This window comes from Octopus sinensis, linkage group LG8 (assembly GCF_006345805.1).
Source record: "Octopus sinensis linkage group LG8, ASM634580v1, whole genome shotgun sequence".
NCBI lineage: Eukaryota > Metazoa > Mollusca > Cephalopoda > Octopoda > Octopodidae > Octopus > Octopus sinensis.
In genome coordinates, this window is record NC_043004.1 from 103,359,358 (window position 1) to 103,431,446 (window position 72,089).

The 72,089-nt window shown below is 39.4% G+C and overlaps 2 protein-coding genes across 5 annotated transcripts; one reads left to right on the plus strand and one right to left on the minus strand.

Moving 5' to 3' along the window:
- The first annotated feature begins 4,358 nt into the window (after positions 1-4,358).
- On the plus strand, positions 4,359-57,274 carry LOC115215013 (mediator of DNA damage checkpoint protein 1). 4 transcript variants are annotated; one of them, XM_036505635.1, is made up of 21 exons: positions 4,359-5,395; positions 8,167-8,252; positions 9,710-9,773; positions 13,131-13,186; positions 18,980-19,072; positions 19,318-19,407; positions 21,475-21,642; positions 22,421-22,487; positions 25,554-25,637; positions 28,825-28,905; positions 32,756-32,826; positions 34,860-36,144; positions 38,500-38,531; positions 41,976-43,568; positions 44,902-45,024; positions 47,288-47,356; positions 49,389-49,488; positions 51,296-51,451; positions 52,411-52,436; positions 53,331-53,491; positions 56,482-57,274. In XM_036505635.1, the coding sequence occupies exons 2-21, from the start codon at positions 8,181-8,183 to the stop codon at positions 56,576-56,578; spliced, it is 4,488 nt and encodes a 1,495-aa protein (XP_036361528.1). In that variant the 5' UTR covers positions 4,359-5,395; positions 8,167-8,180; the 3' UTR covers positions 56,579-57,274. The 4 variants fall into 4 exon arrangements, with proteins under 4 accessions (XP_036361528.1, XP_036361527.1, XP_029639989.1 ...); XM_036505634.1 differs by having other exon boundaries at positions 4,359-5,394; positions 8,165-8,252; positions 28,825-28,908; XM_029784128.2 differs by lacking the exon at positions 4,359-5,395 and adding an exon at positions 5,951-6,187 and having other exon boundaries at positions 28,825-28,908.
- Positions 57,275-67,959: 10,685 nt separating this feature from the next.
- Positions 67,960-69,472, minus strand: LOC115215060 (trafficking protein particle complex subunit 6b-like). The gene has a single exon (XM_029784207.2). The coding sequence runs from the start codon at positions 69,361-69,363 to the stop codon at positions 68,896-68,898; it is 468 nt and encodes a 155-aa protein (XP_029640067.1). The 5' UTR covers positions 69,364-69,472; the 3' UTR covers positions 67,960-68,895.
- Between the last annotated feature and the right edge of the window lie 2,617 nt (positions 69,473-72,089).

A 72,089-nucleotide genomic window follows, 5' to 3' on the forward strand; every position in this document is an offset into this window, starting at 1 on the left:
ATTGTGTACTAGCAGTATCGCCCGGCGTTGCTCGGGTTTGTAAGGGAAATAACTATATAAGCATTTTTAGAGATGTAAAGTATAATAGCCATCTCAATATGGCTAACCACAAAGTGGGGTGTTACTGTAGCTTTTTACGTTCTGAGATTTAATAAATTTTTAGAGAGTTACTTCCTTTATATATGCCAAAAATGCATTAAAAATGGGAAAAATTGATGGTAATTTTTTTTTTAAATCGTAGACTCATCGTAGACGCGCTAATACCCAGAAGGGCTTGATATGAATCACAACTATAAGATACCCGCTTTTGGTTAAACTGCACCGCAAAATGTGGGAGTAGTTAGGAATCTAAATCGTAGGAGACAGACAGCACACAACCTCTCTTTTATATATAAAGATATTCTTATTAGTAGTATTAATATCAATTTGTATATTTTTTTATTTTTATATTTCTTTATTTCTTGATAGATTAATGTTTTTCACTTTTCCACAGGATTTGATAACATGCCAAAGCGAAACGATGACCCTGCGTACATAGAGTATGGCTTCATTGCAATCGAACGCGGAGGAGAAGCTCTTCTGCAGTGTGTGGTCTGTATGAAGTCCTTTCCCAATGCGGCCATGAAACTCAGCCTGCTCAAATGTCATCTTGAGACGAATCACGCGGACATGAAGGACCGAGATCCAAATTACTTCCAGCGACTTGGTAAGAAGTAAAGCGGCAGCGCGTAGACAAGACTGCTCAGATCTACAAGGAATTGTGAAAGCATCCTATGAAGTTGCTCTCCTGGCGGCCAAAAACATGAAGGCGCATACCATTGCAGAGTCTCTCGTCATGCCAGCGGCAAAGATCTTGGATAGGCACGTGATTGGAGAGGAGGCAGCGGCGAAGTTGGAGAGTGTTTCCGTCTCTAACAACACTGTACAGCGCCGTATCGAAGAGATGTCGGTCATTATTGCCGACCAAGTGATTGAGGTGGGTGAGAGCCTCAAAGTATGGGTTTACCATTCAACTCGACGAATCGACGGACGTCACCAACTGCTGTCAACTACTTGCCTACGTCCGCTTCACGTAGAATCATGCTGTGAAGACTGAGCCACTGCTGAGCCAAGAGCTGTCTAGTACAACGAAAGGAAAGGATATTTTCGACGTTTTGGACAATTTCTGCAAGCAGAATGAACTGGATTGGGGAAAGTTGGTCGGATGCACGACAGATGGGGCTCCATCTATGCTCGGTCGAAAGTCAGGTTTTCAAGCCCATGCGAAAGCTGTGTCACCGAACGCCACCGCTGTCCGTTGTTTCATACACAGATTCGCCCTTTGTGCTCAGGTGCTCCCTCCGAAGTTCTTATCATGCTCGAACCGAGTTATCAGAATCGTGAATTTCGTCAAAACGTCGGCTCTGAATACTCGGCTGTTCAAGCTGCTCTGTGAAAATTCCGGCTCCGACCACATCTGTCTCCTCTACCACATAGAGGTTCACTGACTTTCCCAGGGTGATGCGACGAGGCATCTCTTTGGACTGAGGGATGAACTTCTTGTTTCCTTCACTGAGAAGGAACACGGTTTTCAAAAAGATCTGGAGGACGAGGAGTTTATCTTAAGGTTAACCTACCTGTCGAACATTTTTGGAACCCTCAACCACTTAAATCTGTCGTTTCAAGAACACAACTGCACTGTCACACAACTGCACTGCACGCTGGGAGGGTTTGTCCGGAAGTTGGATCTGTGGTTCAAGAACGTGGAGAACAAACGCTACGGAATGTTCGAACTCCTGACTACACTTGACAGCGAGCCCAGTGATGAATTTGCCCAAGAAATCGTCCGTCACCTCTCACTGCTCAAGATTGAGTTGATGCCTTACTTCTTGGACGAGACATATTGTGTCTACATCGCCAATCCATTCTCAGTTGATCCAGCTGAGTTGTCTGTCAGGACCGGGGAACAAGAGGAACTCATAGATATCCAAGCTGACGAGACAGCTCTCCTATAAACTTTTGGCTAAGCATGACCTTCTCATACCCGATGCTAGCCCGTTACGCTGTTCCCTAGCTACTTATTTTCCCCCTCTACGTAGGAGTGTGAGCAGGGGTTCTCAGCCTTACTGGCCACCCAGTCGAAGAGCCGTCTTGTTGCGCCCGGTCATGATCTCCGATGCGTTGTGAGTAAGGTTATGCCTCGCATTGACCAGCTAATTGTTTTAGGTGTTTGTGTAAGCCTTGAGTAAACACCCCCACCTCATCCACGCATCCTTGGCCCAGCTGGAGAGAGAGAGTGGGGGTTACACCTACACTCTGGCTGGAAACGTGAAGTGAAGTACCTTTCTGAAGGACATAATGCGTCGCATGGTCCAAGAAGAGAAACCACAACTTTATAATCGCGAGCCAAACACCCCACTATCTACTAGGACACGCGCCTTCACCTCATCTGATCTTTGGCCAGGATTAAAAAAAAACCAGTAACTTTCTTGTTGTAGTTGGTAATTGAACTGGAACACAAAGATGTGTCGTGCACTTAACATTGCCGTTGACATCTACTGTTATGAATGCACAAATGATGTTCATTGTATGATATGGCATTTAAGTGTGGAGGCGCAATGGCCCAGTGGTTAGGGCAGCGGACTCGCGGTCGTAGGATCGTGGTTTCGATTCCCAGACCGGGCGTTGTGAGTGTTTATTGAGCGAAAACACCTAAAGCTCCACGAGGCTCCGGCAGGGGATGGTGGTGATCCCTGCTGTACTCTTTCACCACAACTTTCTCTCGCTCTTACTTCCTGTTTCTGTTGTACCTGTATTTCAAAGGGCCGGCCTTGTCACTCTCTGTGTCACGCTGAATATCCCCGAGAACTACGTTAAGGGTACACGTGTCTGTGGAGTGCTCAGCCACTTACACGTTAATTTCACGAGCAGGCTGTTCCGTTGATCGGATCAACCGGAACCCTCGTCGTCGTAACCGACGGAGTGCTTCCATTCCATGGCATTTGAGTTCAAATCCTGTCATGTCAACTTCACCTTGCATCCCTCTAAGTTCAATAAAGTGAAATACCAGTCAAGGGTTAACAGTATCAACTAATCCTTCTTTTAGAATTGTTGGCCTTGTACCTATATTAAATGTGAGGGCATCGAGGTGACAGAATAGTTTGAGCGTCGGAAAAAATATTTTACAATATTTCTTCCTGCTCTTTACATTCCGAATTCAAGTCCCCCATATCCAACCTTAGGTCAACGGTAAAAATAAAGCACCAGTCTAGTACTGCACTCAGTGGTATTTACCACACCCCTACCCTCAAAATTACTGGCTACGTACCTAAATCAGGAACCATGGTATAGTAAGGCGTTGTAGCACAATCTCGAGGTCCGTAAAGGAATTTCTTTAACTTCTTTGCCGAACATTGGTTGGATGTGTGTAGCGGGTTGGATGTGATGTGTCATATCAGGTCGATAGGATGTAGCCCACTACTGAAAGTAGCGTATAGATGTAACGCTTCAAGGTTCTCGCGTCGGAGTAACCAGTAAACATTGAAGAATCAACACCAAGAAGGAAGAAATATTATTTACATATGTTTATTCGTTTACCTGACAGGTAGTTAAAGAGACAGTAGCAAGGTTGGCTCGCTGATTAGCAATTGATAGTGTAGAAAAAGGTTGTCTGTCAGTAGAGAGTGAAAGAGTAAGGAATGCACGGTGCTGACTAGAAAGGAAGAAAGGATAAAGGTGGCATCGTCTTGCAGCCGAAAGGAAAGTGCTGCTCTTGGTCATGGTTGACGCAAAAGAGTGTGTTGCTCCTTGGGCTGTCTGACGCAAGAGATAGGGTGTTGCTCCTTGGTCATAGCTGACACATAAGAGGAAGAGATAGGAAATTCTCTCTGTTATATAGACTATGGTCAGCAAAGGCCTAACTTTCCTTGACCAGCACAGGTCCTAGGGGGTCGAGTGTTTCCTCATCAATCATCTGGTGTGGAGATGATTTCCTGCTCGTTTTGGCAAGCAACAAGCAGTTGGATTTAGTTTCAAATCTCAGGCAGGGTCAAGCTAGATCTCTACATGTGTTTCAATCCACAATATACATGGTATTCTGGGAGGTGAGAATGCAAAACGTTGTGATGAGTTAGTGTTTCTATATTTAATGCAACAAACATTTAAAAACTATTTGGAAATAATTGTGCAATGAGAAAACATCAAAACTATTTATTTGCAGATATTTTTTAATAATTATTGTATCAAGTGCAGAAGACAACTCCGGACCTGTTTTAGTCTTATATGAATCTTAAGCGAAACATAGACTTCACTTACTTTGTTGAAATTGTGATGAAAGAATCTTTGAGATGATGTACAATATTGTACACGAGCAAGTATAAGATTTACGTTTAGATAATGTGACTGCGTATGACTTTATACTGCATCCAGTCGAGGGACTCTGGTTCGGAGTTTAAGGGTTTTGAAGAGTGTGGAATCATCTATCAGCCATTATTATTCCCAGGTCTTCTCTGAGCCGGAAAAGTAGCACCTGTCAAGGTCCCAGTTACATGTTAAATAACATATAACTTACCCGAGCCAGGGTACGTTGAAATCACAGGATGCGGCATGGTGGATGTGAACTATTTTGACAAATGAACTTATTGAAACAATGGCGAATATCTCTGTTCCGAGAAAGTCGACCGACCTAGATGGTAGATGATGGATGAGAGAATATATGACCGAAAGATCAGTTAGTTAACATCTTCAAGAGATCACTCATAAGCTTAATCTATCTTAAGATGTAATACAATTGCTTGCTGACTGGCGTTTTGGTACCCACAAGTAGGTGATCAGTTTCCACCAGAAAACGCAGTACCCATTCACGGCTATTTTGTAAACTGAAGCAGGTAGAATCGAATTTCCAGTTACACGCTGTATTTAATTTACAACGAATTAGAACCCAAGTGTCATGACTTTGTGACCCATTATCGTATTTTCTGTGTCATACAATTACATACTCTGATCCCGAAATGCATAATACTAGCAACAAATTTTAATTGATGACCCGTAATTTAATAGTTCAATACCTTATTCACCACATTATACGACATACAAAATCATTATCCATAATTCCTAGTTGTGGATGCAGTCGTGAAACATTAATTTCTCAACAAACTTAATCAAAGATCCGGTTTCCATTCCCATGTGGAACTAATACTAGAAATGCTTGTAAAAAAAAAATTCCTTATTACAAAATCAAAGTCAACATATCAATATCCACAATCATTATTAATCCCATTTTCGAAAACAACTAAATTTATTGCAGCTACCCGGAATAAAGTTCAATGTTTGACTTTTATTCTAGCACCGTTTGAAATGCGCGGGAGTCGAGAAAGTAAATGACGCAGTTTACAAGTTTTCAAGGATTTGAATAAAGGTAAGTTTATTGCCTCATCCTTCTTAAAACCTGTCTATTTAAAATATATACACATATATATATATATACACACACACATATATATATACACACATATATATATATCTGTATGTGTGTACGTATATGTATATCTGTGTACAAACTTTCGTGTCTGGTCTTCGTTTATTTTTAAAATTAGCCTAAAACTAAAAATTCCTCTCATGTTTTATAAGATTCACAATAAATATTGATTTCTAAGGTGAGCACGAAGCCTCACAGTGTGAGTGATGGATGAGTATAATCGATTTAAATTGCCTCCAGTCTCTTAATAAATATCGATAATTGATCCATGTACCCAGTCCAATATGTATAATTTTCTTATTTGAAATGATAGAAAGTGTTATAAAAACAATATATATGCGTGTGTGAATATAAATATATGTGTATGTTTGTAAGATAGACATTATGTAGTGTTTTACGTTCTTAACGATTTGGTGTTACATCATATCGACTGTAAATCTAAAGTGTAAAGAGAAGCTCGATACAAATATATAAATGACGCAATTTCATGTTTCATGAATACAGTGTCCGTTATTTTCATAAATAGTTGTTGTTTAGGCCTCGGTCAGTTCTGATCGATGAAAGTGGTTGCTGCATATACCAAAAGCGAAAGAAATTCTCAGAAAAATAATCCCAATTATCTCTAAATGAGTTGCCAATCAAAAGAGGATGGAGAGAAACCATGAGCCACGTTTGTTTATTTTCCCGAATCAAACATGATAAAATCCATCCAGACAAATTAGTACTATTCCTGTAAGTAACGATTATTTGGGTATTTGTTTGGGTACAGAATGCAAAGCTGTCGAGCTGGCAAAATCGTTAGCACGCCGGACACAATACTTAGCGGCATTTCTTCTGTTCTTACTCTCTGAGTTCGAATTCCACCGAGGTTGATTTTCATTTCCTTTCGTCCTTTCGGGGCTGGTAAAATAATAACCAGTTGAGCGTTGGGGTCAGTGTAATCGATTTAACCACTTCCCCATAATTTCAGGCCTTGTGCCTATACCAGAAAGGATTATGATAGTAAAACGTACTGCATCATTTTAAGTTCTGTTGCGATCATCCTGTTATCATTTGGCATGTCATTCTACAAACAAGGGACCTCTATTTGGTCGCCTGGTCTGCTAGAAATAACAGCCAAATTTCATCACCCCATACCTTGCATGCCTGCAAACAGTATCTGAGTCTGAATGTGCTAGGTTTCTGTAAGAAGCCTGCAAAACTTTAAGTCACATTGAGCCGCATCAAACTATCTTAAATTGTAATAATGTATGCATATATATCATCAAACGCTATATTACTGGTTATGGTATATAACTGGTCTGAATGTTACTCGCTCGACAGTATTGATGACTCTTCGGATGTGCTGGTCAGAAGTTCATAGTCTTTTTAATACTGGAGACACATAAACTGTAATTTGGTTTTGTGATGACAAATATGAGTGTAACGAAATTTAGTAAAAAATATTTGCAGGGTTCAAAGGAAGATGAAAGACGGAATTATTCCCCTATGGGTGAAGTTGTCTAGGCTATGTTTGTTTTGTTCTCTTATTCAAAAAGGAACATGACTAGTGTGGGGTTAGTGACAGGAATGGTGTCCAACCTTAAAAATCTGCCTTATTGAAATGCATCTAATCCATACAAGCATGGAAAAATGGTCATTAAAATGAGAATGATGATGATACAGTCTGAGCAAGGATGTGAAACCCTTATTTCACTTTATCAACCCTGAAAGGATAAAAGCAAAGTTGACCTCTGAATTCAAATGCCATTGAGGTCGACTTTGCCTTTCATCCTTTTGGGGTTGATAAAATAAGTACCAGTTAAGTATTGGGGGTCAATGTAATCGACTTACCCTCTCCCCCAAAATTTGCCGGACTTATGCCAAAATTTAAAACCAGTATTTCATTAGAATTAGTTACCTTCTTGAATCATACTGATTTATAAGGGCTGGTTTCCCAATTTCATGGCCTATATATTCCCCACTTGAATCGGATGCCAGTCTGTAACAGGATTACTCATTTTTGCCAACTGAGTGAGCTGTAGCAGCATGAAATGAAGTGTTTTGCTCAAGGTCACAATGCATTACCTGGTTCAAAAATCGAAACCACAATCTTACGATCATGAGCCCTTGAGCTCATGAGGACAGACCTTCACCTAGTTTCCATGGTGTATAAGTGACTAAGATTACAACACTCCCCGCTGAATGGGACGCTGGTCCTTCATGGGGTTAACTTACTATCTTTTGCTGGAAATCATTTATGGCTAAGTGGACTGGAGCAACATGAAATGAAATGTTTTGTTTGAGAACACAACACACCACCTGTTCCAGGAATTGAAAGTGTGACCTTACAATTGTGAGTGTAACGCTCTAACCACCAGACCACATACCTTCACACCTTCTTGAAACACTGACTCTATTCTTTAATATACTATGGATAAACTTTTGCAAATTAATAGGAAGTATCGAGGCTCGTTTTGGTATTTCTTACAGCCTTGGTTTCTCTTTCTGATTTTTCAGAAGACTTTAATATCATCATCATCAACGTCCGCTTTCCATGCTATCATGGGTTGGACGATTTGACTGAGGACTGGTGAACCAGATGGCTGCACCAGACTCCAAAGTTTTGTTATTTCGGAATGTACTTTTGGAGCAAGAATTTTGCTTTCTTTTAGTTATTCATTTGAGTGATTTGAGATATCTTTGTGCATTAATTGTTTTTATTTTTCCAGAAAATAGCTTCAAAATGGACCTGGACATTACACAAGCTATCACTTTCAGTGATGTAGAAGATGATGCTGAGAAAATTAAACTTCCGGTTAGTAATTGACAGTTTTCTCTTGAGACCTGTAGAATATTATGAGGAGTTAAATAAACTGAGTCCTTACAGTACAGTATTTGGCAAATATTTATTATTGATAAGAGTGAGATGTGGTGTCTGAGGGAGAAAGGGATGGCAATTTTGAGGACCAAGAGAGCAATGTGAGATGTGAAACTATTGGATAAAAGGAGGGCTGAAAACTTGGAGGTGCTGGAGTTAAAGGAATCAGTGGAACAGCTGGCAAGGGCGAATGGTGTGCAGTGGTATGGACATGTGTTGGGGAGGGATGAGGATCATGTTCTGAGGAAAGTGCTTGAGTTTAGAGTGAATGAACCTTGAAAGAGAGGTTGGCCAAGGGGGACAGGTGGAGGAGGAGATTGGGAGGGTTGGCTTGAGGAGGGAGGATGCTCAGAACTGGGCAAGATGGTGTGAGAGCAGTTGCTGTAGGAGTGAAGTAGATCCAGCCACCCCAGTTAACGGGGACAAACTCGGATTCAAAATATTGGACAAGAGAAAGAAAGGTCATTTTGTAACCTCATGTTTCAAGGTTCAATCCTACAGTGTTTTGCCTTGGGTATCCTCTGTCCTAACCTCAGGCTAACTAATGCCTTGTGTGTGAAATTCGGTAGAGAGAAACTGCATGTGTGTGTGTGAGTTATGTAAGATGTAAAACATCGTCAAGGGAATCAATAAACTACTTTCAAACAAAGATACTTTGTGGTATTAGTTCTGACCTTCTTGCACAGATGCTCCTTTACTCTTTTGCTTGTTTCAGTCATTTAACAGCGGCCATGCTGGAGCACCGCCTGTAGTCAAGCAAATCGACCCCAGGACTTATTCCTTGTAAGCCTAGTACTTATTCTATTGGTCTCTTTTGCCAAACCGCTAAGTTACGGGGATGTAGACACACCAGCATTCGTTGTCAAGCGATGGGTGGGGGGCAAACACATACATATATACGACAGGCTTCTTTCAGTTTCCGTCTACCAAATCCACTCAAGGCTTTGGTTGGCCCGAAGCTATAATAGAAGGCACTTGCCCAAGGTGCCACGCAGTGGGACTGAACCCGGAACCATGTGGTTCGTAAGCAAGCTACTTACCACACAGCCACTCCTACGCCTTTGTGACCTTTATTGTCATAAATGCCATGAAACTGTGATTAATGATACTGTTGTTCAAAAAATGCAACAGAAATTTAAATAACACCAATGATGACTTTTGGGAACCGGAGCCTGATTAGAAAAACTTCTTTTTTATGAAAAATGCATAAAGACTGTAATTCCATTCGGGAAATGCATTAAATGCTCCAAGATTGCGATAGAAAAGATGTATTTGCCTCAACAGGTAAATTTAAGGATTATCTAATACGTTCATTTACAGAATTTACTAATTTAGGTGGTAGTTCTTGTTTATATGACTATGTTCTTCATACACTTACCTTTGCCCTTTTTCAGGTGGCACATCTGACAATCCTGAATCATCAAACTTTGAAAAATAAAACGTTTCCTATTTTCAGAGGTAAAGTTTCTCTAGATATTTGTTTTATTGTTTACCTTTTACTTCTTTTTTTTTTTTGTAAATTTTGTCCCTGCTGCTTCTTAGATATCATTATACATTCATCACACCTCATCCCAATCTTCAAAGTTCAGTCTTTTAGCTGTAAAATTAAATTTCTCAGGTTATTCCAGTAATGATATTAGATATCTAACCAAAAATAAATAGACGTGGTATTTTATGCAAGTCATGTTACCTCAATAAACTTGACATTTCTCAACAGAAAATAGTTTCAAACGTGACATTGTCATCACCTTCATGAGATTCAGATCTTATGGCCAACTTTCATCATGTTTTTTCCATATCTTCTTCAGTTTCCTTCCCTGCAGAATTGCTTCCCGCTACTTTACTCAACTGTCACTTTCTGTATGCATCACATATTCATACCACTCAGTTTTCTCTGTTGCACATAACTGCTGATTTCTTTTATACCAATTTCACATAGCAGCCCCAGCCCATCCAAAGAAACTTGGATCGCAGAACGGCCTGCTGTGCTTACCTTGGATCGTAGGGCGACCTACTGAGTCAAGTACATCAACATCAAAATAAAAAATCAAATGGAAATTTTAGTTGTGATACCTGTACTGGTGGCACATAAAAAGCACCATCCAAACGTGGCCGATGCCAGCGCCGCCTTGACTGGCTTCCATGCCGGTGGCACGTAAAAAGCACCCACTGCACTCAAAGACTGGTTGGCGTTAGGAAGGGCATCCAGCTGTAGAAACACTGCTAGATCAGATTGGAGCCTGGTGCAGCCTCCTGGCTTCCCAGACCCCTTTGAACCGTCCAACCCATGCTAGCATGGAAAACAGATGTTAAACGATGATGATGACGACGATCGTGCACACTAATATTACACATCGGTGGTGCATACTTGCTTCATTTCTTTGCTGCCTTCATACATCCTCTACATCCAGTGCTTAAGTTTTCTACCATGTAACATTTCACTTTGACTACAGGCCTTGTACAGTCTGCTCCTCACTTGGACAGAGAAACTTTTGTTACTAACAAAGGTAATAGCTACCTGAACATTTTCCACCATGTTCTAACTCTGGTTACTAAGCTTTTTGAACACCTATCTACTGCAGTGGAGATTAAATCACTGAGGTAGCAGAAGCTGTTGATTACTTCTAAGGAACCTTCCAGACATTTGAAAGAATGCTCTTACTTCTGTACATCTACATTGAAGTTCTTTGTCAGTCTACCTGTGAGCCCACTACACCTGTTGTGCACTCATAGTTTACACTATATTCACAGATTTGAACTCCTAGGTCTCCTTTGCTGCATATCAAACAGGGCATCTTTACAGATGGTAGTATGGTTCTGTGCTCTGTGCTGCTAAATAAATATTTTTGTCTTTGTTCAGTTTACTTTTAGACATTTTGATTCTAAGTTTTGCTTCCATTTTATATCACTTTGGAATTCTGAACACTTTACACCTTTGAGCCTCTCGTAGCAGAACATTGATAAACTTCTTACTTTTGGTTTCTCCCCTCTATATATATTCCACTCGGCGAGCTGGCAGAAACGTTAGCACGCCGGGCGAAATTCGTAGCCGTATTTCGTCTGTCGTTGCGTTCCGAGTTCAAATTCCGCCGAGGTCGACTTTGCCTTTCATCCTTTCGGGGTCGATAAATTAAGTACCAGTCACGCACTGGGGTCGATGTAATCGACTTAATCCCTTTGTCTGTCCTTGTTTGTCCCCTCTGTGTTTAGCCCCTTGTGGGTAATAAAGAAATATATATATATTCCACTCTTTTCCTTTCTTTTTAGGATTGTCATGTACTCTATTTTCCAGCATACAAGTTGACATAGCATATAGTGTAAACATATAAAGTAAACATTCAAACATTGTCCCTATCTTTCCAAATCCTGCTGCATTTCACATGGAATCTTTGGTCCTCCAAAGTCATCTTAGTGTATAAGCCACCTTACCTTTTTCTTTTAGCTATAAATTTTGGTCTGAAAAGTTTGACTTGTATGTTAGAAAATATGGTATATACATACATATGTGTGTATATATATATACATATGTGTCTGTGTGTATAAGTGGCATTCATGAAATTCACAACCTTTGAGTCAGTTTGTAACATAAGCCAATTAAGATAGTAATTGTAATAGTATTATTATACTGCTTGTGTATATATATATATTAGTTAAATAAAGTTACATGCTCTGGTTTTCATGTTTTTTTATTATTGTATTTGAAAAAAGAAATTTTTTCCAATGTTGAAGTGTGTTAAACATTAAAAAAATATTTTGTAATGTTCATAAAGTTCAATTAGCGCTTTCATACGTTTGTAGTAATCATCAGATTTCAAAATTTATTAACTGACAGCTGAGTTGATTGCTTGACAACTGTAGTTAAATGACTGACTTCTTCCTTTTTATACCTTTTTGAAGGCTCCGACAAGCTGAATTTTTTGAATAAGGTTTTAACCAATCTGCATGCAGCTTAAACATCACGGTTTGCCAGGCGCACTGATGTTACTGGCATATATATATATATATATATGGAAGCACTCCATCGGTTACGACAACGAGGGTTCCGGTTGATCCGAATCAACGGAACAGCCTGCTCGTGAAATTAACGTGTAAGTGGCTGAGCACTCCACAGACACATGTACCCTTAACGTAGTTCTCGGGGATATTCAGCGTGACACAGAGAGTGACAAGGCCAGCCCTTTTGAAATACTGGTACAACAGAAACAGGAAGTAAGAGTGAGAGAAAGTTGTGGTGAAAGAGTACAGCAGGGATCACCACCATCCCCTGCCGGAGCCTCGTGGAGCTTTAGGTGTTTTCGCTCAATAAACACTCACAACGCCCGGTCTGGGAATCGAAACCGCGATCCTATGACCACGAGTCCGCTGCCCTAACCACTGGGCCATTGCGCCTCCTATATATATATATATATATATATATATATATATGTATATGTATGTATGTATAGTGCATGTGACGGTTAGCACAATACATACATGACAAATTCAGATAATTGAATCTATTGAGTAAACTCATTGATAGATGAGCCTCAGTATGGTGACTCAACCTACTAGAAACACCAGCCAGATTTCTCTCAAATTATTCCCTACTATGTTAGGAAAGAAATCCACATGAAGAAATATGGTTGTGGGTTCACTGTGCCTAGGATAAAGACAGGATGGTCACTGCTGGAATACCTTTGATCATACATCTGCTTAATCTGGGCTAACATGAGACTAAACAACAACTTTTACTACAAATTGTTTGTAGAGAATTCATTTTAATTAAAAAAATTTTTCTTTTACTAATTCTTTGTATTTGATTCTGGAAATTTCTAGGAAAGAACATTATTGGCCGACATGAACATTCCTGTGAAGTCTGCATTCCAGTTAAGGTAAAACAGTTTTCATTTAAAGTATTATATCTCTACCTCGCTTGGCAACAGGTGGGGGTTGGCGTCAGGAAAGGCATTCGGCCGTAGAAAACTTGCCACACGCATAGCGCTGTGCATATATGCATACATTTCAATTGTCTTAATGGTTTGATTTGTCTTTTTTTTTTCTCTCTCACCTGTCTTGTTTCTTCATTGGAAATGTTTTCATTCACTGTAATAATACTCGGGGGGGGGGGGTGATGTAGAAATACAACATTCCAATATTTATCCATGTAACTTTTTCACGCTAAGAGTTGCTGAAGCATGGAACAAACTGCCGGCTTCAGTTGTTAGTTGTCGGATCACTGCATCCTTCAAAACTTCTATGCCTCCTGAGATTCGCCAACACTACACCTGATTTTCTCCCCTCCATACACACACAAGCATGTATCTGACTCATACACTGTTCACTTTCCAGACATTTGTACATTATTGCATATACTTTATATGTACTTTCTGACAAGTTGTGGTGCACCTGAGCACTGTATACAATAGTTTCATTATTATTATTATATAGAATCAAAATCAGCTTTTCAAAAGATGTTTATGGAATTTAGCTCATTAGAAGGTCAAAAGCATCTACAATGAGGCATAATTCCTGTGAATTTGAAGTGTTGACTACCAACCATGTAGTCATGAGTTCAAATTTTCATACAGGTGTTGTGTTGGGCCTCTACACAAAGACTCATTTCTCTGCTTGTTTCACTTTGCCTGCATCTACCAAAATAGAATCCAGTGTGAGTAGTAAGAAGGATATTTGCTGTAATAAAAATCTTTTTTTTTGAGATAATCATTAATACAGACATTTAGCATCACAGTTGCTGATTCCAGAAGACGACCTGTCAAGCCAAATGAAATTGTGGTTTTGGCCAATGCCAGTGTTATGTCACTGGCACCCATGTTGGTGGCTCGTAAAAGCACCATTTGAACTTCGGACCTCACGGAGGCAGTGTCAAGTGACGAAGACCTTTGGCAATATACTGTGCTTGAGAAGAAGACCCATCAAGCTAAGTGAAATTGTAGTCATGGCAGATGCTGGTGTTTCGTAGTGACATGTAAAAGACACCCACTACACTCTCGGAGTGGTTGGCATTAGGAAGGGCATCCAGCTGTAGAAACCAGGAAACTGGAACCTGGTGCAGCTCCCCAGCTTATCAGTTTTCAGTCAAACCATCCAACCCATGCCAGTATGGCAAATTAATGTTAAATGATGATGATGCTTGCCTTCTCTTCTTTCATATTATACAGTTTTCAGTTTCCTCATCACCCTTGTTTTAATTCCATTCAACATTATGACTTCTGACATGTTAATAACTGCATTTCTCTTGTCTCCATTCCTCTTCATTTACCACCCTCCTTCACACTCCCATGAATTTACTTAACCACCCATACTATTTCTCTTACATTCACCTCCTTATGATTTGAGGGTGTCATGACACATCTTCACCACCACCACCACCATCCTCTTCATTTTTTTTCCCCCAACTGAAGTAACAATATATCTCCCTACTGCAAGGCATCTGTTCTTGTCCCTCTATCATACTTTTAGCCTCTTATCACCTGCCATAAAGCCTCCCTCAATATTATTCTCCCTCACTCAGTTGCGAGGATCTTGACAGTGCCATGTAAAAGCTCCCATACACTCTGTAAAGTGATTAGCATTAGGAAAGAGATCAAGTCATAGAACCATACCAAAGTATAGGTAAAAGTTTTGTGCAATCCTCTGACTCACCAGCTCCTGTCAAACCATCCAACCTGCACAGGCAAGAACGATTTTGGCTTGATTTTTACAACAGCGCTTAAGGTGGTTCGGTCATGCAGCCCGGCGTCCAGAGGGTGAGCTGATTCACAATGTCCTTCTCCCACCTCCACTTCCCAACTGGCGCAAACGCACGGGCTGGCAGCTGAAGACCTGGGCAACGACGATAAAGGAAGACCTCTCCAAACTCTCAGGTCTGCAGGTGTTTGGTCTGCGCAGATGGAACCGCAAATGGCTCGCTATCTCCAGTGACCTCGCACAGGACCGTCGAGTGTGGGCCGCCATGGTTCGTGATTCCGTCAGGACCAGAGAAGAAGCCGGCTCAACCCGCCCTGGGTGAACGCCGTCACAAGTACAAGTAAGGATGCCCTTCCAAATGCCAGCCACTTTACAGTGTGGATGGGATGCTTTTTACGTGGAATGATCATAAAATCGTGAGTTCGATTCTTGTGGCATGTTGTCATTGCATTATGTTCCATTTCAATGCGCTATGATACCACACTTGCAGCATTCAGTTGCTACACTGACCACTGACCTGGCTCTCTGTTAGTAATGATGACAAGTGTTCCAGTTGATATGGCCAACTCCACAGACAGGCATACCATTAATGTGGTTCTCAGGGAGATTCAGCATGATGTGCCAAATGTGACGAGGCTGGCTCACTGCACTACAAGTACAGCTCATTTTTACTAACTGAATAGACTGGAACAACATGAAACAAAATGTCTTGTTTGAGGACACAGATCTCCACTGGGAATCAAACTCACAACCTTATTATCATGAGCCAAATACATTAACCACTGTGTCATCACTTTCACAATCACAACATGACACTGTGCACCATATATCCATTGCTATGCACCATCACATGTCATTTAGTTCCTACACCAAACTTATTCCACTATCATTTCCTTCATTTAGTCATTTCTTTGATAACATACACAACTAGATTTCCCATACTTGAAATAAATTATCAACTCTTTGCATAAAAAAAAATATTAAATAAAACACCCCACAACATAGACTGGTAGTTAGTGACTTTAGGATCAGGACTAGGAGGACAACCAGAAGACGACAAATATGGAGAAGAAGGATCTGGAAGCTTAAAGATCCTGCAAATGGACAGAGATTTAGGGACATATTACTTGAAGCCTCTGACGAAGTAGAAGGGGATAGAGCATCACAGGGGGTAGAAGACAGCTGGACGTTTCTAAGGGACAACCTGCTGAGAGCCACTGACCAGATCTGTGGCTGGTGCAAAGTCCCCTCTCGACCTAGAATAACGTGGTGGTGGAACAATATTGTAGACAGGGCTATTAGAGAAAAGAGACAGGCTTGGAAGGTCTGGAAAAATGGGGTAGCAGGGAATTGTATCAGACTGCCAAAAGAGAAGCTAGGAGACAGGTTTATTTAGCCAGAGGGGAAGCAGATAAGAAAAAATTTGCCAATGTTCTGCGCCGTGAGGACCAAAACTGGAGGTGTTTCGTGTTGCAAGACAGTGTGTGAGAGAGAATCGTGATGTGGTAGGAGAGAAGTGTGTTCGCATGGAAGATGGTTCACTTGCGCTAAATGAGGATGCAAAGAGAGAGGTTTGGAGATGCCACTATGAAAGGTTGCTGAATGAAGAAAATGAATGGGATAAAGAGAGTCTGCTGCGAATGTTGACCCACAGAGGGACCAGCTATCCGAGTTGATAGTTCTGTGGTAGCTAAGGCAATTAGAAGCATGAAGACAGGGAAAGCCCCAGGCCCATCAGGAATCACTGCAGAGATGCTCAAAATGTCTGGTAGTGTCGGCTATAGCCTAGTCACCCATATAGTTAATCAGGTGATACACAAAGGGGTCATACCCAATGACTGGTGTAGCAGTATAATAGTCAACTGCTACAAAGGTAAAGGTGATGCCCTAGATACAATAACTACAGAGGTATCAAGCTGTTGGACCAGGTGATGAAGGTTATGGAGAGGGTCATAGCCCAACTAATTAGAGAGAGAGTTAGTTTAGATGAGATGCAGTTTGGGTTTGTGCCAGGGAAAAGTACTACTGATGCTATATTCCTGGTAAGGCAGCTGCAGGAGAAATACCTAGCCAAAGATAAGCCCCTGTACCTGGCTTTTGTTGACATGGAGAAAGCCTTCGACAAGGTCCCCCGATCCCTTATCTGGCGGGCAATGAGAAAACTAGGGATAGATGAATGGTTAGTAAGAGCTGTGCGGGCCATGTATAGGGACGCCGCTAGTAGGGTGAGGGTTGGAAATGAGTACAGTGAAGAATTCCGGGTAGAGGTAGGGGTCCACCAAGGCTCAGTACTCAGCCCCCTCCTATTTATCATAGTCCTCCAGGCAATAACGGAGGAATTCAAGACAGGATGCCCTTGGGAGCTCCTCTATGCTGATGACCTTGCTCTAATTGCTGAGTCGCTATCAGAACTGGAGGAGAAGTTTCAGGTGTGGAAACAAGGATTAGAATCGAAGGGCCTCAGAGTCAATCTAGCTAAAACCAAAGTCGTAATCAGTAGGAAGGTAGACAAATCACAAACACCTTCAGGTAGATGGCCCTGCTCGATCTGTAGAAAAGGTGTAGGTAGAAACTCTAAGATGCACCAAGTGTAAGCTATGGACACAAGAGATGCAGCAATGTCAAAGGAAGGCTAACTAGGAAGATGGTTTTTGTATGTGGCAGATGCTCAGGAACAATAAACACTGAAAATGCTCTGAGACCAACTTCCGTCACTTTCCAGGGAGAAAAACTAGAAATAGTTGATAGTTTCCGTTACCTAGGTGACCAAGTCAGCAGTGGGGGCGGGTGTGCTGAAAGTGTAACTGCTAGAGTAAGAATAGCTTGGGCAAAGTTCAGAGAGCTCTTACCTCTGCTGGTGACAAAAGGCCTCTCGCACAGAGTGAAAGGCAGACTGTATGATGCGTGTGTACGAACAGCCATGCTACATGGCAGTGAAACATGAGCCGTGACTGCTGAGGATATGCGTAAGCTCGCTAGAAATGAAGCCAGTATGCTCCGATGGATGTGTAATGCCGGTACTCACACTCGGCAGAGTGTAAGTACCTTGAGAGAAAAGCTGGACCTAAGAAGCATCAGTTGTGGTGTGCAAGAGAGACGTTTGCGCTGGTATGGTCATGTGGCGAGAATGGATGAAGATAGTTGTGTGAAAAAGTGCCACACCCTAGCGGTTGAGGGAACCTGTGGAAGAGGCAGACCCAGGAAAACCTGGGACGAGGTGGTGAAGCACGACCTTCGAACTTTAGGTCTCACTGAGGAAATGACTAGAGACCGAGACCTCTGGAAGTGTGCTGTGCGTGAGAAGACCCGGCAGGACAAGTGAGTCCACAACCCGTGGCCTTCTACATGGGATGGAGCCAGCCTACGTATGCATACCTTCCCTTCTTGGGACACAAAACTCTACTTGTGAAGACGTGTTGAAGCAGCAGTGAGGATCAGAATCGAAATCGATCAATGGAAATTGCGGATGTGCTACCAGTGCCGGTGGCATGTCGAAACTCTGCTTGTGAAGACCCATTGAGGCAAGTGAGGTTCAGAATCGAAATCGATCAATGGAAATCGATCAATGGAAATTGCAGATGTGTTACCAGTGCCGGTGGCATGTAAGAGAACTTTCCGTTTCACGACCGTTGCCAGCACCGCCCCGTTTCGTGTCCGTTGCCAGCCTCGCCTGGCCCTCGTGCCGGTGGCACATAAAAAGTACCATCCGTTCGTGGCCGTTTGCCAGCTCTGTCTGGCACCAGTGCGGATGGCACGTAAAAAGCACCCACTACACTCACGGAGTGGTTGGCGTTAGGAAGGGCATCCAGCCGTAGAAACACTGCCAGATTTGACTGGGCCTGATGAAGCCTTCTGGCTTCACAGACCCCAGTAGAACCGTCCAACCCATGCTAGCATGGAAAACGGACGCTAAATGATGATGATGATGATGAATGTTGTCAGGTTTGTCTATATTTCCGCTATTAATTTTTTTCTAGTCACTGTCCAAGAAACACGCTTGTATAGAAGTCGCAGGCCGTTCCCACTTACTCTATGATATGAGCAGCCGCAATAAGTCTCGGAGAGGAACTGTAAGTCATTTCGTATATTTTTTATTGGTTAACTCAATAGATTTCTGTATTGATGAGATTTTGTTGTTTAAAATATTGGTCAACTGTTTTCCTTTGTTATCTTCTTTAGCATCACCATTTTCATCATTATTCCCACCAGCCTTCTTCTGGGTGTGTTTAGAGGAACTTGATATTCATGATAATTTGTGGCATGGATACAGAAGTATGTGCACCTCCTTTATGTTGCCCCTATTTTATTATTTCAGCTTTTCCTAACCCCTGAGGTGCGATATGAACTGAAACATAAAGATACGCTGATCTTTGCTGATGTTAGCTGTCAATACGCTATTGAAGAGGTATGAATTTATCATTTTATTTGTATGAAATTAGATGTTGTTGTTATTGTTGTTGTCATTGATTGTAGTTTTGGCAATACTGACTGTAAGAGTGCAATTCATTTGATACCAAACCACCTGATACCACTTGTGGTTTCATGATACAAAACCACTTGCTTTAAAGTGTTGTTTGCACTCCTCACACAAAGACGTATGAGATGGCTTGGGCATGTTAGCCGTATGAAAGATGGCAGAATCCCCAAGGACATACTCTACGGAGAACTTGCTAGGGGTACTAGGTCTGTGGGTAGACCGTTCTTACGTTACAAGGATGTTTGCAAAAGCGACATGAAGGCCTGCAACATCAATATTAGCGGTTGGGAGACAGTTGCCGGCAACCGTGGAGAATGGCGACGTACCGTAAAAGAGGGAATACAAAGGAGTGACAGAGAGAGAGGAGAAATGGAAAGAAAGGAAGAGACGTCAACAAGAGACTATGGCATTACAACCAGCCAGGAACAGTCTTCGCTACATTTGCGGTACCTGCCAGAGGAAGTGTTTGTCTAGGATAGGACTACACAGCCACAGCATGAAATGTAAAAGCCGGACTAGACTATTTTATGCGCAACTCCATTGTCTCCCGAGACAAAAAGGATGCCAACAACAAATTTAATTAAAACAGTCTGTCAGGATTTATGTTAAGTTTGTTACAGACACCACTATTTTCTTGTAGTCAAGTAGGCAACCAGTACCCATGGTCCTTTCCAGAGTTTCCTCTTCTAAAGGCTCTCTCGAGAGCCAGGTTTCTGAAGCCAGAAACCTGGCTCAGATGCTTGTATCTGAGTGGACCTCACTGAAGCCACCAAAACCAGAATGTAATGTTAAACTGGTCAATGAATAAAGTCTTTTGCTCAAGTAGGCTATTATGGGATTTGAACTCAGAACAGTGAGAGTCAGAAAAGAACCCACAAAGTATCCTCCAGTTCTGCTGAACTGATGTATATCAGTACATTTTTATTGACCCTCTGAATCAAGGGTTCTCAACCATTTTTTATCTATGGACCCTTTGATTATTATTTTATGATGGTGGACTCCCCTTTCAAAATTCCTATTTTTTTTCACACATTAACTTGTGTAGGTTGAACTGTGTAAAATGTTAGAGCAAGAAACTTAGCTGTTTCTTGCTATGCATACCAATACATTAATCTAAAACAAAAGTTTTTCTGGGACCTGTAAAATACTATTGCAGATCCCCAATTTACTATCTCGTTGTATGGACCCGCCAAAATCTTATATGGACTCTGGTTGGGAATCTGATCTATATGAAAGAAAGCCAAAGTCAACCTTGAGTGTCAAAGAATCAGAAGACAACACTGCCTGAGAGTCTAACTGGTGTTACAACAATTTTCCTAATTCACTGAAACCACTATATCTTTCCTAATTTTTCTTATTACAAAAGTTTCTCCAAATTCTTGAACATTTCTAAAATCATTTGACACATAGCTGTGTGCTTAAAACATTTGCTGGATCTTTTCGGTTTGAGTGGCAGTTTTTTAAAATAATTTCCACGTAACTAAACACTTTTAAACTTTCTATGCTGGTAGAATGTTTATAAAACATCTTTTTCTCCTGGTTTTATTGAGAAAATTCTATAGTTTGTAAGATATTTGTTGTTTTTTTCCCTCAGTTTCTGCAATTTCAACCAATCAATGACGTCTATTGAGGTGAAAACATTCTGTGCTGTATGAATATGTCCCTCTTTTAAGAAACAGATTGGGTTTATTTACATTTCTGAAGAAAAAAAGATACCCTTACCCCTAATCCTAACTCTAAAACAGATTGAAATGCAATAGATTGATACTAGGGTCATAATTATGGGTAACAATTTCATATGACACTGCTATAAAAAACTGCTGGTCAAACCGAAAAGATCCCATTTGCTTTATAACTGGTTTCAAGTTCAATCTGATTGTGTCGCATCTTGGGCAGTGAATGTTTGTTCCTTATTTTTGCTATGTATGTCTTCTCTGTTGCGCATTTTATTTAAAAAGTTTAACGGTCTCTTTTGTTATTTTTTTTTTTTTCCAGATTGCTCGTGCATCAGATTCTGGCTCTGACACTGAGTCAATGTCAGATTTGGAAGACAACTTGGACGAAATCTCTACAAATACTCCTACAATGTTGAAATCTAATATTTCATTGCAACTGGAAGACTCTAATAGTAGTTCCAGCAGTGACATTCTCCTCCCAACACAGGTAGTGTAATGTACTTTAGTGTTACACAATACAGTATTATTGCACACCATTATATATACAAGATGGTTTGTTCTACAACATACAGGTCTACGAATTCCAACCGCATATTTATATGGGTGTATATATATATGTGTGTGTGTGTATATATATGTGTATGTGTGTGTATATATATGTATGTGTATGTGTATACATATATGTATGTGCGTGTATATATATATTATACTTAACCCTTATGATTGGATTCAGTAGACAGAAACTGGCAGAAGCCCTTTGTGTGTGTGTGTGTATGTTTTTATGTATGTATGTATACGGGCATGTGGTAAGTAGCTTGCTTACTAACCACATGGTTCTGGATTCAGTCCCACTGCGTGGCACCTTAGGCAAGTGGCTTCTCCTATCGCCTTGGGCCAACCAAATCCTTGTGAGTGGATTTGGTAGACGGAAACTCTGTTTGTGCCCCCCCCCCCCCATCATATCTAGGACTACATTACCCTTCCATTTTTAAGACAATAAGGTATGATTTCAGTGAGATTTGGCAACTATTTCTAGAAGGTTTAACAAACACATTTGAGTTTCCTCTTCTTGGGCCTTGTATCACTAATCGTATTCCTTTCGGTAAACCAAATCTTAGATGGTCAAAGACACTGTTGCAGAATATGTTTTGACAACCCACAATTTTAATGCTTTGTCTATTATACTGCGAGTAGCATTCAGCCATCAGCATCCACAGTGATATACCTTCGGTGTGTTTTATATTCTTTTGTTTTCATTGCTGCAGGATTTCCCAGTTCATGAGTTAACCAAGCATTCAAGCCAGGTCTTGGCAGATATGTCTCCAGAGAAAGGTAAGGACTATGTATTCTTTGATTTCTGATTCCTGGAAGGTGTGATTGTGAAGATTAAAGTGTCTTACCTTAATGACAATGCAGAAAATATTTTTCTAGCATAACCACTACATACAACAAAGTACTGGCTATCTACATGAGCTGTGCTGATCAGGCAAAATGCTATGCAGTATCAAGTTATTGTTCTTTACATTCTGGGTTCAAATCCCTTTGAGATCAAATTTACTTTTCATACTTTAAGAGTCAATCAGATAAAATGCTACTCATTTACTGGGATCAATGTAATTGAATATCTTCCCATCATCAAATTTCCTGACTTTGTGCCTAAATTAGAAATAATTCAGGTTAGGTATGTGTATGGTTGTGTGGTAAGTAGTTTGCTTCCCAACCACATGGTTTTGGGTTCAATCCCACTGTGTATCAACTTGGGCACATGCCTTCTGCTATGGCACCGGGTTGACCAAAGCCTCATGAGTGGATTTGGTTGACAGAAATTGTGTGGAAGCCTATCATACATGTGTGTGTTACTGTCTACTTGCCTTGACATCATGTGATAGTTGTGGAAATCTTAGTCACAGTCGAACCAATTCTACTATATGGCTCAGAAACCTGGACGTTATCAAAGAATTTTGAGAGGTGGTTGCATGGAACCTACACCCGCCTCCTTATGAGAGCTCAAAATCTCTCGTGGAAGCGCCATCCAACCAAAATGAAAATATATGGGAAACTACCACTTGTGTCATCTCTTGTGAAAGGTAAGAGAGTCCAGTTTGCTGGACATTGTTGTAGAGCTGAAAACAAAGCAATTTCTACTCTTCTCCTCTGGAAGCCATCTACTCACGATACCAGAGGGCGCACACTCTCCTACCCTGATGTAATCTCCAGGGATACAGGCATCCAGCAACAGGACCTCCGTAATGCCATGATGGACCGTGAAGTCTGGCGTAGCATGGTAAATTCCATTGTCTCGACTACGGTCGAACAATGATGATGATGATGACAGTTGTGCGTGAGTATCACCATCATTCAAGCTGTGTCCTTCATTTCCAATATTCTGTGATATTCTGGTTATGAGGAAACATTACCTTACTTGGAAACAGGTGAGGGCTGGTGACAGGAAGGGCATCCAACTGGAAAATCTGCCTCAACAACTTCCGTCCAACCCATGCAAACATGGGAAAGTCAATGTTAAAACAATGATTATGATGGAATGGTAGAATTGGCAGAGCATCATTCTTAGACTTATTAGAAACATGTATCCTTTGTGATATTCAACATATTATTGATTACTTTTCCTCTGTTTGATATCATTCTCCCCTAATGGAGGTTGTTAGATACCCATCTTAGGCATTACTCAGCTGTATAGCTGAGGTAGAGCCTGTTTTTTGCCTTTTCTTTTGTGGTTCAGTCAGACAAACTGGAGCAAGCAACTTTCTACTCAAAGACATGATATATTCGCTGTAGTAAGATTTTAACTTAAGACTATATCTTTTGTCCTTAACCTCACAGCTTTTGTATATTTACTGGTACTAACCCTATTTCCTGACCCTGTCTTCATCCATCAGATAACTGGAGATTAAGCCAAATACAGCTACCTAAGGCAGCCACACTAAATATTGTTAAGCATCAGTCATTTCTACTGCCTCCACCATCCTTGAATATTTGGCTCTTTACCAATGTCATTATAAAGAGTTCTTACATTAATGTAGCGCTATGAGTTCATAAGAGAAGAAATCTAATCAGCAGTATGAACCCCAGAATATGACTGGTACTTATTTTATTAAACTCTGGAATGAAAGTCAAAATTAACTCCAGTGGGATTTGAACACCAGATGCACTGCAAAACGTTTATTGTTTCTGCCACTCCACACTCTAATAATAATAATAATAATAATGAGGTTAATTTCTAATATACATATATACACTAGGCCACACATTTGGAGGAAGCAGGAGGCGGGAGTGTCAATTGATTAAATTGATCCTAGTATTTTACTGGTACTATTGACCCTACAAAACGATGTAAAGCAAGTGGACCTCAGTGGTATCTGAACACAGAATTTAAAGGAACATGACTATAGACTGCAGAACATTTTGTCCAGTCTCTTACAATTTTATGAATCCATTACATATTTGGTGGTGGTGGGGGGTAAAGTTACTTAGTCTCTTAAGATTGAGCCCGTGTACTTGATTGGCATTTCATTTTATTGATCACTGAATGATTAAAAGGTTAAGCCAAACTGAACAGGATCTGAAATCAGAATGTAAAGAAAATAATATAAGCTTGACTGGCACTGTATTGACACAGGTGCCATCAGCCACCTTGCTTACTCTTTTACTCTTTTACTTGTTTCAGTCATTTGACTGCGGCCATGCTGGAGCACTGCCTTTAGTCAAGCAAATCGACCCCGGGGCTTATTCTTTTGTAAGCCCAGTACTTATTCTATCGGTCTCTTTTGCCGAACTGCTAAGTGACAGGGACGTAAACACACCACCGTCGGTTGTCAAGCAATGCTAGGGGGACAAACACAGACACACAAACATATACACACACACATATATATACATATATACGACAGGCTTCTTTCAGTTTCCGTCTACCAAATCCACTCACAAGGCATTGGTCGGCCCGGGGCTATAGCAGAAGACACTTGCCCAAGATGCCACGCAGTGGGACTGAACCCGGAACCATGTGGTTGGTAAGCAAGCTACTTAACACACAGCCACTCCTGCTTGATAATATTGATTTAAAATTTTGGCACAAGGCCAGAAATTTTGGGGTATAATGTAAGTCGATTATATTGACCCCAATGCTCGACTGGTATTTATTTTATCAACCCCGAAAGGATGAAAAACAAAATTGACCTCAGCAGGATTTGAACTCAGAATGGGAAGATGGAAGAAATGCCGCTAAGCATTTTGCCCAGCATGCTATCGATTCTGCCAGCTACCATCTTTTGCTTGCTAGTAATATCAAGAAGGACAATGAACTGTTCCATGCTCTCTTAGACTTTTTTTTATTACATTTCCTTACAATTCTGGTTCATGTTGCATTTCTTGTTATTTCAGCTGAAGTACTTGCTGTAGATTCCAGTCCAGAGATCCAAGGGGAATCATCTTATCTCAAAGATAGAATATTTTTCCAGAATAACGGTATATTCAATGTATTTTCTTTAAGTGTGTCATCATTGTCATAGCCAGAATCATTCATTACCATCAGTTTCCAACCACCTTCCCATTCCAACATCTCAGCATTTCACCATTGTTGTGTTTCTTTGTCATCTAGCCTCCACAGGAACAAAGAACACCCACCGGTTTCTGTTAATGTGCATGTCTGTGCTGCCAGCCATCACTTCCTCTCCTCTGAGCCACTTTAATTGATAGCCATCATTGTCTCCTATTCATGTCGATCATCAACCACCCTCCACTTTTCTTCACCATTTACTACATTCATTTCTACCTCTATTTCTAACCATCCATCTCACTCAGTCACCACATTTTTACAACCTTTACCCTCCTGCCTTTCCTGATCATCTATCCACCAGCTCTCTTCTATTCAACTTCTAAAGATACAGTGTCACCATCATCTTTCCAGCTCCATTCCATTTACTCCTACCCAAGCTCATAAAATGGCTTAGCTTTACATTTCCTCTTTAATAATTCTATTCCTGTTGCTCCTGTCACACTCCAGTCTCTCAACACCTCACATAAAGCCTCCTCCACTATATTCCTTTTTGGTCAAGTAGACTCTATGGTGACATCACTAATGCTGGTGCCATGAAAAAACACTTGGTACACACTGTAAAGTGGTTTCTGTCAGAAAAGGTATCCAGCTGTAGAAACCATGACAAAACTGAGCTGCTAGCATGAGACATGATTCTTCAACATGTTGAATTCTGTCAAACCATCCCAACCCATGCCAGCATCGAAAATGGACAGGAAATGACAATGACGGTGTTGATGATGATGGTCTTACAGCTGAATAGCATTTTTGTTGCCAATGATTTTAAAACATGAATTGCCTCATTAATGACAATAAAAAAAAAATATATATTTGTAAAAATTATAACAAATATGTAGAACATACAGGAAATAGCATTAATAGGCACCACACTTTCATTTATGTAGAGGATTCTCAATACAATATGAAATATTAACTAAAAGGAAAAAAAAATTGCTCATATCAAAAGGTGTTTGGTTATGCACTGAAAGCATGCAGTGAAATTTTTTTTTCTTTTTTGAGCCCTAAGACTCCTTGAAAGGGATGTCAATCCATTACAGGCTTTATGGTCAGCAATTCTGACGGGAGGAGACAAGCTGATTACTTTGAACCCTTGTACTTACTTGACTAATAGTTTATTTTGTTGACCCTGAAAGGATGAAAGGCAAAGTTGTCCTTAGTGGAATTTGAGCTTAGGGTGCAAAGAACTAGAACAGCTGCTAAGTATCTTGTCTGACACACTAATAGTTCTGCCAGATGAATTATAGGTGCAGGTGGGACTGCGTGGTAAGATGCTTGCTTCCCAACCACATGGTTCTGGGTTCAGTCCCACTGCACAGCACCTTAGGCAAGTGTCTTCTACTATAGCCTCGGGCTGACCAAAACGTTGTGAGTGGATTTAGTAGATGGAAACTGAAAGAAGCTCGTCATCACTGCTTGACAACCAGTATTGGTGTGTCTATGTTCCCATAGCTTGGTGGTTCAGCAAAAAGATTGATAGAATAAGTGCTGGGCTTTAAAAAGAAAATAAGTCCTTGGGTCAATTTGCTTGACTAAAACCCTTCGAGGCTGTGCTCCAGCATGGCTGCTGTCAAATGACTGAAACGAGTTAAAGAATAGTTGTTAATGTTAATATTATTATCGGCTTTCTAAGTTTGGCATAAAGTTTCACATTTTAAAGGGGTTTATAGTCAGTTTGTTAACCCCAGTACTTGATAGCTTTTTATCTTATTGTAACGTGCACCACTAATTGATGGCAGTTAACTCTCAGAAAAATATATCTCAGATGTTGATTATTCTTTATTATTTAGTATCATAAATTATAGGTCAATATCCACTTGTGACTGTCATAGTCTGGTTGTCCATCATCCTCACAACACCCACTTGTGACTATAATGGTCTGGTAGCAACATCTTAATGACGTCCACTTGTGACTATCATTGTCTGGTCGGCCAACATCCTAATGACGTCCACTTGTGACTATCATTGTCTGTTAGGCCAACATCCTAATGACGTCCACTTGTGACTATCATTGTCTGGTTGGCCAACATCCTAATGACGTCCACTTGTGACTATCATTGTCTGGTCGGCCAACATCCTAATGACGTCCACTTGTGACTATCATTGTCTGGTAGGCCAACATCCTAATGACGTCCACTTGTGACTATCATTGTCTGGTCGGCCAACATCCTAATGATGTCCACTTGTGACTATCATTGTCTGGTAGGCCAACATCCTAATGACGTCCAGTCTGTATGTCAACATCCTTATGACATCTAATTGTAACAATCATTGTCTGGAAGGTTGACATCCTAATAACATCTGTTTAAAACTAGTCAGATACGTCAATGTTTTTAATAAATAACGACAGTCGCTCGTGACTATCATAGTCTGATGTTTCACCTATGACTGTCATAACCTGGAGAAACAAAAAGCAAAACTTAAGAAATGCTTTCAATAACCTGGATAATATATTTTCTCAGTAACTCCTGAATTATTTTAGATAACTCATGTTCTACTTTAAATAGCATATTTTTGGTAAAACATGTTCCAGATAATACAGTTCTATATTTAAGAGACGAGGAATTATGTACATTATTTACATTTGACAGATTTTTGCCCTCATCTTGTTTCTTGTTAACATGACGTTTCAGCTGATATACCCTCCAGCTTTCATCAGGTGTCCTGGGGAAATTCCTAAGCTATTTTTTGATATTATTATTATTCGAGTCACTGCCTGGAATTGAACTCGGAATCTTGGGGTTAGTAGCCCGTGCTCTTAACCACTACGCCCACGGGCATATGGTATAGTGGTTAAGAGTGCAGGCTACTAACCCCAAGATTCCGAGTCCAATTCCAGGCAGTGACCTGAATAATAATAATAACATTGAAAAGTACCTTAGGAATGAGAACCCAGGTTCGAAATTTCCCCAAGACACCTGATGAAGGCTGGAGGGTATACCAGCTGAAATGTTGTTTTAACAACAAACAAGATGAGGACAAATATCCGTCAAACATATCATTCTTATTCTAGATGATTTCTGATGTATTTTGATAAACTGCTAATATACTAATTTGTTTAGTAATAACATTTGTTGTGTTTTTAACTCTAATTTCCAGCTAACAAGGAAGTTAATATTGATGCAGAAATACTTGCAGCTGCTACACAGGCTTATGTTGCTGATTCTGATGATGATGATGATGGCAAGTGTCCCTTCTGCATCATATATTGTGTGGCATGCAGCTCTCTGTCTCTTTGTGAATTCATCAAAAAAATAAATTCTTCATTTAAAATTTTTAAAAAATGAAAACAAGCGATAATAGACACAGACGTGGCTGAGTGGTTAAGAAGCCTGCTATGTAACTACATGGTTTCAGGTTCAATCCCACTACATGGTACTCTGAGCAGATGTCTTCTGCTGTACTCCCTGGCCAACCTATACCTTGTGAGTGAGTTTGGTAGAAACCCATCAGATATATATGTGTGTGTGTGTGTGTGTTTCCTACTTCTACTTAGCAACCATTGTCGGTTTGTTGGCATTCCTCTCACACAGTGGTTCGACGAAAGAGACTGATAGAATAAGTACCAGATATAAAAAAAAATGTATTGAGGTCAATTAGACTAAATCTTTCAAGGTGGTGCTCCAGTATGGTCGCAGCCCAGTGACTGAAATACATAAAAGATAATAATTATAGTCATCCTCACTATTATATTTATGTATGTACTGACAAAAGAGCAACATATGTATAGCAGCTAAATCACCCTCAAATCACACCCTACTATCTTAAAAAACAAAGAATAGGTTTGTAAAATGAAACACAGAATAGTCATAAGTCTGCTGGATCAGGGCTGACCTGGGGCTTAACAACAACTATTATATTTATATTGGTTTCAAATTTTGGGACTAAGCCAACAATTTCAGGTGAGCAGGTAAGTCAATTACATTGACCCCAGTGCTCAACTGGTACTTATTTTATTGACCTTGAAAGGATGAAAGGCAAAGTAGGCCTTGGTGGAATTTGAACTCAAAGCGTAATGATGGACGAAATGCCACTTAGCATTTTGTCCAGCGCTGTGATGATTCTGCCAGCTCGCTACCTTACCAATAATCTTTATGTTAAGTACTATTTTGTCACAAGTATGGCTGTGAAGTTTAGAAGTTCAGCATGTAACACCTTGAGCAATAGTCAGGTACTCTAGCCTCAGACTGATGAAAGCCTTGTGGATTTTGTAGGGAGAAACTGGGAAAATCTTGTCATATGTATGCATCTATATATTTGTGTGTGTATACCATTGTCTTGACATCGCATGCTGGTCATAAACTTGCATCACTGACATGCGATGCTGTTCGTTTCCTGTCTTCCATGAAAAATATGTTTGGCTATAGGGAAATATTTCCTTGCTTAGAAATGGGTGAGTGTTGGTGACAGGAATTGGCATCCTGTCATAGAAAATATGCCTCAACAAATTTCTTCTGACCCATGCAAGCCTGGAAAAGTGGACATTAACCCTTTAGTGTTCGCATTATTCTACCAAAATTAATGCTTTTTTATCCACATTGCCTTGAACTAATCAGGCATTATCTTGGTGCTATGAGGTTTTGATGAGGTAGCTGTTAATTTTTAAAACGACATTGTAGGGCTGGTGTGAGAGACCAGATCTGGCCAGTTTGACCATAAAACAGGGGAGAATACTTTTGGCCGGATATAGCTGGTTTAAATGCTAAAGGGTTAAATAATGATTTGTGTGTTATAGTGTTTCCTTGCTGCTGGAATTTTAGCTCCTTTAATCTCCTGTTGATGAGGGTTTCTTTTTTTATCACACTCCTTCAAGCTCTCTGGTTTTATTTACTGTTTGCTAATGGGTTTAAGGGTTTTTCACCACTTCTCTTGCTTTAAGTAATGAAATCTTCATTTGTTATTTTGTCGCGTATGAGTTTCAAAGAACTGTTTGAGAAGAATTGCTATTTGCTCTCTCCCATTGTTTGGTTAGCTTGGCTGGAGGAAGGTAATAAACATGAACTTCCTCTATATCACTGACGCAAATACCATTACTACCACGACCACCACCATCAACAGCTTCACATGTCACAACTACCACCATCACAATCATTGTCAACAGTTTCATCCGTTATTGTTAATGTCTACAGTTTCATAAACTCATCATCATTATTGTTAGTGGAAGCTTTGTGTTGTTATGTCCAGTCATGATTCAACTACTGAATTCTCTTCTTATTACCATTTTCTGTGGTATAATGCATGATTATTGGCTGGTAATCTATATATATATAAAAGTGAGGTTGTGTGCTGTCTGTCTCCTACGATTTAGATTCCTAACTACTCCCACATTTTGCAGTGCAGTTTAACCAAAACCGGGTATCTTATAGTCGTGATTCATATCGAGCCCTTGTGGGTATTAGCATGAGTCTACGATTTAAAAAAAAAATTACCATTAATTTTTCCCATTTTTAATGCATTTTTGGCATATATAAGGGAAGTAACTCTCTAAAAATGTATTATTAAATCTCAGAACGTAAAAAGCTACAGTTACCCCCCCCCTTTGTGGTTAACCATATTGAGATGGCTATTATACTTTACATCTCTAAAAATGCTTATATAGTTATTTCCCTTACAAACCCGAGCAACGCCGGGCAATACTGCTAGTTCTCTTTAAGAACTTTGAAATACAGGTACAGGTGTGACTGGTAAGAAGTTTGCTTCCCAACCACATGGTTCTGGGGTTGGTCTTCAGGCGAGTGTCTTCTACTGTAGCCATTGGCTGATCAAAGCCTTGTGTGTGGATTTGACAGATGAAAACAGAAACAAGCCTGTCGTGTGTGTGTGTGGCAGCCTTTGTGTCTTCCCCCACCATTTGACAACTAGCGTTGGTTTGTTTACATCCCTGTAAATTAGCACTTCAACAAAAGAGTCTAATATAATAAATATCAGGTTTTATTAAAATAAGTACTGGGGTTGATACGTTCAACCACAAAAACCCTTCTGGATGGTGTCACAGCATGGCCACAGTCTAATGTTTGTAACATATAAAAAGATTTTTAAAATATCCCATAGACAAAGCAGAGTGCTGTGGTGCTGAAGGTAAGCTCTCGGTAACCTGAGCCAACAGCTTTGTCTCAATTGTTAGTAGCAGTTGTTCCATTTTACTGATGTTACCAATACTCTTTAGGCTAAGTTGCATGTCTTTTACACATGGAATTGAGTTTGGCACATTGCAAACTAACAAATTCTTTGTCATTTCCTCAAGTACTACAGCAATTATTTTAGCCATGAATGAATCCCTTTGGTCATGAATGACCATGGGATTGCACCTAGAAAGTTACCCTCTGCATCACAAGTCCAGGCAAGGTTGTTTTATGGAAGACCAGCAGTTGGCCATGCATACCAGCCTCCCCTTTCTATGCCACCCATGTTTTCCAAGGGAAAAGCAAAGGCCAGTAAATCTTGGCACTAGTGACACCACAACTCATTTCTACAGATGAGTGAAGTGGAGCAATGTGAAATAAAGTGTTTTGCTCAAGAACAGAACACATAGCTTGGTTCGGGGATCAAACTCACTACCTCATGATTGAGAAACCGACACTCTACCCACTGAGCAATTTGCCTTCACAGGCTCAATACAGTATCAATAATAGGATACCACAAGGTTGCTCCTTACTTAGCCTTCATGCTGGCAGACAGCTTACCATTCGGTTCATTCATTACTCACCCATCATGCTGGCTGTTAATGTTGGTTTCAATTTTTGGGGAGGGTATAAGTTGATTGCATCGACCCCATTGCTCAACTGGTACTTACTTTACCGATTCTGAAAGGATGAAAGGTAAAGTCTACCTCAGCTGAATTTTTGAACTCGGAATGTAAAGATGGGTGAAGTGATACTAAGCATTTTACCCAGCGTGCTAATGATTCTGCCAGCTCACTGCCTTGTGCCAGCCAATAATCTTGATAGATTTAGCCTATATCACTATACTACCATCTTGCTCAGATGTTTGTTGTAAGTTTTTATGTATTTATTTATATATATAATTACAGAATCTAAATCCGAAGTGTATGATGCAGAAAACCCCATAGCCTTTGTTGCTGATACACAGTCACCCCTACAGGTGAGTCATTCAAATTTTGTTTGATTTAAAAAAAAAAATTCTTTTTAAAACATTTGTTTTACTATGCTGTTATAGTGGGTTGGTTACATCTGCAAATTTTAACTCACTCTTGCTACTTGGAATTGTATCATATTTAAGCTTCCTCATTGACTATAGGCGCAGGAGTGGCTGTGTTGTAAGTAGCTTGCTTACCAACCACATGGTTCCAGGTTGAGTCCCACTGCATGGCACCTTGGGCAAGTGTCTTCTACTATAGCCTCTGGTCGACCAAAGCTTTGTGAGTGGATTTGGTAGATGGAAACTGAAAGAAGCCCGTCGTATATATGTATATATATATTTGTGTGTGTGTATGTTTGTCCCCCTAACATCGCTTATCAACTGATGCTGGTGTGTTTGCGTCCCCGTGACTTAGCGGTTTGGCAAAAGAGACTGATAGAATAAGTCCTGGGGTCGATTTGCTCGACTAAAGGCATTGCTCCAGTATGGCCGCAGTCACACGACTGAAACAAGTAAAAGAGAGTAAAGGGAGAGACTCTTTTGTTGTGTAGCACTAGCTCCCCCCCTTGCATATGTACACATCATCATCCCTGATTAAAATGCCTATGACACTTAGGTGATCTTTCAAAGGACTAACTGTGATTTGCAGATCCAGGGCACCAAATACGTTGAGCACCCATCAGAGCTCAACATAGTCACTTGACCCGCTAAAGATAACAGCCAATCCTCCATTAAATCATACTCTACAATCTTTGAAAGAAGGAACATATTCGATAGTGTACTCTTAGATACACAACTGGTGTTAAGCAAAAAGCACCCAATACACTCTTTAACCCTTTGGCATTTAAACCGGCCATATCCGGTCAAAATGTTCTCCCCTGTTTTATGTTCAAATTGGCCAGATCTGGCCTCTCACACCAGCCCTACTATATAATTCTAAAAAGGAATAGTTACTTCTTCAAAATCTCAAAGCCACAAGATAATGCAGGATTAATTTAAAACAAGGTGAATAGATAAGCATTACTTTTGACCAAATAACGTGAATACTAAAGGGTTAAAGTGGTTAGTGTTAGGAAGGGCATCCAGCCATAGAAACCCTAACCCGAACAGACAACGGAACCTGGCATGGCTCCCAACCTTGCCAGCGCCTTTCAAGCAATCCAACCCATGCCAGCGTGGAAAATGGACATTAAATGATGATGATGTGGTCATGGCAGGAATGCCTTTTATCATCGTAATGTTTGCTCAATCGGGGTTGAACTGGAGTTAAACAGCTAATGTGCAGAATGAGGTGAGCGTGACAGTGTGGGCATTTCCTTCACTGTCCAAGCAATGCCTGTTGCTGGATGTGAACATGGCCAAGTAGTTAAAAAGTTTGCTTTCATCATCATCATCATCATCATCGTTTAACGTCCGTTTTCCGCGCTAGCGCGGTCTGGGAGGCCATGGGCTGCACCAGGCTCCAGTCTGATCTGGCATAGTTTCTACAGCTGGATACCCTTCCTAACGCCAACCACTCCGCAAGTGTAGTGGGTCCTTTTTACGTGCCACCTGCACAGGTGCCAGGGGGCTCCGGCATCGGCCACGATTGGTTGGAGCTTTTAACGTGCCACTGGTACGGAAGCCAGCCAAGGCGGCGCTGGCAACGGCCACTTTCGGATGGTGCTTTTTATGTGCCACCAGCACAGAAGCCAGTCAGGGCAGCGCTGGCATCAGCCACATTCGGATAGTGCTTTTTATGTGCTACTGGCACAGAAGCCAGTCGAGGCGGCGCTGGCAACGGCCACGTTCAGATGGTGCTTTTTATGTGCCACCGGCTTTACAGTCATGAATTCCCTGTTTCAATCTGACTGCATGTCATCTTGGACAAATGTATAAAACAGTCCTAAAACTAAACTAAAGTTGTTTACCAATCACTAGAGAAACTATACGTAAGACTAATAAATGTACATACAAACAAATGTATCTTGTGTTTTCTTTGATTATCTCACCTGATATCAGATAACTGATAGCTTTTCAATATCTATATATTCTAGTCTCAGAAATCAAACCATATGCCTGAAGATTTGCCAAAGGAACCAAATAAACCCAAGCTAAACTCTTCCCGATCTTCTCCATCTCAAAGTGCTTGTGGCGATTCTGAGGGATTTAAACTGAAGTCTTCATCTGAAATACCTGTTAATACTAAACCAGAAGAGAAAGTAGATTATGATCTCTTTTTTATGTCCACCTATAAGAACGACATTGAAATATCTGATGAAGAATTGCCTCCTGCAAGTCAGTCACCCGTGAAAAAGCCAGTTACCAGCACAGCTCAAGGAACTCTTCCTGCAATATTACAGATGTCAGAGGCACCTGTAAACCAGGATGCAAATGAATCATTAAATTCTGCTAACAAATCACCTGAAAGCAAGCTATCATCCACCATTAACAAGTCTACTGTATCTAGTCCTGTCATGGATACAGTTCCTGTGGGAAGTTTTCAAAAACTTGCATCGCCTGTAGATAAAACCGACAAGGCACCTTCTAACACAAGCACTCCTGTGAAAGAAACTGTGCCTCTGTCGAGCACGTTGATGGAGACTGTTGAAGTTGTGGAACATGTGGAATGTGTAAGTCCAAAAAAGCAACCACAAGTTGCTGAGCCATTGGAAACAGTAGCTATTGAAACATTCTCTAAAACATTGTGTGTTCAGGATGATGAAGCTGATACAAGTTCTCCAGCAAAAAATCACTCAACCATAACCAATCGAAATTTATCTTTGGTCAGCAGCCCCAAAGTTCATGCTTTGACTGAATGTAGTGAAAATTTCAGTTTAGATGCAACACAGCCATATGCGTTAGACAGTAGCATTAGTTCACCAAATATTAAGAAGCTGTCAGCATCTACACCTAAAACTTCTGTTGGTGATAAAACACAGCCTTTACAGCAAAGCTGTGGTCTTGATATAGAGGTGGCAAATGACAGTGTTGGTGTTATGAAAGATAGTACTCCTGTGAAAACTAAACAATCTGAATCACCTGTTGAAACTCCTAAAAGATCAAGAGCACATAGTATTTCCTCTGATGAAGAATCGGTAACTGATGAACCAAACATTAAAGACAAACCTATCTTGGAAGGTGATAGCAATGACCAACCAAAGGACCTTCAGGAAAACATCCCCAGTTCTGTTAATACATTGTCTGGGGACATTTTTGCCTCTAGTAAATCATCACAGACTGCCTCATCTTCTACCCCTAATGTTACTGGGACAAAGTATTCTGGTGAATCAAACACAGCTTCATTAGAATCATTAGTTCCTGCTGTGGAAGAACAGACAGGTAAGTTTACATCAGTCGTAATTATTGGGTTGTCTGAAAAGTTCGTGCCGATTTACAGTAGCTTACCTTTCGACTTATTTTAGAACGTGGTTGAGTCCATAAAATAGGATTTGACTACACCTCCATTTAGAGCGCAGTTTAAGCTATCTTTTCGTGGAAGAAGGTTTATGTTCCTATAACCTGTGTTAATTCTGTAACCCTTTAAAATGGAAGATAAGAAAGTTCATTTTCAGCACTTGATGTTTTGGGAACCAGACAAAAATTGCTGCAGCTCGGCTGGGATGTGTTACCCCACCCTCCATATTCACCAGATATTGCTCCTTTGGATTTCCACTTATTCAGGTCTCTGCAGAATAATCTTAATGGTAAAAATTTCAATTCCTTGGATGACGTAAAAAGATACCTTAATGAATTCTTTGCCATGAAACCACCTCAATTCTGAGAAGAGGGTATTTTCAAGTTAAAGGAAAGATGGAGACGCATTGTACAACAAAATGGTTCATATTTGGTTGATTAAAAATGTAATGGCAAGTATTTATTGACCTTTTTCTTTCCTTTAAAAATCAGCACGAACTTTCCCGACAACCCAATAATTTACTATTATGCAAGGACAGTAGTAGTAGTAGAAGTGGTGATAATCATGCCGTTCCTACTAAGAGTCAGAATTGGCACCTATTTTTTAAAGGGGTGCAGATGGAATAAGTGGATGATGGCTTCATGGGGAGATAACTGGGGTACATTAGGCTGTCGCATTGAGCAAGTTGAACAACTGTGAAGAATCTCTTTGACTAACTTCTCTCCAACTGTACAGAACAAAAATGACTGGGTGTGAGGTCTGTCAGCAATATGGTTTCAGTCTTTGATCAAAACTATTTACATTATAACAAGCGCAAGTTTAGCTCCTGCTGGGTCATACTAATATATATATATATATATATCATCATCATCGTTTAACGTCCGCTTTCCATGCTAGCATGGGTTGGACGATTTTGACTGTAGGACTGTATCACAATCCTTGCTGGTGAAATTGTTATTCAAAAGGCCAGCTTTATCCTACACTGCATTACACTGATTCTTACCCAAAATTTTTAGTAAATGCATTTGTGCCAAGATAAAGGCACATGGTTCCATTTGGTTAGTGGATTGCTCTCATGATTGTCATCATCATCATCATCATTTAACGTCCGTTTTCCATGCATTGGACAGTTTGACTGGAGCTGGCCAGCTGAATTGCTGCTCAGGTTTTATGTCTGTTTTGAGCATGGTTTCTATGGCTAGGTGCCCTTCCTAATGCCAACCACTTTGCAGAGTGTACTAGATGCTCTTACACAGCACTGGCATGGGTGCATTTAATTGGCACCAAAACAGGTGCTTTTTATGGTTGTAATTTTGATTCCCGGACCAGGTTCTTGAGCAAAACACTTCATTTCACATTGTTCCAGTCCAATCAGCTATAAGTGAGTTCCAGCAATAGCTGGAAAGTTCAAACTGTATTAGATTTGTGCCTTGTTCAGTGAGGGACTGTTGTAATCTCAGTCACTTATATGACATGGAGACCGAGTTAAGCTCTGTCTTTGTTAGTCAAGGACGCATAAAAAATTAACATGTTCCCATGGTATACTCAGCTGCTTTCTTTGCTGTATTCAGTTCAGTTGATCAAATAACTGGAATACATAACAAAAACCAGTAATGGATTCATACAAACTCAACTGAGCAAGATATAGTGTAAGAGAACAAATACGTAAAATATGAGGTTGATAAATCAAATAACTTAGTTGTTATGGTAACAGCATGTCAAAAATGTAACACTTCTATCATCATTGTTTAATGTTTTCCATATTAGCATGCATTGGATAGACATTAAATGATGATGGATAGTTTGGCAGGGGCTCATAAGCCAGCGGGCTGTGCCAACATCTGTCTGCTTTGGCATGATTTCTTTAGTCAGATGTCCTTCCTAATGCCAACTTTACGGTGTTCTGGGTGCTTTTTTATGTAGAATTGGTACAAATGAGGTCACCTAGTAATTTGCAAGACTGTGTGGGGTGTAGCATTGAGGGAGGTGGCTTTATACGAGGGAATGGGAGGTTGAAGTATGATAAAAGGGTAGAAATGGGTATCTTGCTGTAGAGGAGATATATAGCTACCCCAGCTGGAAAAGGAGAGAAGAATCATGAAGAGGTGTCAGGATGTACTCTTAGATTGCAAGAATGGTCCTGAGGATTGGACAGGGTGCACAACTAAGGTCAAGAGAGTAGGAAAGGAGAGTGATGGATAGATAAGGATAGAGGTGAATGCTGTGGATGATGAATGTAAATTCTAAATACAAATAAGTTTACTATTTATTTATTGCAGATTTAGAGACCAAGGCATCAGAAAAATCTAATGTAAGTTACTTTGATTCTTCATTATTACATACATCATCATTATTGTATCTTTTATCTTTTACTTGCTGGGGCACTGTCTTGAAGAGTTTATTCAAAGAAATTGACAAATTGTCCCCTCAGTATATATTCTATCAGTCTCTTTTGCCAAACCACTAAGTTATGGGGATATAAAGAAACCAACATTGATTGTAAAGCAGTGGGTGAACACACACACACACACACGATGAGCTTCCACACAGCTTCTGTCCACTGAATTCAATGGTCATCCTGGGGCTAGAATTGAAGGCACTTGCCCAAAGTGTCCTATAATGGGACTGAATATGAAACAACATTTTATTGTTTCTTATTTCTTTATTGCCCACAGGGGGTTAAACATAGAGGGACAAACAAGGACAGACAAAAGGATTAAGTCGATTAGATCGACCCCAGTGCGTAACTGGTACTTAATTTATCGACCCCGAAAGGATGAAAGGCAAAATCGACCTCGGTAGGATTTGAACTCAGAATGTAGCAACAGACGAAATATCGCTAAGCATTTTGCCCAGCGTGCTAACGTTTCTGCCAGCTCGCCTACTTACAACATTTTTTTTGTTTGGACATGAATAAGGCAAGTCTTCACCAACACAACAATCTTGTTGCTAACTTCTAGCAGATCAAGCAGTCATGTAAAGGAGGCCTTCCTCTGTTAAGTCTAAGTATTCTTGCTTGCTATGTTGTCTTAGATATATTCTGCTCAAACAAGACTATGATGAAAAGCATTCCAGTTGTGACCATCCAGTTGTTTTGTGCCTCAGGAACTATGTATTAATATTTAAGATGGTAAATAAATATTGATTTCAAATGTTGGCACATGGTCAACGATTTAAGGAGAGAGGGTAAGTCGATTACATTGACCCCAAAACACAACCAGTTCTTATTTTATTGACCCTGAAATGATGAACGGTAAAGTCAACCTCAGAGGAACTTGAACTCAGAGTATGAAAATGGACAAAATGTCACTAAGAATTTTGCCTGGTGTGCTAATGATTCTGCCAGCTTGCTGCCAAAGGTAATAAATATTAACAACATGGTTCCTGAAGTGCAAAAAAAAAAAAACCAACTGGATTGTCACAAGTGGATCACTTTTTTTTCTTTTTTTGCAACTTGGGAAATATGTCTGTCATTAATATTCAAGATGGTATAAGCAGTGAGCCAACAGAATTGTTAGCATGCCAGACAAAATGCTTGGCAGCGCTTCATCTGCCTTTACATTCTGAGTTCAAATGCTACTAGAGTCATCTTTGCCTTTCATCTTTTTGAGGTCAGTAAAGTAAGTACCAGCTGAACACTGGGGGCGATATAATTGACTTATCCCCTCCCTCAAAATTTCTAGCTTTGTGCCAAAGTATTTAGGATGGTAGAGTGTAATTTGTCTGTTATTTTCAGAAAGCTGTGCAATTTTGTGAGATACTTCCTGAAGCTATTTGGTTGCCAATGACATGCACACACTCTCTCACTCTCTCTCTCTCTCCCTCTCACACTGCCTTTCACATACACACTCTCTCACTCTGCCTCTCTCTCTCTTCCTTCTGTTTAATGTGATTGAAGGAATATGTTTGTTCGTTACTTCAATGAGATAGTTGCTGTTTGGAGCAGTTATTTTCAGTTAAACATCATCATCATCATCAGCGTTTAACGTCCGTTCTCCATGCTAGCATGGGTTGGACGGTTCGACCGGGAATCTGGGAAGCCAGAGGCTGCACCAGGCTCCAGTCTTATCTGGCAATGTTTCTACAGCTGGATGCCCTTCCTAACACCAACCACTCCGTGAGTGTAGTGGGTGCTTTTTACGTGCCACCTGCACAGGTGCCAGGCGAGGCTGGCAACGGCCACGGTCGGATTGGTGCATTTTACGTGCCACTGGCACAGAAGCCATTTTATGTGCCACCGGCACGGAAACATAAACATATGAAAACATTAAAAATCATTATTATTATTATTATTATTAAGCTGTGGATTGGCCAGATTATTACAGCAATAGACAAAATGCATTGCAGTATTTGACTATGACCCGTTATGTTCACAGTTCAAATCCACTGAAGGTGGATTTATTTTTCCTCTTCCCAGGGTCAATTACAATCAACTGCTTCTTCTCCCAGATTTCTGACCTTCTATCTTATGTTAGAAACTTTAATTTTTGTGCCATCAAAGACTGGGATTTGGAATTTGCTTGTGTCAAATTCCTGTAATATTCATTAATACTCTTCCAAGTCTTTCAGGTCTGAGACGTTTTGGCAGAGTTGTGTTGGCATTGCTGATTCAATGCCAACTTACTCAATATTGAATGTTTTAATGTTTCTTTTGTTCTCTTTTTTTCTGTCTGTCTATGTCTCTCCACTCTATCTATCTATCTATCTATCTATCTACCTATCTATCTACCTATCTATCTATCTGTATATCTATCTATCTATCTACCTATCTATCTATCTGTATATCTATCTATCTATCTACCTATCTATCTATCTGTATATCTATCTATCTATCTACCTATCTATCTATCTATATCTATCTATCTATATCTATCTATCTATCTATCTATCTATATATCTATCTATCTACCTATCTATCTGTATATCTATCTATCTATCTATCTACCTATCTATCTGTCTGTCCGTCGGTCTATGTGTGTATGTGTGCAAGCATCTAGTAATGTTTGTATCTATGTGTATAATGTCTCTCATTCTCTCTCTCCCTCTTGCTTGCTCTCTTTTTACATATTGTGTCTATTTCTGCATGCATGTGTGTGCGTTTGCCTCCAATGCCAAATCATACTTTTGCCCAAAAGTGATTGAATGTCCAGTCAGTCTCACCAGATCATCAGCATTGAAATAGATGCACCTAATTCTCTCATTCTGATGTCTTCCTTTAACTCCAGATACCTTTTTGGGGTAAAAAGCAGTGTTTTTTTCTTAATGTCAGAATATGAAGATGTTGCATGTGAGAGGTTTCATCATCATCATCATTTAGCATCCGTTTTCCATGCTAGCATGGGTTGGACGGTTCAACTGGGGTCTGTGAAGCCAGAAGGCTGCATCAGGCCCAGTCTGATCTGGCAGTGTTTCTATGGCTGGATGCCCTTCCTAACGCCAACCACTCCGTGAGTGTAGTGGGTGCTTTTTACGTGCCACCCGCACAGGTGCCAGACGGAGCTGGCAAACGGCCACGGACGGATGGTGCTTTTTACGTGCCACCGGCATGGGCCAGGCGAGGCTGGCAACGGCCACGATCGGATGGTGCTTTTACATGCCACCGGCACAGGGGCCAGGCGAGGTTTATATTTTTTATTTCCCGTATGTAAATGGCTCATCATTATCATAATTAGGATATTGTGATTTTTAACAAGACTTGTCTCAAATATGACCTTCATCACTGAATTGTCTTTGCATATCATTAATCTCTCTTCAGGAATCTCAGGTGACAGTTGTCAGTACGAGCAAAGCTGCTGAGGAGGAACTTGCTGTTGGATTAGAAGATAATGAAACCATTTATGACATTGAGGAAGATATTATTAAGAGATCTAAAAGACTTAAAAAGGATGATACTCCCACTCCAGCCTCACAAGAGGGCAAAAGACTTCCTAGAAATACTAGAAAAAGTACTAAATCTACCGATACACCCTCAGAACTTGTAGAAATTCCAGAAGTACAAAGTAGTGGAAAACGGTCACTGAGAAATCATCCAGAAAGTATTGATTCCCATTCTAAGGATAAGAAATCAAAAGTCAGGAAATCTATCAGATTTGATCTTCCTGATGAGGAAGACAGTTCAGAGGAGGAGAATTATTCAGTCAGGAGCGTGAAACGGTCATCAAATAGATCTAAGAAAAGTTCTGCAGATATAAAAGATGTCAAAGCTAATAAAAAGTTGTCTAAAGGCTCGGATTCGAAATTGGCAGATGTAAAGAATGAAGAATGTTCTGAAGACAGCAAAATGGAAGTGAAATCAAAAACTGGGAGAGGAAGAAGAACGAAAATGGTTAAAAGTGCGATTGAGAGTGAAATGGAGGCTGATGAGGATTTTGTAGAAAAGAAAAGTTTAAGAACTAAAGAAATAACTGTTGAAGAGACTGAGAATATTTCTCTAGAGGTGAAAGAAGAGAATATTGGTGACATATCAGTGTTGTCTGAAAATGCAGATGATTCTAGAAAAAGTGGGAGAGGTTTGAGAGGAAAATCTAAGCAGAATAAAGAGAAAACACAGGAAGAAATAAGTGATTCTTTAAATACAAGTAAAACAAATCAGCATGTCGATACCGTGAGTGAAGATTCTAAAGTCACTCGTAAAAGTGGGAGAGCATCACGGAGTAAATCCGTGAAAGAGGAGAAAGAACCACCAGATGGAAGTGCATTGGAGACGAGCAACAATAATACTCCGAGTAGCAGAGGGAGGAGTACTCGAGGTGCAAAGAAAGAAGTTGCTGAAGTGAAAAGTAAAAAGGGTGGAAGAGTATCTTCGAAGAAGTCTTTAGATTCAAATAAACAAATTGAGGAGGAACCTTGCCAGAAAAGTTCCAGTGAAGAAACCAAAAGTGTAAATCAGAAAGAAGACATGGAAGTAGATGAAGAGGATGACTCGAAGACCAAATCAAATATTGAAGAAGAAAACACAGAAGAAAAGAAAAATTCTCAAAGTCGGACTCCAAGAAACAAGAGAAAAAAATCTGAGGAAGATGGAGATAGTAAAACCTCTGGAAAGAACTCTAAGAAAAAGAAAATAGCTTCCAATGAAGAAACAGAATCGTCTCAAAATAGTTCCTGTTCTTTAAAACAAGAAAATGTTTCTGCTTCAAAAGATCATGCTGAGAATTTGAATCTGAGTTCAGATGTGTCAGCTGATACCACCACACCCTCGAAAACTACCCCAGCAAAGAGAACTCTCTCTAAAAGACAGTTAAGTCATTTGCAGGATACGAAAGAGGAGACTTCTGAAATACAAGAAATGAAGACACCCGCTAAAAGGAGGGACAATGAAAGAACTGCTAGTCAATCAAATAATGAGGTTTGTGCTGATTTTTGTTTTTATATAATGTATTTGACTATATTAAAGACACGTAGGCTTGTTAAATGCAACACATATTCAGGGGGAAAAAGTTTTTTAGTGCTTTAAAGCATAAGGGAAGCCCAACTAGGACCTAGAGTAATTGTTTTGAGATTCGGGGGGTCTTATATGTCATAAAGTACAGTGCCTTGACTCTTTGTCTTTTTCAACACAGGATGATGATGATGATTCTCTTGAGTTAATGAAGCAGTTTCTTAGTGTGGTAAACGCCACTTTTAAATTTCCTCTCAAATCACATCTTTTGATTACAGATAGCAGACGACATTAACGTACACTGTCTGTTACAAAAAGATGGTCTGGTCACAGCTAAAATGCCTTTGATCATAAGTATCCTGGAAATGGACTTACTTGGGGTTAAACAACAACAGCTATTGAGTATTCTGTGTCTATCACTTCGTCTAATGTAGCAAATTGTGTACCACTTATCTCATCTGTCACATGACTTCTTGTTATATAATACCAGGCTAATATTACAGACAACAGTTTAGTTTCCATTCATAGTCCATGACATTCACATCTTAAACAATTCAGACATATTTAAAGTTCTATGATTGGATAGAACTGTAAATAGAACACATCAAAGAAGGGAAATCACTACCCATAAACTTTCGGATCCTCAGTTTTCCTTAAAATGGAAACTCTGCTAGGAATGCTTACAACAGAGTGAACTCTACTAAAGACACCCAAGAACAGAAACGGTCCCTGCATCAGGCTTTCACTCTGCTACTTTCTATCAAGTGTGTGAGATAATAGTTTCAGTATTAATAGTGAAAATATCTGACATTACAATAGAGATGTTATTGTTTCGCTTTTGATACATAATAATGAAATAATGGAAGGGATAAGAGATTGGTCTGGGCTTGCATTAGTCAAGAAGTTGAAAATTTTTTTGGCTCATGACACTATATGGACCCAAAGTAAAGCCTGTGTAAAATTTGAATGAAGTCAGTTGTATAGTTCTCTAGTTTTAGGGATTCACACACAGACAGATAGACATTCTCATCTTTATATATATAGATGTTATAAAACATAAGGGAGAAGGATTGGCAGAATTGGTAGTGTGTCAGGCGCAATCCCTTGTGATATTCAGTTGCATCCCTTTATCTTCTGTGTTTGGTGAATCCTGCTGGGATTCATCAACCCTTTCATACTTCTAGGTTCAATAAATAAGTACCTGTAGAGAACTGGGATTAATATGATTGATCATAGCCCTCCCCTACCATTATTCGTGGGCTTTTGCTTGCACCAGATTCACTATTTTCTTTATTTTCAGAGTAGTAACATGGCCACTCCTAAGCATCTCAAGTCCAACCAGTTTATATCTCCCAGGAGAAGCAATGGACAATTAAAGCCCAATGTCATGTTTACTGGTTTGACAGATGATAAGGGTCAAAGGGTAAGTTACTGGGGTTTTTTCCCTTCTTGTATTTTGGTTTTCTTAAACTGTACAATCTGGGTATTGTACCAGGTTCAAGGTAAAAATCCGTTAAACTAAGCTTTTGACATTATTATTCATGTAAATGCTACTCAGACTCAAAGGGTTTGTTTAAGGGCTAGTGTTTATCTCTGATTTTATGGGGCTAAGCAGATGTGGAATAACTCATCACTTTGATAGGGCACTAGTCCATTGACCAGTAACATTTCCAAAAGATTCAGCAAGAAAACGTAGGCTCTTATATCATCATTATCACTTTACATCTGCTTTCCATACTGGAATGGCTTGGTTGGTTCAACAAGTTAGAGGACCATGGTTTGCTCCAGTGTCTCGGTTTGGGCTTCGTTTCTATGGCTGGATGCCTTTTCTAACATCAATCACTTTACTTACATGTATCTATACACATATGGAATGGTTGGCGTTAGGAAGGGCATCCAGCTGTAGAAACCATGCCAAATGAGACTGAAACTTGGTGCAGCTCTCTGGCTTACCAGTTCCAGTCAATCCATCTAACCCATGCCAGCATGGAAAGCAGATGCTAAATGATGATGTTGTGTGTATGTATATAAAGAATTGATGGTATGGCTATGTGGTTAAGACATTTACTTCGTAACCACATGGTTTCAAGTTCAGTCCCACCATGCAGCCTCTTGGACAAGTGCCTTCTACCATCACACTGGCCAAACCAATGCCTTGTGATTGAATTTGGTGGACAGAAACAGTATTAAGCCCATCGTATGATTTATGTGTATGTGTGTTGTGAATGTGCAAAAATCTCAATCAACACTTCACTTACCATCATGTGAGTATAGCGGTGCTGTTGCTGACAATCCTTGTCCGTATTATGACCAGTTTCCCTGCTCTTTCAAAGACCTGTAGGATATAAATCTCTTACTTGACAAACGTGACAAGGGTTGGCAGCAGGAAGACCATTTAGCCAAAAAATACTGCCGCAAAATCAATTTCCTATCCAAGCCATATTAAGATGGAAAACATGTTAAGTGAATGAATGAACAATTCGTAGTATTTACTTTTAATTCTCTTTTATATAATATTTGTGTTTGCTTCCATGTTTAATTTTTGAAATAAAACATAAACTTGTATTACTTACTTGATTCTAGATTAGTAGATTGGTCCTCAAAAAGAAGTCATGTGCACACATACACATGTATATATTACACACACACACACACATATTCATATATGTATGTGTGTGTGTGATGATTGCGTCATCTTCACAGATGGATTGCCATCTCCTTACGCTTTTTTATTGTCTATAGCATTTCTAACTTAACCATCCTGTGACCTTTCAGATGACTACTGAGTCCCATTGCTGATCTGCATGGTTTGAAGCACAGGTGACTGACAAAGACAAAAGTTGTATGTTAGTGTGCACTTCCAACTGATTAGGTTTGCACAGGAGTGGCTGTGTGGTAAGTAGCTTGCTTACCAACCACATGGTTCCGGGTTCAGTCCCACTACGTGGCACCCTGGGCAAGTGTCTTCTACTATAGCCTCAGGCTGACCAAAGCCTTGTGAGTGGATTTGGTAGATGGAAACTGAAAGAAACCTGTTGTATATATGTATATATATATATATATATATATATATATATATATATATATGTATATATATATGTATGTATGAGTGTGGGTGTGTATGTTTGTGTGTCTGTGTTTGTGCCCCAACGTCGCTTGACAACCGATGCTGGTGTGTTTACGTCCCCGTAACTTAGCGGTTCGTCAAAAGAGACCGATAGAATAAGTACTAGACTTACAAAGAATAAGTCCTGGAGTCGATTTTCTCGACTAAAGGCAGTGCTCCAGCATGGCCGCAGTCAAATGGCTGAAACAAGTAAAAGAGAATAAAAAGTTACCATTGTTCTATTACCATTGGACTTTCAATAGATGAGGTCACCATAAAGGTACACCTGTGTGTCAGTGGATTATAATGATAGACACTTGTACAACATGGGTAGCAATCTATGAGTCTCCACGATTAGTACTGTTGTCACAGCATCCATCTACAAAAGAGATACTCTAATATAAAAGATGCAGTTTCACGTGATTACTGGACATCTTGCTTTGGCATGTCTCTAGGTACTATATATTTACAGGTACGCAACTTAGTGCTGATGTTCTTCCACTTCAATCAAGATCAGTTGATAGATTTCATGTTTGCTATTTTTGTGTAAATATAATATCGTTTTGTGTTGTTTTGTCAGATTGTTACAGAACTTGGCGGGATTGTTGGGACCAACTTTAATTACTGTACTCACCTCATCACTGACAAGGTAATATTGATTTCTCTTTGGTTTTATTAATAATTTCTTTGTTAGTAAGATAATTTTTATTGGATTATTAAATTTCCTCCTTTTGAGATGAACCATTTCCTTTAATATATACATGTATATATGTATATACATGTATATATGTATATATATATATATATATATATATTTATTTTATAGAAGGAGCTTCTACAGGACTAGAACTGTTTCATTCAAATGAAATCATCAGCAGAGCTTCCTGATGATTTCATTTGAATGAAACAGTACTAGTCCTGTAGAAGCTCCTTCTATAAAATAAATTAATTTACTCTGCAATGTATTGAGTACCTTATTTACTGTGGTTAACCCCAACTCAACCCGGGACCTACATATATATATATATACACACACTCACGGAGTGGCCTACACTCACAGAGTACACTACACTCACGGAGTGGTTGGCGTTAGGAAGGGCATCCAGCTGTAGAAACACTGCCAGATCTGACTGGGCCTGGTGCGGCCTTCAGGCTTCCCAGACCCCAGTTGAACCGTCCAACCCATGCTAGCATGGAAAGCGGACGTTAAACGATGATGATGATGATGATGATATATATATACACATCTACATCTATACAACATTTAAATCACTTTGCTCTCTGATGATCATGAGGTGTAATAGTGTTAGGTATGGATATCATATGGAGGACAAGGTTGATTTTAAACCACCTGAAGAGAAAAGGAGCATATCAGATGACAGGAAAGAAAGGCTTGACAAAATTAACCTCATCCTCCTCCAACATTACCATACAGTCAATGCCGTTGACTCTTCTATGCAAGAATTGGTCTACAGTCATCAGTGCTATCACCATAAAGAAAGTGTTCAGCAAAGAAAACTGTAAACCTCAGATATGAGATAAAGATGCCACCACCAACGGACTTCTTACCAAATTGGATTCAATCTAGGAACCTTTTGTGTTTTAATGACGAGGTATATTTTAACCACTAGTCACTGACATTATAACCTTTAATTTAGAAGTAATCCTTTCTACTAAGGCACAAGGTTTGAAATTTGGTGGGAGAGGGTTGCTTGATTGCATCAAGACATTTCTCCACAGTGCCACTCTGTGGGATTGAACCCTGACCACATGGCTGCCAAGTGAGCTTCTTAACCACAGAGCCATGCATGCATTATGATATTCTCTGTGAAGTGAGTTTCTAGAAAGTTGAGTTGCATCTGGTATGTTGCGTGTAATTGGTGGTTGTCAGTGGAGTTGATTACTAGTCTTCCTGGCTGTAAAAAGATGACAAATTGCAAAGCGTTACTTTATCAGTAATACTAAAGACGATAATATAAAGCCTCCCTGCATTTGTGTTAGTAGCCTGGTTTCAATCTGGTCTTCTAGTCTAGTACTGTGTATGCATTTAGTTATATATCGAAATCGGAATTGAAATTGAACCAATCCTATGACTGGCACCCGGCAGATGCCAGGACCCCTGGACTGGTGGCACGTAAAAAGCACCATCCGAATCATGGCCGATGCCAGTGTCGCCTCGACTGGCTTCCGTGCCGGTGGCACGTAAAATGCACCAAGCCGACCGTGGCTGTTGCCAGCCTAGCCTGGCACCTTTGCAGGTGGCACGTAAAAAGCACCCACTACACTGAAGGAGTGGTTGGCGTTAGGAAGGGCATCCAGCTGTAGAAACATTGCCAGATAAGACTGGAGCCTGGTGCAGCCTTCTGGCTTCCCAGATCCCCGGTTGAACTGTCCAACCCATGCTAGCATGGAGAACGGACGTTAAACAATGATGATGATGATGATGATACAAAAATGATCAGAAATCAAACTGATAGATGTAGTATTGATATATTTTTTTAAGATATTCATCTCTAAAGATGAAGTTAATAATCTGAACAGTTATAATCTAATAACAATAAACCCATGTCAAACGTTCAAGTATTTATTCCTCTTCCTGATGTTATTATACAATGGCCAACATAACCTCTAGCTCAAGAAAAGACACAAAATCTTCAGATCTGTCTACGATTCTTTTTCAGGTCCGCCGAACTGTGAAATTCTTGTGTTGCCTGGCACGTGGTATTCCAATCATCTCATTATCTTGGTTGATTAAATGCAAATCTGCCAAGACGTTCATTGGTAAGTCCCTGTCAAGTTTTTTTTTTCTTCCCTGAAGGTCACAGTCTCTTTCAGTATCACAGACTAGCATTGAAGAAGATTGTCCAAAGTTAGTGAGGACTGTTGATGGAGTTACAAGAAATATTTTACAGCGAACTAAAAGCACTAGTGCTGGTGCCACATAAAAAGCACTGATGATGGTGCCACATAAAAAGTACTGGAGATGGTGCTCCGTAAAAAGCACTGCAGATGGTGCCCCGTAAAAAGCACCCAGTATGCTTTAAAGTGGTTAGCATCAGGAAGGGCATCCAGCTGTAGAAACCATGTCAAAACTGACTATGGTACCTGGTGCAACTTTTGGCCTTGCCATCCATGTCAGCATAGACAAAGGATGTTAAATGGTGATAATGCTGACAACTAATTAAAGAGAGTTTTTTTTGTTTTTTTTCTCTAATGGATTCTTGACAAGGATTTCACTCAGATCTTTTACTTCTTTAGTTGGTGCACACTTAAATAATTCTAGTATCAATGCCACAACAATGCCTTCCTTCAACCTTGATCAGTTAAGCATTCCACCCACGACCATCTCATCTTTTTGTGTTATATTTATTTAATGTTTCCATATATTTTTAAGAAAGGAAAGTGTGATTAGAATTAGAAGGAAATAATTGAAAAAAATGATGTTAGTATGTTCGGTGCATCTGATTGGTGATCTGTGATTATAGATAGAGTATTTGATTTGCTGATGATGAACATTTAACCTGGTTCTAGGTAGTTTCACCCTCTGAACCAGCTGGATATGTGTGAGAGAACCCGGTAGAGTAGTAAATAATGGAGTGATCAAATGAACAGAAGAAGGGTTTCTTTCATTTTGTGTGGTCGAGGCTGTATTTTGGTAGCAATGCTGCAACACTGCCCACTGAATCAAAACATTGAAAGTTAGTTCTTGGCATTGCCCTGGCACATCACCATTTCTGGTGCCAGCCTCACGGCAGTGATGTAAGAGCTAGGTCCGGGTGTGAGAGTTTCGAGAATAATACTAAGATATGCCTGATGACAGCAACGCCTGACTGGCACCTGTGCCAGTGGAACGTTAAAAGCACCATCTAAGCATGATCGTTGCCAGGGCCGCTGACTGGCTCCCGTGCCAGTGGCACATAAAAAGCACCATTCGAGCGTGATTGTTACCAGCATCGCCTCACTGGCACTTGTGCTGGTGGCACGTGAAAAACAACATTTGAGTGAGGTCGTTGCCAGTGCTGCTGGACTGGCTCCTGTGCAGGTGGTACATAAAATCACCATTTGAGTGTAGCCATTGCCAGTACCGCCTGACTGGCCCTTGTGCTGGTGACACGTAAAAGCACCCACTACACTCAGAGTGGTCGGCGCTAGGAAGGGCATCCAGCTGTAGAAACTCTGCCAGATCAGACTGGAGCCTGGTGCAGCCATCTGGTTCGCCAGTCCTCAGTCAAACCGTCCAACCCATGCCAGCATGGAAAGCGGACGTTAAACGATGATGATGATGATGATGATTAATGGTTCAAGAAAGCAGGTGTTCAACCAGCATAATTGGGGTGTCATTTTGTTAGACAGTGGAATAAATGTATGATAGAGAAATGAAATGGGCATGTCTTTTTTTGGAGTGGGGCGAGAGTGCTGAAATATTTTCCGTTAACTAAACAGCCTTGCATGTGTTATGTAATTTACGAAATTATCACATCTTCCATTGTTTTACTCATGCTGTCAGAACTTTGTTAAAATTCTACAACAACACCTTGTTATGTATATATCAGTTATTGTATCTTACTTTGTAAAAATTGTATCACAGATTACGCTCCATATATTTTATCGGATTCTGATGCTGAAAAACAATACAGTTTCTCCTTAAGCCAGTCTCTTGAACTTGCTCGAAGTTTGTCACCACTAAAGGGATACAAGATACATGTTACCAAATCTGTTAAACCTAGTGCTGAACAGATGAAAGGTAAATAATTTAACAACTTTATCTACCTAATGTAAGTCAAATAAATACAGTTAAACATCACATATTTATGATTTTTCCAACCTCTATCTTTTTTTATTCTAACTATATTAACCCCATCATTTATTCCAGTCTATGAGGAACAAGAAAGAAGAACCTTATAGACATAGTCACATTCCTTCATAAAAGCATAAAACAATATGTATAATATGTAATTTATAAAATAATATAACAGCCATCTATGCATCTCTATGTGATATATAATTTATAAAATAACTTGACAGCCTCTGATAAATAATTTGTTAATATGACAGCTATCCATATATCACTCTATAGTCTAATCTTTTACCAGTTTCACTCATTGGACTGTTTGTTGAACTAAGTTACAGAACAAAGAGACGGAGCGTGAACAAAAACACCAGATTTTAGCATTAAGAAGGGTATCCAGCCAGAGCTGACCCTGGAACTCAGCACAACCCTGTGGCTTGCCAGGTTTTATCAAACCGTCCAACACATGCCAGCAGAGAAAATGGATGTTAAATGATGATGATAATATATATATATAGTCATCATCTTTTTATTGTCTGTTTGCTATGCTGGCATGGGTTGAATGGCTTGGCAGTAACTTACTAACCAGAGGCCTGTATTGGCCTCTTGTATCTGCTTTGCCAAGGTTTTTAAGCTAGATACCCTTCCTAATGCCAACTGAGTAGTTTTTATATGGCACCAGCATTAGACCCCCTTCTACTGAATTGGAGTAGGGTATTGAGAGAGGTAGTTAGAAAGGAAAGAGGGTGGTGGTGAAAATGTGTATAGTTTATGCTAGAACATAATATATCTATGAATGATAATGTGTTTTGTCCTTCACAAAACATTATGTGGTTCATGTAATGACTTAATCATTATCTTATTGTAATATATTATTATAAAGCTTTTTTCTTTCCTTTTTTTTTTTACAACAGAAATTATTGAGAGTTGCAAAGCCAAGGTAATTTATAAAATATTTCTATCTAAAATTGAAAGTAGATATTTTTATATATGAAAGGGATTCGTATTTTTCTCTGCTAATCATACCTGTTTTCTTTGCTCTTTCGATTAAATCTTTGTCTTCATTCTACTTTATTCTCCAAATTAGCTTTGTAGTTATCTCCCCTTCACACAATGTCATTTACGTTGATTTATTTTAATGTGAATATGAAAATCCGGGAATATTTCAATGTAAATTTGAGTGTATTTTTGTTTCGTGCATCAATTCATCGGTCACACACACTAAACAAGGAACACAGAAGACCTTTGTTGATATCAGTGCTTTGTGTAATGTACACATTTCATGAGATTGGCAATCTCATGAAATCTGTTGTCATCATCATCATCATCATCATTTAAGATTGTCTGAGATAGGAGTTGAGTATGAAACCAATCTATTGCACCGTTCTGCACATCTTTGGAATTGTATACACACACTCAGAACAAGCTGCCATCTACCAAATTCTTCTAAGTCTTTATTCAGCCAGTGTTATAACACAAGACACTTGTTTAAGATACCAAGCAATAGAATTGAACCTGGAACCACTTGGTTGTGAAGCAGACTTCTTAACCAACACAGCCATGTCTTAGCAAACTAGCACTACTGTGAAAAGTAACCTTCTTAACCAGTAAACTAAGTCATTTTATATATCTACTTCAACCATAGCTTAGGTACCCATGGAAACATTAAATATGCACAGACTCTAACCAACCACCCTTATAAACCTCCCACTCTCTCTCTCTCTTGTACAGACCTTCCCAAACTATTAAAAGTTGAATATGTAACTAAAGGTATAACTAGAACTATAGTGGTGATGATGATGATGATGTGAAATATTTCTGTCATATCTTGCAGTTTTTAGTAAAACTTCCCACAGAGTTTAAAGAAGAAACCATTGTGATTTCCTGTGAAGATGACAAGTCTTCGTGTGAGAAAGCCATCCAAGCTGGCATCCCAATAGTGGAAGCTGAGTTCCTGTTGACTGGAATACTGCAACAAGATTTAACAATAGACAAATATCCTTTCTTGCAACATTTTATATGTATGTTTTTTGTTTGTTCAATTTTATGTTGAATTTTTTTGCCTCTTGGCTTGGTCAGACAAGACTTGTTGGAACAGGTTATCTAAGACCAGATGTTCTTCCCGTCACCGACCCATATCTGTTTCCCAAGTAAATATGTATGGTTGGTGTTAGGAAGGGCATCCAGCCGTAAAACCCTTGCCAAAACAATCACAGAAGTCTGTTGCAGTCTTTGGCTTGGCCAGCTCTTGTGGAACCATCCCACCCATGCTAGCATGGAAGATGGATGTTAAACGATGATGATGATGTGTGGGTGGGTGTTAGAACCTGTATTGACCCTTTAGTATTCAGATTTCGGTCAAGTGTGATGCTTATTTATTTACATTCTTTTGAAGTAACACGCCAGGCGAAATGCTTAATGGTATTTTGTTTATCAGGGCGGCAAGCTGGCAGAAACGTTAGCGTGCCGGCGAAATGCTTCACGGTATTTTGGCTGCCGTTACATTGTGACTTCAAATTCCACCGAGGTCGACTTTGCCTTTCATCCTTTCGGGGTCGATAAATTAAGTACCAGTTACGCACTGGGGTCGATATAATCGACTTAATACCTATGTCTGTCCTTGTTTGTCCCCTCTATGTTTAGCCCCTTGTGGGTAATAAAGAAATAGGTATTTTGTTTATCTTTAAGTTCTGAGTTCAAATTCTGTCAAGGTCGACTTTGCCTGTCATCCTTTTGGGGTTGATGAATTAAGTACCAGTTGCATACTGGGCTTGATCTCATCGACTGGCCCCTTCCCCCAAAATTTTAGGCATTGTACCAAGAGTAGAAAAGATTCTTTTGAATTAATTCATGCATTATCTCGTAACTTCATGGTTTCAATGATGTGATTATTTATTTTTAGAATAACATTGTAGGATAAGTGAGAGAGGTCAAATCTGGCCAATTTGAACATAATCCAGGTAGAATATTTGAACCGAATACGGCTATTTTAAATTCAAAGGGTTTAGTGAGAGTGAGTGTGTGGTGTGTAAAGTCTTTGTGTCTTTTTTGGCTCACCATTCTGTAGAATTTAGCACATGAGAGAAGAATCTACTTGTAATTCGGACATCGGTTTATTACATGTAACATTAACTGGTGAATTTTGGAAAGCAAGTTGGAAAGTCCTGTCCAGCGAGAGAGAGAGCCAAAATATCTCACTGTTTTTATTAATGCCCTTAAGAAAGGTCTAAATGTCACTCAGCATCATCATCATTTAACATCTGTCTCACATGCTGGGGTGATTTTGGGGGTTCAACAGGAGCTAGTAAGCCAGAGGACTGTGTCAGGATCCGTTGTCAACCTTGGCATGGTTTCTACAGCTGGATGTCCTTCCTAATACTGACTACTTTGCAGAATACACTGGGTGCTTTTTACATGCTACCAGCACTGGTAGGTCACTAACTTGCAGGACAAAGACACCCTCAACTGAGAGGGGGAGTAGTAGTATTGAGGGTGGTGGCTTTGTGTCAAGTGACGGGAGGTTATTGACAGAAGCAGGTTTTTGCTGTCAAGCAGATACATGATTACCCCAGTTAAAGTGGGGGTAGGGAGAGAGAAAGAGAGATGGCTGTCATGTGCTAGGGCTTATCCTCAAGGTACATGGAGGTGAATGTAAATGAAGTGTTACTCTTGACAAAAGAAGCCTTAGTTTTATGTAAGTTAATGTTAAGATGCATATTGATCGTCAAATAGAATGCTTTGAGATATTTGTTGCGGCTTTCTGTGCTCCAAGTTCAAGTCCTGTGGGTGTCAGTTTTGCTTTCTATTCCTTCAGGGTCAATAAGAAAAAAGGTATTCATTCTGGGCAGTAGATTGGCAGAATTTAGGGGATTATGTGCAGTCATGGCTGTAAAGATACACACATATAGATATAGACATATATGTATACTGTATTTTAATGTGTATAAGGAACCCCCTAATTTGGGGGGCTTAAAATTTGGAAAAAAGGTTTTGTAAGGGATTATGATACTATCCATGTATAAGAAACTCCCATATTTTTTTAATCTAATTTTTGGCTAACAAGGATTCCTTATACACATTAAAATATGGTGTATGTATCTATATACAATGAGTTCCTTTCAGTGTCTGTCTACCAAATCCATTCACAAGGCTTTGATCAGCCCTGGGTTGTAATAGCAGACACTTGCCCAAGGTGTCACACAGTGTGACTGAACTCAGAACCATGTGGTTGGGAAACAAACTTCTTAACACATAGCCACACTTGCACCTGTATTTATCTATCATACATAGCACAGGCTTCTTTCAGTTTCCATTGACCAAATCCACTTTCAAGGCTTTGGTTGACCTGTGACAGTAGTTGAAGACATTTGCCAAAGGTGCTACATAATGGACTTCACCTGAAATCACGTGGTTAGAAAGTGTGTGTGGCTGCCTGGCTAAGATGTTTGCTTCAAAATTACATTGCAATGGGCTGACCAATGCAGTGTAAGTGAATTGGTTGCTGGAAATTAGTGTGTTTGTGTCTTAACATTTGTACTAGGAAAACCAAGTTCAAAGGACTTGGGGAAATATTGATTTCAAATTTCGACACAAGGCCAGCAATTATGGGGAAGGGGTAAGTCGGTTGTATCGCCCCCCCCCCAGTACTCACCTAGTACTTATTTTATTGACCCTGAAAGGATAAAAGGCAAAGTTGAGTACAGTGGAGTTGGGGAAATATTAATTGCTAGGAAACAGATGTGGTTTGACAACAAGAAGATCTTCTGGCTATAAAATATTTAAAAGAAGATCTCTCTGAACAAGTTTCTTCTTAAAAATGATGCTGGTGATGTATATATATATATGTGTTTTTAGCCAAATGTTACAGTTTCTAAACAAAAAAGAAAGTAGTCAATGCATGTTGCAGTGTTTATTTAAGATTTTGGATTGCTGGTTCAGTTTCATTTTCTATTTTATGTTGTTTAGTTGCCTTAACAGAACAGTACATATCAGATCTTTCATACATCATCAACCAGTGAAAAATTCAAACAGCCTGCTCCTACAGAGAAGAAATCCAGAACCACAAGAAAAAGCAAGAAATGATGGGAAAAATCTGAATGAATCCTTAAAACAGAAAGCAAAAACTCCACACATATTTCATTTGGTCTTTTATTCCGTCTATATTCAGTTGTCTCTGAATTAATGTATCTTCTGGCAACTGAATTCATTTACTGACAGAACTATTCTAGAATTTGTAATGTCATTGTTAGTAATTAAAATTATCAGCTGACAGCTGATGGTTTCATAGACAGCATACTGAGATTGAGTTGACTGTACTTACAGGTACAATCATCTTAATATGAAGATGGTTCTATCAAATCTCTAATCTCACTTACCATTAAACACATACAAACACACACATATAATATATACACTATATTCCATAGTCTAGTGTCAAAATAATCATCATTTTCTTTACATGGTTTTTTTATTGGGATATTTCCAAATCTATCCTAAATTTTATATCAGTTCCTATACTGTAATGAATTGCAATTGGCTGTGACCTCCAAAAGACAATGTTTTTATTTTGTTGCTTTTTATGACTTGCTGCTGTTGTTATTATCCATACTTGGGGTTAGGGTGAATCTGGGTTTGTTATCTTCAATTTCATTTGAACTTAAAGATATTCCAGAAGGAGTTTAAATTATTTTGAAGATTGTCATCATAGATATTGTTGTTGTTGATTAATCAATTATGGTGGTGTTGATTAAATAAACTACATGCTATCTTTAAATTTTACTGCCTTGTTAGGAACCATTATCATTATTTGTCTCATTAGCCAAATGGATAAGATTCTAGTGTTTTCTTTGCTTAGATGTTCCTGTCATGATCTTATTTGCTTGACCCTTGATTATTAGAGAAATTGATATTTATCATTGTGATATCATCACCTTTTAATGTCCACTTTTCCATGCTTGCATGGGTCAGACAGAGTTTATTGAGGCAGATTTTGTACAGTTGGATGCCCTTCCTGTCATCAACCCTCACTTGTTCCCAAGTAAGGTAATATTTCCCTATGGCCTGACATGTTTTCACAGAATATTGGGAACAAACAACTGTTTGTATGATGGTAACACTTAGTTACGACTATTACGTTATGCCAGGACAAAGAGGCACAAACACACACATGCACCTATATAAATATATATATACTTTGGGCTTCTTTTAGTTTCCATCCACTAAATCCAAAATCCACTCGCAAGGCTTTGGATGGTCTTGGGCTATAGTATGAGACATTTACCTAAGATACTACACAGTGGGACTGAACCTGAAACCATATGGTTGGAAAGCCAACTTCTTAACCATACATTTTCTGTCAGACCTTTTCATTGCATGGTGTATCGATGAGACTTTTGTTGGCTATTAGGGTGTACTCTTATAGTTGGTGTATGACACCCCACTGTACTCTTCCTTCTGTACTTCATTATCCTTTGACACTTTTAACATCAAAGTACTTGCAGATTAAAACTCTGCCATTTTCCCATAACCTGCTACAAACACTCATCTTATTCACATGTAATTTGGACACTTCTCCCACTAAACATACAACTTCCTCCATGAACACTTAAGCTTGAAAACATCCTTGAATGGAGATATGGCTCTGGGGTAGTTAAAGAAACATTTGCCACACAATATTTCGAGTGTGATCGTTACCAGTGTCGCCCTACTGGCACTTGTGCGCTGTGCAAGTGGGTTGCTAAGAGCACCATCTGAACGTGATCGTTGCCAGAGCGGTTAACTGGCTTCTGTGCTGGTGGCACGTAAAAGGCACCATTTGAGTGTGATTGTTACCAGCGTCACCTTACTGGCACATGAAAAACATTCGAGCGTGGTCGTTGCCAGTACCGCCTGACTGGCCCCCGTGCCGGTGGCATGTAAAAGCACCCACTACACTCTCGGATTGGTTGGCGTTAGGAAGGGCATCCAGCTGTAGAAACTCTGACAAATCAGATTGGAGCCTGGTGCAGCCATCTGGTTCGCCAGTCCTCAGTCAAATCGTCCAACCCATGCCAACATGGAAAGCGGACGTTAAACAATGATGATATATATATACATATATATATATTGTGGTACGTGAAGGTGCATGGCTTAGCGGTTAGGATATTTAGCTCATGATTGTTAGGTCCTGGGTTCAATTCCCAGCAACATGTTGTGTTCTTGAACAAGACATTGTATTTCACATTGCTCGAATCCACTCACCTGGCAAAAATGAGATGCACCTGTATTTCAAAGAGCCAGTCTTGTCACATTCTGTGTCACGCTGAATCTCCCTGAGAACTACATTAAGGGTACATGCGTTTCTGTGGAGTACTCAGTCACTTGCATGTTAATTTCACGAGTAGGCTGTTCTGTTGATTGGATCAGCTGGAACCCAGAGTGCCAGTATATATTGTGCTACAACTTGTCTATGCATAATAAACACAATTTAATTTCTCAATATCTCTCCACAAATTCTAGGACGAATGATCTCTCTTAATGATCTCAGTGTGTGCGACAAGACTAACTTTTTAAATTATATAGTTTATGTGTTAAGCTTCGACACAGTTTCTATCTACTTAACTTCACTTACAAGGCTTGGTTCAACTCAAGATCTCAGGGTTGTAAAACCGAGTATGAAACCATTCAGCAGTGTTGCAAATAAAATGTTTACAGGGGCAGTTTTGTTCATATTATGTACAATTAACCCTTTCACATTTAATCCAGCCATATCTGGCCCAAATATTCTACTTGTTTTATGTTAAATCTGACCAGATCCAACCTCTCACACCTACCCTACAATGTCATTCTAAAAATATACAAATGCACCATCCAAATCGTGGCCAATGCCAGTGCCGCCTCGACTGTCTTCCATGCCGGTGGCACGTAAAAGGCACCATCCGATCGTGGCCGTTTCCCAGCCATGTCTGGCCCCTGTGCCGGTGGCACATAAAAAGCACCCACTACACTCACGGAGTGGTTGGCGTTAGGAAGGGCATCCAGCTGTAGAAACACTGCCAGATCAGACTGGAGCCTGGTGCAGCCTTCTGGCTTCCCAGATCCCCGGTCAAACTGTCCAACCCATGCCAGCATGGAGAACGGACGTTAAACGATGATGATGATGATGACCATTAAAATTTTAAAGCTACAAAATAACGTGGTTTATAGGTGCAAGCATGGCTGTGATAAGAAGCTTGCTTCCCAACCACGTGATTCCAAGTTCTGTCCCATTGCATGGCACCTTGGGCAAGTGTCTTTTACTATAGCCTCAGGCTGACCAAAGCCTTATGAGTGGATTTGGTAGATGAAAACTGAAAGAAGCTCGTGTGTGTGTGTGTATAGCCATTACTTTTAGCTTACTTTAGAAGCAAATTGCATGTAATTTTGTTTACAGCTGTTAGTTCAGTGTCAATTTTAACATGGAGTGCAAAAACGAACATTTTTGACTTATTTTGCGTTTTTATTTCTGTAAATGCAAGAAAGCTGCTGGGGCTCAGAAAGAGATATGTGAAGTTTATGGTGTTGGTTGCTTAACAGAATGCACATGTCAGAAATGGTTTAAAGAATTCTGTTCTGCAGATTTTTCATTCAAAGATGACCAACATTCTGGTTGACCTACTGAAGTTGATGACCAAATCAAAGCCATAATTGAATCTGATTGTCATATAACTGTGCAACAGATTGCAGAGGGGTTAAATGTATCACACAACAATTGGAAATCTCTTAAAATGCCTTGGACCCATTAAGAAGCTCAACATTTGGGCTCCACATAATTTGAAAGAGATGCACTTAACACAACGAATCAATATTTGCGATATGCATCTCAAACGCAATGAAAATGACCTTTCTTGTAACAAATCATCACTGGTGATGAAAAATGGATTGTCTACAAGAACATCAATTAAAAACAATAATGATCCAAACATAATTAACCAAATCACACCAAAAGCTGAATTGCATAAAAAAAAAGGTCATGCTGTCAATTTGGTGGGATTCCAAAGGTGTTGTGTATTTTGAACTGCTTCCAAGGAACCAAATGATCAGTTCAGATGTTTACTGTCAACAGCTAATGAACCTGGTGGAAGCAATCAAAGAAAATCGGCCAGAATTGGCAAATCGTAAAGTAATCGTATTCCACCATGACAACGCTAGACAACACACGTCTTTGCTAACACGTGAAAAATAATTTTTAAAAGTTAACTTTTATCTCAAACTAAAAAACTAAAATTACTTTCTTGCAAACCCAATGTATTTATATATATATATACCATTATCATTTAATGTCTGCTTTCTATGGCGACACAGCAGTCAAAAAATAATAAAAAATAGGGATTCTCATAGAAAAAAAGCACCTTTTTGATGTAAATAATTTTGGGTCAGATTTGAATTTTTTCTTTTACAGAAGGAAGAGCAAGCCTTCTTCTATCGTACTCTCAATTTTGGTCAACTTGCGCCACAGGATCTCAGAGGAGATAGTGTTAGTTGAAGGCTACCAAACCTTCCATACACAGACAACTTCAGCTTTATATATATATATATTTATATATAAACAAGAATATTGTTGTGATAGGGACTTCAAAGTCCGGCCAGCTAGCCATTGGTAGTCCAATGATGGCTTAACTGGCAGAAACTTCAAAGTCACTGTCAACAACATTCTTGTTTGAGAATAATAAATTTGTCCTCTACAGTAGTGTAGAGTAACCCATTAGATTAATGTAAAATGGTTTCGATTACAACTGAACATTAAAGAAAACACATTAATATATGTATATATATATATGTATGTATATATTCATATAAATATATTTGAATGATTTCTAACTAGGCACCATTGCAGTACATTTTAGAAGGGCTGTAGTCAATTTAATCAACCTCATTAAATGTCTGGTACTTACTTTACAAACCTCACCCCAGACAGATGAAGGGCAAAGTTGAACTCTGTATATAAAGGAACACATGTGAATACAAAGAAGTATTCAATCTGGTGTACTATTCTACCAATAGCTGATGACATCAGTAGTAAATAAAAAAATAAAAAGACCTTTACTATGTGAAATATTCTGTCAACCATTTACACAATTTTAATATAAAAATATTTATTATGACTATTTTCTCTAAATAGATGTGATTTCAGACATACTTTATATACTTGTCAATATGTTTTTAAGTGTTTATACAAATAGCAATAAATTGTTTTAGTAATCTTGTTATTGTTTATGTGATGATTTGTTCTCTGAACTTCCACAGTCATGGTATGTCGCAAGTATCATCACCATCGCTGTTTAATTACCCATTTTCCATGCTGGCAGGAGTTGGATAGTCTGACATGAACTATCGAGCCAGAGAACCGTGCCATGTGTCCAGTGTTTGCATTGACATATATTCTACAGCTGGATGCCCTTCCTAATGCCAACCACTTTACAGTATCGACTCGGTGTTATTTATGTGGCACCAGTACTAGTGACATCAAGACAACACAAAACAAGACCCCTCATCGGCGTTGGGGTAGATTATTGAAAGGAGAGAGTATAATAGAGACGGGAACAGATGTCTTTCGAAAGAGAAGATACATGTCTTTCCCACCTGGAAAGAGAGATCTGATGACGCAATGTATGGAATTTTGTGTGTTGGAGTGGTTCAACAACTCTTGTATAAATCCTGGTGAACCTTTCCATCCCAGTAGGTCTGCTTCATCAACGTTGACAACAACAATAAGTAAAGAAAAAAAAAAAGATTTAACTGAAGTCACCATGTTACATCCACTTTTCTATGCTTGCATGGATGAGGCAGATTTTCTACAGCTGGGATACCCTTCCTGTCACCCACCCTTAATTGTTTCCAAGCAAGGCAATACTTCCCCATAACCAGACATGGAGACTGGAAACAACACTTGTATGACTGATGCTTGTTTACAACCAGTGATATATTTTACTTGCTTCAGTTATTGGTCTGCAGTCTTGGGGTACCATCAATCTTGAAGGGTGAAACCAAACAAATCAACCCAGGTGCTTAAATTTTTTAAAAGCCTGGTATTTATTCTACTGATCTATAATGCTGAACCACTAAGTTACAGGGATGTAAACAAACCACCACTGGTTGTCAAGTAGTGGCAGGAAACAATCACAAATACACATACGTGCTATAGGCATCTTTCAGTTTCTTATTTCTTTATTGCCCACAAGGGGCTAAACATAGAGGGGACAGACAAAGGGATTAAGTCAATTACATCGACCCCAGTGCGCATCTGGTACTTAAGTTATCGACCCCGAAAGGATGAAAGGCAAAGTCAACCTTGGCGGAATTTGAACTCAGAATGTAACGTCAGATGAAATACCTCTAAGCATTTCGCCCAGCGTGCTAACGTTTCTGCCAGCTCGCCACCTTTCAGTTTCTGTCTACCAAATCCATTCACAAGGTATTGGTCAAATGGAGCCTATAGTAAACACTTGCTCAAGGTACCATGCAGTGGGACTGAACCCAGAACCATGTGGTTGGGAAGCAAACTTCTTACCACACAGCTATGTCTGTACCTATATTTAGAAACCTTGCTCTTATAAAGATTATGCAGCAATGACTTCTAAAAGTATGCAGAGCCACTAACAAAAAGAATTTTTAAAAAATTTGATATTGGAATTATCAGGAAACAGAGAAGCCAATAACCTGTGTTAATATTTAAGTGTAATAAATGAGGCTATGAATATAACCTTCATTAAGAATTTAAATAGATTCAAGACACAAGCTGATAGCAAAAACAGTTGAAATATTATTTGGCAACAAGTATATTTACAAATATGTATGGGAGCCTCTACATAATTGTTATTTGACCTACAGGAAACATTCTTCAAATCACAGCCCATTTTCACCTTAAGAAGCAGGGTAGTATACATTAGATAATGTAGTCCTAGGTACCTCGAAAAAGATGGACTAGCCCTGGCTGGATTACTTTCAATCATAGGTTCTCTCAATGAAAGTTGACCTACAGGATTCTTCTCCTCCTCATCATCATCATTTAACATCTGTCTTCCACGCTGGTATGGAATGGATGGTTTGAAAGGGAACTGGCTAACCAGAGGACTGTCTGCTTTGGCATGGTTTTTACAGCTAGAAGCCCTAACACCAACCATTTTACACAGTGGACTGAGTGCCTTTCATATGGCACCACCACTGACAATGTCTGTTTTGGCATGGTTTTCACAGCCACATGCCTTTCCTAATGCCAACCACTTTACAGAAGTGACTGGGTGCTTTTTACATGGCAGCAGCACTGGTGAGGTTTGTTTTGGCATGGTTTTCACAGCCAGATGCCCTTCCTAACACCAATCACTTTACATAGTAGAGTGAGTGCTTTCACATGGCACCAGTACCAGCCAGCCGAATCCCCAATAAATCACAATGAAATTGAAATCAAATTTAATGACAGTACCGCATGACTGGCATCCGTTGTTTGTATGACAGAGATACTTATTCACAACTATCATATGATGTCTGGATAAGGAGACACACATGCATATATATAAATATGTGTGTATGTGCCGGTGGCACGTAAAATGCACCAATTCGACCATGGCCATTGCCAGCCTCGCCCGGCACCTGTGCAGGTGGCACGTAAAAAGCACCCACTACACTCACGGCGTGGTTGGCGTTAGGAAGGGCATCCAGCCGTAGAAATATTGCCAGATAAGACTGGAGCCTGGTGCAGCCTTCTGGCTTCCCAGATCCCCGGTCGAACCGTCCAACCCATGCTAGCATGGAGAACAGACGTTAAACGATGATGATGATGTGTATATATATATGTATGTTTGTGTGCCTGTGTATATGATGGGTATCTTTCAGTTTTTATATCAGATCCACTCACAAAGCTTTTTTCAGCTTGGATTTATAGTAGAAGACACTTACCCAAGGTGCCATGCTGTGGGTAGGATCATGGGGTTTGAAAGCAAACTTATCAACCACATGCATATCACATACACAACCTACTTACAGATACTTGTTTCTTCTTTAGCTTAGAGTAAACCCTGCTATGAAAGGTATTTCAACTGTAACTCTCCTGCTTTTGTTTTGCATCCCACCACACTGTTCATCATCATCATCATCATCATTTAACATCTGCTTTCCATGCTGGCATGGGTTGGAGGGTTTGACCGGGAGGCTGCACCAGGCTCCAATCTGATCTGGTAGAGTTCCTATAGCTGGATTCCCTTCCTAACGCCAACCACTCCGAGAGTGTAGTGGGTGCTTTTTATGTGCCACCGGCACGACGGCCAGTCAGGCAGTACTGGCAACGGCTACGCTCAAATGATGTTTTTTATGTGCCACCTGCACAGGAGCTAGTCCAGCGGAACTGGCAACAACCTCGCTACAATGTTTTTTCACGTGCCAGTAATGTGACACAGGTAACGATCACGCTCGAATGGTGCATTTTACGTGCCACCAGCATGGAAGACAGTTTGTTGCTCTGGCAATGATCACGCTCGGATGGTGCTCTTAGCGCTCCACTAGCAAATATGATTAATATAACAAGGTGAACAATTGCTTTATACATATACACACACACATACACAGATGTATATAACTTCTCATGTGAGGCGCACCAGTAACTTTATTTGATTCAATCATGCACAGGTGTAGCTGTCTCACTGCATGGTACCTTGGACCAGTGGTGGCTCATAGATAAGATTATTTGGGGTGCTACTTCAGAAAATTTTTAGCCATTGTTTTAATATTGTGTAAAAGGAAACAAACATATAAGAAGAAAATTTGTACATAAATTTGATAGGTTCGCGTTTTAGCCACTGCTAGGTAGTGTGTTTAATTTGTTCACTGAACACCGCCATGATTTGCCCCTTGTTTTTCAAAAGTGACCCCTAAATCACAAAACGGTTGTGGGGGGAATGTGCCCTATTTTTCAAATCCTGGCAGCAAAACTGTAGCTGGAAGCAGGATAATAATCGAATTCTATACTTTATCACATTCAAGAATATAAACACGTTTTTAAACACAATACATGCGAAGTCAAAATGAAATATTACCTTTCACCAGCACACCAGGGTAGGCACTGCATGAACCACAGTGCTCTCTCTCCCTAGCATGCAGCTTCCTATCTCGAACACATGAGCATGCACACCACAGCCAAACACTGCGAACTGTGAAGCGCACAGTTCCATAGAAGAATTTTTGTATTTTTTTCATAAACTAGGGGATAGCTACTGACATTAAGCTTAAGGATTATACAATGTACAAATATAAAGAAAGAATTAAAGAAGAAAAGGACTCATTATATTGGATGTCAATAATATATTAACATCCATGTTCCATGCTGGCATGATGTGGATGGTTTAACAGGTTCTGATGTGGGCCAAAGACTGCATCATGCTTCAGTGTCTACTTTGGTATGGTTTCTAGAGCTGGATTTCCTTCCTGAAACCTGCCACTTTACAACAACAAGTACTTGGTGCTCTTTTTGTACCATCAGCACCAACGAGGTCATCATGCAGCTTGCAAGACAACGAACTCCAATGGAGTAGGGAGGGATTGTCAGGTTTATGTTAAGAGATGAGTTAAAGTATGAGAGACTGGTGGGAGCACATTCATCATCATCATTATCATCATTTAGCATCTGTTTTCCATGTTCATGGCATGGGTTAGATGGTTTGACTTTAACTGGCAAGCTGGAGACAGGTAACCAGGCTCCAGTTTGTTTTGGGTTGGTTTCTAAGGCCGGATGCCTTTCCTAATGCCAACCACTCTACAGAGTGTACCGGATACCTTTTATGTGTCACCAGCACAGGTTATGGTCATATTTTAATTTTGAACATTGAAACTGATAAGGCCTTGTTTCTGTAAGAGACCAATAATGGGTTAAATATTTTGCAAAATCTACTTGGATGCTTGATGTCAATCAGATATTGCCCCTTTACTGTTTAAGTCAAGGTAACTTGTTTATCTTTAATTGACAGCATTCTCACAATGCCAAACCATAAGATTTATAGGAATAGTACCCAGAGTGGGAGCCCAAACATATGCCATCTGGATCTTTACCCATTATTCTGATTGGGAAGCTAAAGCAGTAGTGCTATCTCTTGGTCAAAATGAACAACACATAGGCTGACAAAGGAGTTATGATGGGTTTCCGAATTACAGTCAACAGACTGAACCAAAACAGTTCTTTGTACCTACCAATAAAAATCAATATTGTGAAAGAAATACATTAGAAAAAAAAAAGGTTTACAGGTTAATATGAAATGGATTTAATTGTGTTCTTGTGAAGCATTCTTCAAATACAAAAACATTTAAACATAATGATTTCATCTTTATGTATAATGGTTGTATAAACATGAAGCCTTATAACAGGAATTACATTTTTAATTAAAAGAAAAATTATATAATTGTCATTTGTACTAATTTCAAATTATAGCTATCACACTATAATGTTTGGCATTCTAAGAAACTCCCAAATAATCTAAGAAAACTGTTGAGTCTTCATTTTTTTCAACTTTCCACATCTAAATCTCTACTCAATATCCTAAATATATACAGGTACAACACCTACTCTCCAGACAGTGATGGTCTGGGATCACTTATAATCCATACTAATTAACGTTAATGTACAAGTAACTGCCAAGTAAATCTAATATCTGTTTAATCTAGAGTGTGCTAACCAAGCTGACCACCTCTGGTTTGGGGAAATCAGTAATTCAGAAAGACTTTGAAACCAATGGTTTCAGAAAAACAATATTGCACCTGTATTACAAAATCTACCTGTGGATTATCACAAAGGTTTTGCAGTAAAGAAGTTCCACATTATTTCCACTAAAAAGGATGGAAGTTTCTTCCACATTGTTATGCTTATTAATGAAGGTTAGGGTTGAGAGGAATCTGAAAGAGTTTCCTACCTTGATGAAATTTCTGTTGCTAAAGAACTCTTTTACTTGTTTCAGTCATTTGACTAAGGCCATGCTGGAGCACCGCCTTTAGTTGAGCAAATCAACCCGAGGACTTATTCTTTGTAAGCCTAGTACTTATTCTATTGGTTCTCTTTTGCCGAACCGCTAAGTTACTACTAGTAACCTAAAAATTATTTTACCGATACCTAATTGCTTTTCACCGGCTCATTAATTTCTATTGAACTAATATGTGAGCAGCTTTTACCAAAAGGTAAGCATTTTGGAATGATTTTAACACACTTTCAATCCTCATTTAACTGTCAATTAGTACAACTATGGTGACAATAAGAAGCAGTTACAAAATATCTGCTAGCTGCCCTTGCTAAGAGGGAGCTTCAGTGTAGCCACGCAACTTCTAGAAATAGCAGCCAAACCTTTTCTTAAATCACACCCTAACAGCTTAAAAAAAAAGTGGGAGGAAACATGTTAGATAATGAGGTTTTGTATCCCAAAAATAATGGCACATCATTTCTGTTCACAGGTATTTTTGACCAAGACTAACTCGGGACAAAAAGAAAAATAATGGTAATAATAATTACATCTGAGAAAAGTTAATATTTCAATACTAACATACAACTGGTAGCTTTCAGAAGATAGCAAGATCTTCGAACTTAAGAGCAAAGTTAAACTAAATAGACCATCCGATACTTTAATGGTAATCACTGTTGTTTGGGAGAAATTCTTAATCACAAACAAATCTTATCTTTAAATACAAACAGAAGGATTCGATACGCTGTTTATGGTGGTAAATCAGTCTCAGCATTTAGTAAATGGATTAGTTTTGGATCTTGTTACTTGCTCCTGGCTGGATTATATTTCTGAGAAAAAAACCATACGGACAGAAGTCCTTAACTAAAAAATTAAAAAATCATAATAATAATAATAAAAAGATGTTCTCGTGAGATAAAATTAATATTACATTGAATTATCAAACAATAGACTTTAACAAATGTTTTCAGAAAAAATAGTGACGGAATCTCAGCACCACCAATTCCATCTGACAAATAAATTAATCATACACCCACAGAACATATAAAGACATGGAACGGAGATCGCAGCTGGAATGTGTCACTGGTTGTTGTTGTTGTTACTGATGAGGTGAGTGGATACTGGTTACAGGGTTGCGCCGGGTTTTACCAAAGTGCTTTCCATAAAATATAAATGGATCTTTTTAAAAAGAAAGTTTATTTTTACAATATGTTTTTAGTTTCCAAACTGGCAACAACTCTCTTTGTGTCATATAAAGATAGATAGATATATAGATACACACACACACACACACCCAAACAGAATGCATGTATAAAGGGTAATCCTATCTCCACAGTAACACAGTAGAAGACTTGGTTCATCGACTCCGTATGTCCGGAATATAAATATTACCCCGACATACTCATCAACAAGACAGAGAGATTGTGATTATCTAAAGGCATGACTACATCACTAAAGTCTTTGAATATGGATCTGGAATTTGCAGGATGGCATAACTGTAACTTCAGCCGTGACCACACAGTTGATTCCCAAATTGGAAAGGGCTCCACGTATGATACCACAAGACATGGCTAAATATTTTGGGGCGTTTTCGAGATACTGCTTTCCTGAAGACAACTGCACAAGGAAACGAAAACGGTTATCAAGCAATACATACACTCCCATGTGGTTGGTACGTAGGTTGTCCACTTGTTTCTTGTACACAGCCATCCAAAAGTCTTTACATATAAATTTCATCGTGTCCAGTTCGTCCTTATATCGGGGCCAGTCGCGGGTAAAGCGCTCCACCAGTGACTGTCCAACGCGGAATCCTAACGATTCTAGGTGGGAAATACAGTTTTCTTTCTCGTCTTTTGTCGCCGTTCGGTAGACATAGTTAATTATTTCCATGTGTAGGAATTCAAACATCACTTCATCCATGATTTATGTTTATATTCCGAAAATTTGACAGGAAAATAACCACCGCCTCTCAAACGGAATTGTTGTTATTAAAGAGCTCTTCACCGGAAGTTCTCAACAGTTATCTACCGTTAGCTGCCACTTGTGTAGCAACGCAACTTTTATATCGATTCCTGTCCGCGAAAGGATTTCAGTCCGCGATAACTTTGGCCAGTGATAGGGCAACAGTTCTCAATCTTTGCACCTCGGACCGATTATTAACCAGGCAATTTTCCCACAGACTCAGTGATCGCGCGCATAACGAAACACAGTAAAATGCATAAGATATATGATTTAATTATTATGTATATTTTAAGGCCCTCATGCTTTCCGAAATCCGCCAAAACTACACCTGATTATATATACACTTTAGATGAGTTGTAGTGCACCTGAACACTGTACACAAATATTATTATTATTATTATTATTATTATTATTATTATGCAAATCACCTGCAGAGTGTGATAGTCAATAAAATAGAAATAAAACCTTAGAATTTGTTCTTTCTGTGCAGTCCGTTACCAAACGATCCATACCCTAAGGCCAAATGATCTGCAGCCTCATGGTTGGAAATATCTGTGAAAAGGTATTTGACAGTGGAAGGTTATATTTAATTTAATCGATTCGGTTCATTACTAGTACTTATCAATTTTGAAGGGCGAAGCTTTGTCCCACCTGTATTTCTGTACACTGGTAGATTGTTAGGATGGTCACATCAGGAGTGGGTAAGTTGGACTCGGAGTACAGCAGCTGCTATTATTCTGCATTTGTTGGTTGTGTGCTATAATCCTCAGCTTGACTGGCATATAAAAAATGCATCTGCAGGTTGCATCTTTCTACTGGACCAACTACTTGAAAACTGTAGGTTAGCCCAATCAGGGCTGGCCTGGTGCTACACAACTATAAAACAATGAGAGAGCCTCTACATGGCAGCTCAACTTGCTAAAAAATTGACAAAATTACTCTATATTTTTAAGAAAGGAGTACATTCACTATGCCTAAAAAAAAACAGATGAGATAGTCATAGCTGGAATGCCTTTGTTGGTTTAAATTTTTCTCAAACCTGTCTCACCAGCTAAAAATATGATGGTGGGATATTTGATAGTGTAATCCTAGGTATATCCTATCTGTGAAAAACAGATATCTTTAATTACAGGGTGTAATTTTTTTACCTAATTAGGGGTAAACTAAATCTAAATAAACAAGAATAACTTAAAACATGACACCAGTATTTATAGCAAATTAAAAATATTAATTTTAACTAAGCAAAGCATGCGGCTCTATATTTTAATGAATGCCTTTCTCAACGGTATTGGCAACATAAATGAAGTGAAATTTTATCCCAACGAGAATGGAAACGATACCAAAATCGACTTCCTGAGAGCTTATCTCTTCATAGTAGAACAAAAATGTTGATTTCATACAAAGATGTAGTTCTTTAGTTTACAACGATCATTGTCATCAACATTTTACCTTCCACTTTTCCATACTCATACAGATTAGATGAAACTTGTTGAGGCAGAGTTTTCTATGAACAGATGCCCTTCCTGTTGCCAACTGTTACCTGTTTCCAAGTAAGGTAATATTTCCCCATAACCAGACATGTTTTTGCTGATGACTGGTACTCACATCAACTATCATGTGATATTAAGGCAAAGAGACAAGCACACACGTCCACCAGAATGGACGCAAGCACTAATATATGATATATGATATAAGTTATATGCTGTATAAAAACATGTAATATACAAATAAATATCTGTAAAAATAAAACCATCTGAATTTCTGAGTACCTCATTTCTTCTAATATAAAATACCTGTACATCATCTCCAAACCTAATATATATATATATATATATATATACAGATCGCCATGTTGATTCGCTAGCTTCTGCACGCATTTTTTTTTTCTCTCCTTGTTTCTTTTCTGTGTATCTTTCTGTTGAAGAGCGTAGGCTCGAAACGTAAAAGACTTGTTTTATTTATATTCCTGAGCGCCATGCTAATACAATTGTTTGTTTGTATTCCACCTGCCTTCGTCTTTTGTTTATTTTCATAAAGCTTCCCGTTATATATATATATATATATATATATATATATATATATATATATATATATATATTATATATATATATATACATATATATATATATATACACATATACATATACTTATATATACACGATGAACTTTTTTCTTTTTCCACTTACCAAATCTACTCGCAAGGCTTTGGCTGACTCAGAACTATAGTAAAAGACACCTGCTAAAGGTGGGCTAAACATGGCAACATGTGACAGGAATGCAAACTTCTTACCACAGCCACACCTACAACTGGCAATCTGCCTAGAAAATGGAATTACTGCTCCTAATTAACAGGTGATTTATTATTCCTATTTTTTTTGGAAAATATGAAATTGTCATCTTCATATTTTTCGCAATGATATTACGAATATGAATGAAATGCAAGAGAAAATGAGTTGCTTGTAAAGAACCTATCAGCACTGAACAATGAAAAAGCAATCCTGAAACTGAAAACATCAGATGAGCATGAAGCACAGTTTCCTGCAACTATATATAATGCCATTTTAAAGCATATATATGCTGAACATACAGGGTGCTCCATAGGTCTTGAAGCACATTGCTAATCTATGTATGCTATGACTTGATGTCAATACAAAATACTTTATACTTCAGTGTATTGTCTAGGA

Excerpts from the sequence above, each read along its gene's own strand:
- LOC115215060 (XM_029784207.2), bottom strand. The coding sequence starts at position 69,363 with ATGGATGAAGTGATGTTTGAATTCCTACACATGGAAATAATTAACTAT.
- LOC115215013 (XM_036505634.1), top strand. The coding sequence starts at position 8,181 with ATGGACCTGGACATTACACAAGCTATCACTTTCAGTGATGTAGAAGAT. Across the intron at positions 13,187-18,979 it reads AAGTCTGCATTCCAGTTAAG|TCACTGTCCAAGAAACACGC; the intron begins GTAAAACAGTTT and ends ATTTTTTTCTAG. Across the intron at positions 22,488-25,553 it reads AGATATGTCTCCAGAGAAAG|CTGAAGTACTTGCTGTAGAT; the intron begins GTAAGGACTATG and ends TTGTTATTTCAG.